Source organism: Leiobunum rupestre, chromosome 4 (assembly GCF_980474605.1).
Source record: "Leiobunum rupestre chromosome 4, qqLeiRupe1.1.hap1, whole genome shotgun sequence".
Lineage (NCBI taxonomy): Eukaryota > Metazoa > Arthropoda > Arachnida > Opiliones > Sclerosomatidae > Leiobunum > Leiobunum rupestre.
The window spans coordinates 11,492,234-11,564,322 of NC_143387.1; the positions used below are offsets into that span (position 1 = coordinate 11,492,234).

General features: G+C 36.4%; 4 protein-coding genes across 6 annotated transcripts; 2 read left to right on the top strand and 2 right to left on the bottom strand.

Moving 5' to 3' along the window:
- The first annotated feature begins 18,065 nt into the window (after positions 1 to 18,065).
- On the top strand, positions 18,066 to 25,115 carry LOC149946397 (ornithine decarboxylase 2-like). The gene is made up of 9 exons (XM_090170726.1): positions 18,066 to 18,177; positions 19,313 to 19,427; positions 19,880 to 19,956; positions 20,492 to 20,646; positions 21,016 to 21,153; positions 21,945 to 22,110; positions 22,968 to 23,115; positions 24,314 to 24,396; positions 24,849 to 25,115. The coding sequence occupies exons 1-9, from the start codon at positions 18,127 to 18,129 to the stop codon at positions 25,113 to 25,115; spliced, it is 1,200 nt and encodes a 399-aa protein (XP_090026852.1). The 5' UTR covers positions 18,066 to 18,126.
- A 3,286-nt stretch (positions 25,116 to 28,401) lies between these two features.
- Positions 28,402 to 39,771, bottom strand: LOC149946398 (ornithine decarboxylase 2-like). The gene is made up of 7 exons (XM_090170727.1): positions 39,703 to 39,771; positions 34,737 to 34,912; positions 33,775 to 33,912; positions 32,879 to 33,044; positions 31,025 to 31,172; positions 29,688 to 29,758; positions 28,402 to 28,659 (listed from the first exon to the last, which is right to left on the bottom strand). Exons 2-7 carry the CDS (start codon positions 34,799 to 34,801, stop codon positions 28,402 to 28,404), a joined length of 846 nt encoding a protein of 281 aa, XP_090026853.1. The 5' UTR covers positions 34,802 to 34,912; positions 39,703 to 39,771.
- Positions 39,772 to 41,072: 1,301 nt separating this feature from the next.
- LOC149946399 (death-associated inhibitor of apoptosis 2-like) lies at positions 41,073 to 42,292 on the bottom strand. 2 transcript variants are annotated; one of them, XM_090172073.1, is made up of 2 exons: positions 41,857 to 42,292; positions 41,073 to 41,651 (listed from the first exon to the last, which is right to left on the bottom strand). In XM_090172073.1, exon 2 carries the CDS (start codon positions 41,647 to 41,649, stop codon positions 41,266 to 41,268), a length of 384 nt encoding a protein of 127 aa, XP_090028199.1. In that variant the 5' UTR covers positions 41,650 to 41,651; positions 41,857 to 42,292; the 3' UTR covers positions 41,073 to 41,265. The 2 variants fall into 2 exon arrangements, with proteins under 2 accessions (XP_090028199.1, XP_090028198.1); XM_090172072.1 differs by having other exon boundaries at positions 41,073 to 41,656.
- A 9,133-nt stretch (positions 42,293 to 51,425) lies between these two features.
- LOC149946400 (death-associated inhibitor of apoptosis 2-like) lies at positions 51,426 to 52,645 on the top strand. 2 transcript variants are annotated; one of them, XM_090171908.1, is made up of 2 exons: positions 51,426 to 51,861; positions 52,062 to 52,645. In XM_090171908.1, exon 2 carries the CDS (start codon positions 52,069 to 52,071, stop codon positions 52,450 to 52,452), a length of 384 nt encoding a protein of 127 aa, XP_090028034.1. In that variant the 5' UTR covers positions 51,426 to 51,861; positions 52,062 to 52,068; the 3' UTR covers positions 52,453 to 52,645. The 2 variants fall into 2 exon arrangements, with proteins under 2 accessions (XP_090028034.1, XP_090028035.1); XM_090171909.1 differs by having other exon boundaries at positions 52,067 to 52,645.
- Positions 52,646 to 72,089: the final 19,444 nt, after the last annotated feature.

Consider the following 72,089-nt stretch of genomic DNA (forward strand, 5'->3'; position numbering starts at 1 on the left):
GTGTCGGATATCAGATATACCTCAAAAGATCATAATTTTAAGCACTATTTGTAACACTTACGGTTAATAATAAATAATAATAATAATGACCTTGAAGACATCCACTGTAGCAAATTAGAGTCTGGCCGACGTCGGCAAAAGGTACTAAACACTAAGGTCGGCCGACCATTGGATTGTGGGTCGAAATGTCCTAGGGGTAAAAGGGTCGGCCGACTACAAAACGTCGACTCTTTACCGCCTTTTAATAGACCTAAGAACCGACTCCGAAACGACGTTATCCCGACTTAGCATGTATTATATTATTACGTCGAAACGACTTAGTTTTTGATATTTTAAATGACTGAAAATGACCACATAAAACAGTAAATATAGCTATATACATGTATGCAGTTGGTCAAGACCCATGAACGGGAGTGAAACAATGAGTTTATTTCCGTCAATCGGAAAGCTATTGAATCTAGAATACAGAGTTCTAGAGTTTCTTAAGGCTTAGTACAAATACCGAAAAATTCTTCATTAATAATATCTTAACCTAACATATTTAGCTATACGAATGTAACCTACTTGAGCTGATAAATTTTTAATAAGGAAACATTCTCAGATTGGATATATAATCTTTTATGAAAAAATATAATACAGAAAGGAAGTTATTTTAAAAATATTTCAATTTGTTTTATTAAATCGTGAAAGTTTCATAGTTTTGAGCGATTAATTGGCAAAGCACGACCTTAAATCGACTCTTTGCGCTACAGAGGTAATAATTAAATGTAAGGTCTATTTTAAGTCGGATAATGGTCGGCATACCGACCAAAAATAGTCCCAAAAAAGGATTTACGGTTTTAGTGTCGAAAAACGTTCGGACGTTTTTAGGTCGGCATTTGGTCGTCGACTATAAAGCGACTTTTCGACCGTACCCCGACCCTAAAACGACTTCATGTGCTACAGGGGATGGTTCAAGGTCATCGACATTTTCGCAGTAGGTTTTCCCCTGCACACTCTATGCGACATACAAATTTCAAATTCGTACCTAAAACAGTTTTGAGATATTCGCCCTGGTTCATTTTTTAGTGGACACGCTGTATAGGAAGTCACCTTCGGCTTATCGCTCAATTGTGTCTTCAGGTATAATTGAACTCCCCTCCAAGACAACTTTGTACAACCATTCGTCTCATATAGGATTAAAATTTGGGTTTAATGTTGAAACATTTCAAAAAGCAAAACGTATGCTTGATAATGCGTGCCCTGAAAAACATCAGCATTATGTAAGCTTGCTTCTGGACGAAATTAGTATTAAAGAAGACATAATTTACAAAGCTAATACTGGTGAACTAATTGGCTTCAGTGATCTCGAGGATGTTGGTAACCAGCTATTAAAATTAAAATTTGAAGCGAGTGATTCAGAAATTCCCGAAGTAGCCACCCACATTCTTCAGTTAATGATTCTTAGTGTAATAGGAAAGTTCAAGTTTCCCATAGCTTACTATCCTTGCAAAAACATGGTCAGTGACAATTTAACCACAATAATCTCCGAAGCCATTGGTAATTTAGAGGTTCATAACATCAAAGTTATTGCTACTATCGCAGATGCCGCAAGTACAAATCGAAAAGCATTCAAGAATTTCGTAGGAGATGGGTACAGTGTATCAGAATTTATAGCCCGGTGTACCTAGTAACAGAGACCATACCACCGGAGGCCTATCATCATAGTGCCCTACACCAGCGTCCACCTAGACCGGACAGGTGAGAAATCCAGAATGGGTAGTAGTACCCTACTACTGATGGTCGCACCTTTGACGCAAGCCACTCAACCCAGCAGAAGGTGCAGCATTGGGTGGACCAATCCCCACTTCGCACACAGCAGTGGGATTAAGAATGGATGCTGTAGCAACTCCAGCCGACACCCTACCTACACAGGTAAGTAGTCAAACCCTTTGGAGAGAGCTCCTAAGGGGAACGACGAGCCCACAGAAGTCCAAGTAACCCGGCACAGCCGGCACCGGAGATCCCGCTGTTGTTCCAAAAGGCCGGGAAACAGGACCGCCGTGCCCGCATATGGAGGCCCGCCGCCCCACAGCAGGCTACCTAATCCGCCGAGGCAGCCGGTTTGCACGGACCCTCTCCGTTAGCCTGAGCCGAAGCTCAGTATCCAGCCCAAACCCGACCGAAGTCGGAGGTGGAGATAGGACCATTTGATCGAAGCTAACATCTCCCAGTGCGCCACCGCCCTTATGGGTTACAAGGCCCACCCTCAGAATACGCGGGTGGGCAAACCAATACAAAAGTTGTTGAGGCTATGTGATTTCCTATCGTTACATATATAATATACCATCCTAAGTGGAAGGATTAAAACTTGGGCGCCACCCACCCTCGGGATACGCGGGTGGGCAAAGCAATACAAAAGCTGTTGAGCCCATGTGATTTCCTATTGTTTGATATATAATTTACCAATCTATGTTAAAGAGTGCACACCGCCCACCCTCTGGATACGCGGGTGGGCAAACCAATACAAAAGCTGTTAGGGCTATGTGATTTCCTATCGTTAGATATATAAAATACCATCCCAAGTCGAAGGATTAAAACTTGGGCGCCACCCACCCTCAGGATACGCGGGTGGGCAAAGCAATACAAAGCTGTTGAGCCCATGTGATTTCCTATTGTTTGATATGTAATTTACCAATCTATGTTAAAGAGTGCACACCGCCGACCCTCTGGATACGTGGGTGGGCAAAGCAATACAAAGGCTGTTGAGGCCATGTGATTTCCTAGCGTTTGATATATAATTTACCATCCTATGTTAAAGAGTGGCCACCGCCCACCCTCAGGATACCCGTGTGGGAAAACCAAATTAACCAATACAAAAGCTGTTGAGGCCATGTGATTTCCTATCGTTAGATAGACGGAAAGTATCAAAGGTGAAATAGGTAAGCAAAACACGACGAACATAATTCTTTTAAATTATTGAAATTAGTGGAAATATGATTTATAGAAATTCTTAAACTGGGATTAAAATGGGTTTATTTTAGGAAATTTATATCAAACATTTGGGTATTTTAGGCACCAAAAGTCCTGAAAATTCGGAAATTCATAAAAAAAATACCGATGAATTTATTAACTTGTTTTTTTCTTTCACTCTCCCTTTAAGGGGGTTGGTCGGAGGGGGCGGAAATTAACGGCACTGCGTGCGCGTCAAAGAGTTCTATCGAATGAGACCAACTTGTTTTTTTCGGTCACTCTCCCTTTAAGGGTGTTGGTCGGAAGGGGCGGAAATTAACGGCACTGCGTGCGCGTCAAAGAGTTCTATCGAATGAGACCAACTTGTTTTTTTCGGTCACTCTCCCTTTAAGGGTGTTGGTCGGAAGGGGCGGAAATTAACGGCACTGCGTGCGCGTCAAAGAGTTCTATCGAATGAGACCAACTTGTTTTTTTCGGTCACTCTTTCTTTAAAAGGGGTTGGTCGGAGGGGGCGGAAATTAACGGCACTGCGCGTTCTATCGTTTGATATAAAAAGTATCATCCTAAGTTAAAGAGTTGACTTTAACGTATTGTTATTAAGGGGGGGGTCAAAATTGTGCCCCTGTTTACCTGACAGACCCGAAACTGGCCATCGGTAAAAGTGGTGTAGCCCCACACTGTAATTCAAACTTCCCGCCACGCCCGTGTCAGCCTTCGGGAATATCCACTGGGTTGGGGGGAGGCGAAGTTTGAGGTTCACTTGACCTTAAACGCAGTAAATATACGTAAATTAAGGCGGGAAAAGGAACGACAATTGCGACAACTTAACTAGCCAAATGCAAACTATAAAAGTGTTCAACTGTAAAATTTCAAGCATAAAATGCAAGAGGACGGCGTGGCTTGATTGGTATAGGCGTCGGGTTTAAGAGATCATGCGGCGAGCAGCTACCTGGGTTCGAAATCCGGGCGCCGCCAATAAAATAAATTATTAAATAAATTATTTTTCGCAGCTCCATCTACCGTGTCGTCGCTTTTCCACGCCAAACAAACTACAAAACTTAACGACATTCCATCCATAGCCATAGTTCCACTTCGATATATATATATATATATATATATATATATATATATATATATATATATCGATGTGGAACTAAAAACTGCCAGAAATTCATTTTCTAATAGCAACTTTCATTCGAAGACCAAATATTTATATCGCAATGGAGAAAATATATTATGGACTACAATTGTGAACCTTTATGAATCAGACTGCGCAAGGACAAGCCTAACGCTTCTTCCAAAGTTAACTAAAGACCACGTATTTTTAAACAGCTATGCCAAAATGAGAGTGCGGCTGGCTTCGCAAGTACTATCGAAAACCGGCGCTGACGCCCTAGAACATGAATATGGATCAAAATATTCTGAAACAGTGAAATTTATTAAATTAATGAATCGTTTTTTTGACTTAATGAACACTAAAAACCTAAACACTGCTTTGTACAAAAAGAATGAAGATTTGGACCCTTACAAGGATCCAGCTAATCCACGTTTAGAAGTTAGTAATCCTTTCATTCGTAATATTGAAAAGCCCATTGTATATACCTAAAAACTTTTATGCTTCTTTTTATTACAGTGGTTAGAAAAAGACTTTATCAATTACTTCAAAGATTGGGAAAAGGAAGTGGAAAACAGAGCTGGTGATTTCACTATGCAACAGATGATGATTATATGCCGCGAAACAATAGAAGGTCTAGTTATGACAGGTACTAAAATTTACAATTCTTTAAAAAACAAATACTAATACCTAGGCATTCTTTTTTAGCCCAATCCGTTTCAGAAATAATTCGTTTTCTGCTTTCAAAAAATGCCATGTTTGTGATGACATTTAAGTTGTCTCAAGATATATTAGAACCAGAGTTCGGAAAGCATAGAAGAGCTTGCGGTGGTAATACCAATCCAGATGTTATGCATTATGGGCAGAATGTGGACAGATTTATGGAACTGGAAGAAGAGATAATTGCACCTAAAGAGGGTAACACTTTAGTTTTGTAAAAAATATTGATTTGTAATAAAAATAATTTATTTTTGATAAGTTCTTTTCCAGTAGTTTTAAAAAATATTACAAGTGCTTTTTATCACAATTCTTAGGAAATGTTTGTAATTTAGGAATATTAAACCATCAGATATACTAATAACGGGAACTTGAAATTATGGTAATATTTGTAAAAACAAGTATTACGCTGAAGTTTCCATTCTCGTCAATTTTAAAATTAGGAAATAACACCAAATTAATTCATTTTTCATTCAACTCTACTGCGTTTCTTTCAGACTTTTCCGTAAAGCAGGCTCTGCCTTTGGGCTTTTGTTTACATTTCTAAAATGGTTAGCTCGTAAATAGAGCATTAACCTTTTACCCCTTACTTTCAATTATTTTACTAAGTAATTTTTTATAACATCAGTAGCTATCATTGAATTATAAAATATATCATTCCATTTTTGATTTACTTTCTCATTCTTATAAAGGGAATCGCTAGCTAGTTTACTTTTATCAGTATTAAAATCAACTAGCCGTATGCCTTGTCTACCATCATAATACTGAATTGCATATTTATCCATTAATTGAAAAAATGCATATGCATTTTTTTTAACATACAATAATCCCCCCACCCCCGGTTTGTTTGGGTCACCCATGCAGTGATTGATAAATCAGCAAATTCCTTAACTAGATTATCCTTAATATTTTCATAAGACCCCTTTACAGCGAGTTTTTCTTCGTATTTATAATATTTGACATTTTTAAAAACCGATTTGACAGTTGCACTTGCAACATAATATAATATTTGTTGAGCTTTCAAGTCTGTTTCTTTAGCTGGCTGAGATTCCTTTTGAAGACTGGATTGGACTTTACTTTTAACATTGTCATTTAACTGGGCCATTTCATTTTTAGCTATGTAAATTTGAACTGCACTTACGACGTTAGTGCATTCCGAAGAAATTCGGTAGCACATGATCGCTTCAGATACGGTGAGAAGCAAGAGAATATCTAAAATAAAAACAATTATTACATAACTGTCAAGTACCATTACTATTAGTTAAATATTTTACCGGAGGTGCTAATGAAGATATATATATCACAGTTTCTTGTAGCAAATAATCATTAGAATGTACCTGCAGTGCTCGAGAACAGAACCTTGATTCCAAAATGGCGCTCTTCTTTTCTCTCCAATGTCCATTAGTTCCGAAAAACCTTGTTTAGAGATTCATTTGGTGTTCCCAATAAACCACGATATTTGGTGAAGCCATCGTTTGATATTTTTTCAAAATCATCTTAGGTAAAAAAACTTCCAGTTGGTTTGGTTTTAGTTTTTTCTTTTCCTTGGATTCAGAGTGTATCACTTCCGCAATTACGGACTCGGAGTCTGATGCAACCTGCAGCGCACTAGCCGTACAATTTTGATTTCCCAGAATTCTAGACACATCTAAATCTATATATTCTTCCACTACCAAACAGAATGATCAATTTCTTCATCTTTTACTCCTTTATCATTTTCTTCTTTAGTGTTGTTGTTGCTGTAATCTGGCAGTGATATCCTAAAACAAAGCCAAATTTAGCCTAGTCTTAAGAGTAAAATCGTCAAAAAGTATTAAAACCGCAAATATAATTATAAATTTTAATTATAAAACAAACTGTTAGTTTATTAAACAAAATACTAACCTCCATTGATAAAAATGATCTTCGTGTAATTCATTCTTTTTCCTTTTTGCTCCATGAATATCTCCGACTTTAGAAACACCAGCCATTTTTATAAATATGAGGAAACGACCTTGAATAAACTATTTTAAAGTACTGCTAACCTTTTCCACCCCACTGTGGTCGCCAACGGAATGTGATCTGACTACAGAAATAGCTTGATAAACCGTCCCCTTTTAGTAAAGTCCGTGGTTTGAGCCTTCAGCCATGTTTCGATTTTTATTTAAATAAATAAAAGGTTAATAAAAAATTGGCTTCCTAGAAAATCCGGAACAATTATTGTAGTACAAGATCTAAAAACAATGCTGTAGTCGCCGACTACAGCATTGTATTTAGTAGTCGGTCCAGGCCGGGGCAGGCAGCCGCCTACCTTGAAATTAATTTTTAGCGAAACATTTGACGGTGAACTTTTAAATTACTTAATATTTCAATAAAAAGTTTAAAGGAAGTATATAAATTTAACTTTTCTAGGTGGATCACCATTATTTTATTATTTTAGAAAATTATAATAAGTGATCCAAAATCCTTCTAAGTGGCCGAAAAATTAAAATTATGGCCCATCAACTTACTTGGTCTACCTTGCCAAAAATTGCTGGCGCCGCCACTGGAGCGACGGCGAACACACAGCCAAGTTTCCCAGTTTTCTCTCTCCTCTGGCCCTTCCCTCATCCTCCGACTGCGAACAAACAGACCACATTCCAATTGAACTCACAACAATTAGAGCTTCGCTCAATAAAAAGCCATCAAATTTAAATGTAATATATATCCTTGTATATAAAAAAATTAAAAGTTATTTTTTATTTTACTTATATTAAAATATGTATTTATTATTACAATCAGTTTAATTTTGTTGTGAACTAATCCATTTAAAAAAACACTATCAATAACGACTATCTTCTTAGAAGATATTTACAATTATTACCTTTTCAGCATCCCAATATAATAATTTGGATATTTCCTGTTTGATTAAATCCCATCCGTATTCGGATATTTTAAGGTGGGGTATTTTTCCCCAACCCTCTGGAACTCTAAAATTAAAGTTTTTTAGTTATAATAGTAATTATTATGCTGTGAAAACGTGTATATAGATATATATAGATAAATACATATATACATATAGATAAATACATATATACATATAGATAAATACATATATACATATATACTTATATATACTTATATACTTATATATACTAGATACATATATATACTAGATACATATATTTAGATGTAGATATAGATATATACAGGTACAAATCGAAAGTATAGTGGTCTATGAACCATTCTCCTACCACCTAAAATATCCTAGCGCCACCATTGGCTTTGTGTACACTGTGTTTTATAAAAAAAATACTTACCTAACAAATGACCTGAATCTGAACCTTATTAGTGGTGTAAAATAAATTGGTTTGAGATTGACCACTTGAATTTGTCTACCTAGGATTAGAATTTTGAACAGAAACTTGTTACTAGGTAATATACAGTTTTATGCAACAAATTTTTCAATTAAAGGGCAAAAAAAGCGTTGCGGGAAAGGAAGAAATCTTCGCACGTTTAAGTTAAAATAATTAAGTTTCAGAGACTTAATCATTTTAAGTTCAATGTCGAGAAGCAAACAATGCTCAATCTATAATTACACTGACCTAACTAATATTTTGCGTATGACATTGCGATGCCCGATTAAGCCCTAGGGATCACAAACATGAGGGTCTTGGTTTATGATAACAGACATATAGAAGATACGTTAATAAAATGGAAATGAAAATTTCTTTTAATCTTAACACCGATTGGGGCCTTTGATTTCTAAGAAGCCGAATGAGGCCACAAAAGCACACATATCCACAAAACGTGGATATATGGGGCTTGCGAATAATTTTCAATCGTGATAGCACTAAATTAATAAGCAACCGCTTTATTGACCAAGATAAACGATACGTCGATATCAATTTCGGAAAATAGGGTCTCAGCATATAGGGCATTTGCGATATAGTGGTCATTAGAAACGTTATTGCAGGCGTGTTATAAATTTGGGTTACAAAATTATTTTAGGTGACTTAAGAAATAAACGGCGAGAACGGCGTTTGAAAATTGTTAGTTTTTTCTGCGAGTTCCAAAATAGTTCTGGAATTATAAGATAATATGAATGGCTGGATCTGTAATCTCGAGGTAGAGACGGGGTATATTTGAATATATGGCATACGGAATAATTTATCAGTGGTGTAGTCAGCTATTGGAGTCGAAATTTACAAAAAGTTGGCCATGAACGTTTTTCATACTATACGATATATTTTGGAGTGCACGCTCCTATTTGCTCCTCTTGGTTGCGCCAAATTATTTTTTCTGGCCCATTAGATGCTTATGACTTAAGAGTCTCAGGCCTTCCAGACTGCGCTTGGCCTTTTAAATATATTTAAAGACTACACCTTGTAGCTAGGGGGCGAGTAGTGCAATACCAGTGGTAGGCGGGTTGAGTTAGTGTTAAGTCAGGTCGGCTAAACCAATCCAAATACCCGTACCAGCATCCACCCCTTTGGGTTTTCCCTTTTCAGTTAATCAAAAAGAATCTGTAATTCCTTTGAAATTGAATAACTTAAGCTGCTTAACTGATCTGTATAAATATGAACTGACCTTCTGATAGATTTATATACATTCATGGTTGAAAACCTATCATTTTTTGTACAGTTTTTCACCGCATTTGAATCCTAACAGCGGCGGGGGTGTAAGCCACAGAACCTCTTTTCCTTTTTCCAAAAATGTTGTTTTAAGATTTAACATGTCTTTTTTTAAAGAATCAAATTCGTTGTCTCCGCTCTTTTCCTAAAAAAGAAATAGAAAATAGTAGTCTATTTTAAAACAACTAAAAACCTGACACACACACACACCCTCAACTCTACACGCATGTTAAATATTTGAAGGCTTAGCTTAAGTGAAAAAAATAAATAATAATTAAAAATAATTATTTAAGCGCAAACTAAATACAATGGTATTCGCATTATGAACGTAATTCTATGGGTCTAGAAAACTCAGCTGTTTAATTAACATTGGTAGACTTATAAAGAAACACCCCTAATTTTATATAAAAATGAAATCTACCCAACAGAATCGTTTCTTTGGAAATACTTGTTTAGAGATGAAGTTGTCGCTTCCGCCCTGCAATGGCCCATGAATATTTGGTTTCCATTGTCATCTGTTATGTACGGGGGTATACAAATCTCTGTTGTATGTCACCTGTTATGATAAAATATCTTAGTAGAAATAGACATAAGTACATAATAAAGTGTGATAATTAAAGAAATTAATCTAGAACAACATTTTTATATACTTTTTTAAAGCGATTGTGTACCACCTCCGAAACCAAACCCGACTCTGGATACCCAACTAGTAAACACTAATAGACCGGGAGTTACCGTAAAAAAATGGTACTCAATTTGGCGTTTTAAGACTAAATTTGTTCCGACTTTTCCGAAATTAGTAAAAATTTTACAATAAACAATTTTTTTTTAAATATTTTCGGCTTTTTATATAATTTTTATATTTCGTCTGAAAAATATATAAGTAAAAATAAATAATTTCGTTATAAATTTAGTGGATATATGTAGAGGCCTGCGCCGCCGCTAAATGCCGCCGCCGCCAATAATTTTGAAAGCGACGATCGCGCCGCCGAATATTGTTCAATAATCAGCGTACGCCTCCGCCGCCGATCTAACAAACGGCGCGCCGCCCGTTGTTTTAGCTTTACACACTTTTTAGTTTTCAATCGAGCTTTCTTCCTGGACTGTCTGTCGGACGTTTACCTTTCGTAGTTTTTCATATTAAATTGTTCTTTGCCTCTAAAACCGTTGTTTCTGATTTCTACCTCGGACGCGATACGGTTTTACGACTAGATCAAGTAATTTATATTTCTGTATTATCCGATTAATTTTTTGATAAATTTGTAAAATTAATCGGAAAAACGACGTTTTTTTCGATAAAAAGCTCAAATTTTACGAATAATACATGTTTTTTAATCATTTTCCGAAATATTAACCGGTAAATTTCTTTGTTTACATTTTTTCCCCAAAAAAAATCAATTTAATCATGGATAATGATTAACCGTTACCGACCTCTATTTACGACGTCTGCACACCCTCGTAACCAGGCTTGGAAATAAGTTTTTTTATTTAATCTGGTCCTTATGACCTTCGGACCATACGTTTACAATTATTTCTGTGGTCCTTGTGACCACACTGACCAGTGACCCCTTACACCTTTTTTACTAGCCCAATGTATTTGTCCCGATGTTAGAATTTTTTTTACACAGTAACAGAAGACCTTCCCAAGGCTTAATCTAACGTCGTAAATATTTGTAAATAATTGTTTCTTAATTGTTAAAAATAGTTAATTTTAATTTAACATCACAAAAATTCACAGTGTAATCTGGGGCGTGATTCTACTCTTATCGTAAGGACATAGAGAAAGAAAATTTTCGTTAGCTCCATTGAAATTATATTAGCTAATAATAAATTATTTTCGTTAAAGAGTATTTTTTCCCATATTTATTCTTACATAAAATACAGGGTGTTTCGAGTGGTCTGACTGGGCATTTTTTTCAGAAAATGCAAGAGATAGAGTTGCGAAATTTTCAGGGTATTATTTATAGTGCGGGATCGCTTTAAATCCTAAATTTCAGAAAAATCGGAAATAATTTCGAGTTTTTGAAGAAAAAAAATTATCACCGGTAGCTGCTAGAAAAACCGTTTCAATTAGAAAGTTGTAACTTGTAGAGTGCTGTCGAAAATGTTCAGATAAATTGGTTTCATTGGAAAAGAACACTTTTTCACGAAGATACGAGCTATACAGGACAACAGTTTTCGCATTTTCGTACGTAAATGAAAGAAATGCCCTCCCAAACTAGTTGATATTTACCCAGTTGGATTCTAGGTTTTTATTTTTTAACATTTTTTGCAATAAAAACCAATATGATGCCTATCAAAAAGTTGTGTGGAGAGCGTGCTATAAGATAGAAAGTAAAGGTAGAGCAGAATTTCTATGAAGTACATTATTCATTTAACCTTTAAATTAATATGAAATAATTATTGAAAGATATTTTAGTCACACTTTAGCCGTCATTTTCGAGAATTAAAATCGCCTAACAAATTCCATTCTTATTTGATGTCATCACGTCGTCTGTTCCGTCGTCTTCCCTCCGACTTTCCTAGGCTTAAGAAATGACAACGGAGCAGATATTGTTCTGGTGACGACGTAGAATGATTTATTTATTTCGATAAAATAATATATACAAGTACATGTATAAAAGCTATATTTCTTAGAGCGGCCGCTTTATAATTTGGGCGCGCTCTCTAACTTTAACAGAACGATAAATCTAACGCAATCACGTGACCTCTCGTATTTTATAGAAAGACCTATTGCCAGGCTGTCGGACAACGCGATTACGTAAGGGTAGTGAGTCTTCACTACATAAGGGGAATGCAATTTGGACCCAATGACTAAAGTTAACTTAACTATTAAAAAAATATTTGAAGTAAAATAATTAGCCATTTCGGCGTCATTCGGGATTTTTTTACGCGGTGAAGCAATATTTGAATTTCATTGAAAGCCCGCCCAAAATAACAATAACGTATGACTAAGAGAGCGATAAATAAGTCTGACACTAAAAAAAATTGAAAAAATTCTAACAAAATATGAACAGGAGTACTAAATGTGACACCAAAAAAATTTCTAAATTCTAACAAAATATGGTCATAACAATAACGTATTAAAAAATTAACCAATAAAATATGACCATACGTGACACTAAATGTTTTATAAATTATAATAAAATATGACCGGAAGTAATATATAAGTGTGAAATATTGACCGTGATTTATGTACAGGGTGATTTCGATAATCTTAGGTATTTATATACAGGGTTATTAAAATATTCTTGGTGATTTATGTACAGGGTGATTAAAATATTCTTGGTGATTTATGTACAGGGTGAATTAACTCTTATTGGTGATTAAAGGGGTTCTTGCTGATTTATGTACAGGGTGATACAAATATGCTGCGTGATTTATGTACAGTGTGATAAAAATATTCTTGGTGATTTATGTAGAGGAGGTTTTGGTTCAGGTTGTTATTAAAAATTTTACTCAAGATTTAATTTCAGGTGTGAGATATATTTACCACATCGAGGAGTTGAATGTACAGAGTAATGAATGTTTTGAAATTTAACTTTAATAAGCAAGATATGCTTAAAACATTGGGAGGATTGTGTGTACTTCAATGTCCGTGACATCTTGTTAAATGACGTCACAACAAAATTGAAATTGTAATAAAACTCACTTCAGCTCGGAAACGAGTGGGTATGCCCACGGTATGCCAAGTAGGCTTTTTGTTAAACCATCCGAAAACAGAAGGATAAAATAATTGAAAACTCACTTAGACTCGGAAACTAGTAAGTATGCACATGGTATGCTTTTATCCAAGTTCGCGCTTACCTTGGCTAGTTGGTAGGTCAAGTAGGCTGGTAGGCCTTTTAGTATCTCCCAGGTTTGAGTTCCATTTTTATTTAGAATAAATCAAAGTTTTGGAAAGGTAACAATACCGGGCAACTATGACGGCACCCACGTGCTCGAATTCCTCGAATTTTGATTGATTGAAAGGGAATTTTTGGGTCTTTTAAGCTTTGGCTTAGATCTACTACAAATATTTAAAATTTGACAAGCGAGTAAAATGTTTAAATGTATTGCCTTTCAAACGATGTATCATATGACTTTCTACTACAAGCGGTACCGTTGGAATATAGAAATGTCCAGGGCCGGACTTAGAGATCCAGGGCCCAGAGGCAGATAAGGAGTCTGGGCCCCCTTTTCACGCGCTGCATTTACTCTTATCCCGGGACCTAGGCTGTGCCTGAATTTCCCTGATTCAGCGTAGTAGCCTGAGCCCTAAATAAAATAAAAGCTCTAAACAATCGTCGACTAAATACGCGATAACTATGCAACATTGCAATTTAAGGCTGCGTCCGTAAACTGCCAGGCAGAAATTTTGGTAATTTTAAAACAATTTGTTTTTAATAATAATAATAATATTCAGCTAGGCTAATACCCATGGCACCACCGTAGGCCTAAATCATCAAGCGACTTTTTAAGCCATTAATTCAGGTGGCCGGGTTACAATGTGTAGGAGGATAGTGACAAGCCCTGCATGCCACGCGTTCGAGCCAACAGCTCCCTAACCTTACTATTACCGTTAACCTCAACAAATGTTTATGGCAGGGGAAACCGAAGATCTCGGTGGAAAACCCCTTAAACCAGGGGGAAGATAACTTGCAAACTCTACGTAGAAGGAGTTGTTCCGAGTTTTCACCCAGTGCCACAAGTTGGGATCGAACCCGGCTCCTCTTGCTGCGAGGCGAAAGTGCTAACCACTCCGCCATTTTCTACCCAGGAATTTCTCAAATATAAATTACGATTGATTTTATAAATATATGCCTTCGAATACAGTAATTTCGGTCACTGGAGGTCCCCTACCAAGGATGGGCCCCTAGGCCACGGCCTAGGTTGGCCTAGGCGGCAATACGGCACTGGAAATGTTCAAAACTTTGGTCCGGGCATCGACAAATAACGTTCGTGGGTTGTTAACAGTTCTTATCATGGGACCGAAAAGGTGCTATTACGGTTATTGTAAAAACAACAAATTTTATCGTTATCCAAACCCCTACGTGAAGCTTACTCTGGAAACAAATTACAGCTCGAATAAAAATTTAAGTACTGTATGTTATTCTTTTTATAACATTTTGCCATCTAAAATAATTGTTTCCTTTTAGATAGTTCATTCAGGTAATCGCGGAGACCTTACAAAAGAGCTGCATAATCCGGACTCAAATGTGAACAACGAAAATGATTTTAACTCAGAAACCTTTCGATACGAGATGTTTCCGTAGATGATATATCAGTATATAAAAGTTTCTAGGTAAACCTTTTAAGGTTTTTCGCAACCATGTAACCTTTGTTATGACATTTTTAATTTAAAATTCATATTCAAACCACGAGTACTCTTAACATTTCTATTGGAAATGTTTTGAAAGAGTTACATTTAGAACGTAAAATGACTGTGACATAACAAGCAACACTGGAAATTATAACCATTCGACACAAGATGTTTCCGTTGATGATCAGTTTATGAAAGTTGTCAGGTAATCATTTGAAAGTTTTTACACAACCACGTAACATTTGTTAATGAAATTTATTTAGTTACTGTTCAGTCAACGAGTAATTACTATTAGCAAGTTACAACCTTCTGAGAAAAGCAACCGCTAAAATATTGATCTTACCATTTTGGAATTAAAAACATTGAAAGATACTCTGAATTTCTTACTAATTAGTCCTATAACGTCGCGGGCTTTTTCTTTGGAGAGAGTGGTTTGGAAAAATGAAGCCTGTTTCCAGGGAAAATTTACTTTTTCCCGCAATTATCACGGTCAATATAACTTCTTTTACAGTATCTTTTAGTTTCCTCTTCATCTTTTTATAGAAGAAGCTGCTGCCATGGGAGCCTAAAGGCTCAACCAGAATGGTTGGTGGAAGGCGAATATTTGGGTTAATAGCCACACCAAGATCTATCGGGACATTTCATGTCAGTTACCTGTCTAACTAATGGGTTCTGATATGATGGCTACGAAGCTGCATTTTAGTAAGTCGTTCAATACTTATTATCCAAGCCGTACGGAGTGGGCCAGCCACAGTACCCTCGGGGCCAGAGGAGAAATCGTCTGGTTTACCGATGGGTCTAAGACCCACTCTGGATCTGGTTCGGGTATGTATTGTCTTACTAGCAATCTCGGTTTCTTTGAAACCCTTGGTGTTTATGCTAGCGTTTTTCAGGCGGAAATTGCCGCTATCTGCTTCTGTGTTGACTTTTGTCTCAAAAAGAAGCTTCATGGCAAGGTTATCCAAATTTACTCGGATAGTCAGGCAGCCCTCAAGGCTCTCAACCAGTTTCAGGTTTCTTCAAAACTGGTGTTCAGCTGTTTAAATCTACTCTCGGAGCTAGGTACCAACAATAAAGTTCAACTCTATTGGGTTCCTGGCCATCGGGGGTACTATGGTAATGAGAAGGCTGATGTCCTGGCCAAGAAGGGGGCAGAGGCTGGGTTCTTTGGTCCCGAACCTGCCGTTCCTATCCCCTCTGGCATAGTTCGCGGCCTTATCTCTAAGTCCATGACGGACCGTCAACTCAAGCTTTGGCTTGAGATGGATGGCCAAAGGCAGGCTAAAGAGTTTATCTCTGGCCCCTCTAGGCAGAGAGCTAAGGAGCTGCTCTCGCTCTCCAAATCTAGTATAAGGCTGGTCGTTGGCCTACTTACAGGTCACTGTCTCCATAACAGACACCTTTACCTGATTGGAATCAACGATGATCCAATCTGTAGGGCTTGTCAGGTTGAGGAGGAAACCGCCTCTCATGTGCTTTGTAGGTGCGATTGCTACACGGCCCAAAGATTCGAGCATCTTGGTATGCATCAGCTGGAAGTTTCTGATTTCTATAATATGCCGGCCAAAAGGATTCTCCGTTTTGTGTCGGATATCGGGCTTTTTAAGTCTTAAGGGTCGGGGTTGCACAATGGACCTCTGGTCGAAGTGCGCGAATGGGCCCTTAGCCCTTCACCCCTTTCACTAATAATAATAATAATAATAATCTTTTAGTTTCAAATACTCTAATGTATAGCCTGTTGAAGTTAAAAATTTAAGTGGACTCTTTGATTCACCATAACAATGATAACATGGAGTATTTAATGTATCTTCTAGTTTCTCAATAGATTCACAAATAATTTATTGAATTATATTTTAAATAATATCTGTTACAAAACAAAATAACATTATATTACTTTATTAATCAATAGTTACCAAATAATATGTAAGATTTCATGTAATATTTACGTTTTTAAAGCCTAATCTCGCCCTCCTTAGAGGCTGGCATCTGGGAGCAACAAACACACGCATCTAGCCTTAAAACACGCTAACACAGTGTTGTGTACAAATTTCATTGAACGAACCTTTACGCTGAACGTTTTACGGAAAGGGGGAAGAAAATTTCCGATTTTTTCCCTTCCGATGGCAGCAGGCGCTAAAGCGTCTAACCAATGAAAAATATACACAAGAAAATGTACGTGTTTGACGGGTAACGCCTGCGTTCTCCTTGTGTGGGGTGTTGTGTTTGTTGCTCCTAGCTGCCATCTCATACTGATTTTTAACTACGAGAACTGCACGGGGTGGCGCTGCACGTCGCGAGAATTTTTGCCGCGACCGTTTGCAAGCGAAGTTGTATAAGCTTGCATTGCTAGTCCTGTAGTTATGTGTCGCTGGTCCGGGACTGTACTACTTGCAGTGGAGCCGCCGTACTCTACATAATTCTTTAACCGTTATGGCTAAAATAACAATACTTCAATCTCTAGGACATTACTGATATTTGATATTTCAACATTAATTTTGGTGATTGGCTTTACAAAGTAGGGAATTTGCCCAATTTAGATATTTAGCGATTTTCACCTTGAAATCTAAACACTTTTGGAAATTTAGTCTGATTTGATTAAAAAATATTTTTGCTTGGGTCATGGTCCCTTCTGGCTACTTTAGTTGTTGCAATGAAAAAGTTTAATTCCACAACCCACGCTCGCACTATTGTGGTATTGAAATTTAAAACAAATTCAATAATTATAATGATAATTACTAATAATAAAATAAATAAATTGAATATTAAAACTGTACATCTCCAAATATTTGACCTTGAAATCGGGACTTCTGTTCTCATTGCGAGGCCAAGTTGAATGCTCCTGTTTTGTTCACCTGCCCTTCACAATTGAGGTGTTATCTTCTAAGTATAGCCTTGCGGGTAGCATAGCTTCTAGCAACATTAGTTTGTGTTCTCACGGTGGTTAAGCAGGGCTTCCAGGAGGTCATTACGCAACCCGTACATAATCTGTAAGCAATTTGAACAATGGAATTTACGAAGTTGAACTTAAAATGAATGCAATGATTCTTAAACGTTTTCTAGTGCCCCCAATCTATATCTATGACTATTTTGAGAATTGATTTTAATCAGTCACGAGACAGCAAAATGAAGAAACTGACGCTCCCCAGATTTTCCGCTCCGATTATCATTATCAATCCCAAAAAGAAAGCTATCTCAAATAGTACAAACACGCGCTCTATTTTCTAACTACTCTTAAATGTCTTATATATACACAACGTCTAGCGGTGTTGTGTTAGAAATCTTAAAATCCTTCCTGGAAGCCGTTAAAATTTAACTTAACTCTGAAGCATTCGGCTTTTGTACGCTATCTTCCTGTAAATCGACTGGTTTCCGTTTTATCCAAAGTAATATAAGAGCTAAGTTGGTTGAAGTGTTTCTCTTCCTTTCAAGGTGCAACTTCCGTTTGAAAAATGGCAACCAGGAATGATCGATTTGACGACCAACGTCTTGAAGCGATCCAAGTAATGTAATTTTAATAAATAAGACGGCTTATAAATTCAAATCCTTTAAACAAATAATAATTGGTGAAAAAATTATAAAAAATCTTCACCAAGCTGCCGCATTTAGTTTTTGACCGTGTGCTCAGGTTCTACTTAGCTGCAAAAGTATAACTTTTGAAACTAACTTAAAAAAAGACCTTGATAGGTTGCGCGTATGCACTGTGGCGGCGGAGCTTGTTGGTACCAGGGGACATTGAACTCCCCAATTTGATTGGGTGGGTGTGAGAAATGTATTTGTACCTACACAAAATCTTATGGTTCTTTTTGGTGAAAAGGAAATTTAATAAGGCAAAAACCACCATGTACACTGGAAAGAGCATGAAGAGTCCGGTTTGAGGGGTTGAACAGTTTTTGTAGGTAAAGACCGTCGTCGATTATATTTTCGCAGTAGCGGTATTATATAAAACGAGACGCTAAAATTCGAAATGTTACTGAGTAGCCTATCCTAAGCTAAATTTTCTAATTAGTTTGTACGAGCTATAGAAACAACTAGTTTTCATTATGATTTCAAGCCGAAATAGTATTCGAATAAATTAAACTATTTGCTGTGCTAAATATGAATTTGTCTCAGTTCATGTGAAATCGACTAATATGGTCGCTACTACCTCCTCGATTTTTACATAGTTTCCAGAAAGATAACTATATAAAAATAATAAGTGATAACAAATCAGAAATGTATCTAAAGGGGCAATCTTCATGCGTAGTCTGACATTTGACCTATCACCTTGAACAACAGGCGTGGCAGCTAGTGAGACAGAGTAATCAGGAGATCCTTGTTCTTTAATACATATTCTTAAAATAAGATCTAAGAGTTCGTAGTAGAAGTTTCCACTTTTCCCTACAAATTTTTATTTCTACCAAAACCGAAATTTACTCTTAAAGCTGGAAACACTGTTTTTTTCCATCGTTTACACAATCGTCACATTAAATTCGAATAATTATATGCATGATGTAAGTTAATGCATTTCAGTTACTTTACGTTACGTAATATTATTCCTTAGGAATTTCATTTTTACGAGAACGTTTGGTTATTAACTTTGTTATATCTCCGTTTCGCTTTACAATGTGGAGTCGTACAATAACTATATTTTCACAGTGCCTTTATGACGTGCAGAGTAATGACGAACCATTCTGCCTCGTTGATCTTCAGAAGCTGACCGATCGTTTCAAATTGTGGAAACAGTATTTGCCGGACGTAGAATGCTGTTATGGTAAAAAGTCAAAATTACTCCGATTTATTTCTAAATTGATATCTGTTTTGTAAAAAATAGAATTTCCAAGGTGTACTTTTGATAACAAACCATTAAGCAGCGCCGAAATAGGTGGGGACGCCAAATATTTGACCCCTTTTGCGAGCATCCTAGCTAGTAGCAACAGCAATGTAATCAGGTGTAGAAAACGTGGGTAGTAAGGAAAAATCAGCAGAAATGACGGAAAAATTGTGGGAAATAAATGGAAATGATGTAATCAAATATAACACATTTTAACGAGTGTCTCGAACATGTACTTCACTTGCTACAAAATCACTGTGATATCATTGTCGAAAAAGAAACAAACCCTTTTATCCTTATGAGGAAAATAAGTTTTTGATAATGGAAGTAACGTTGTACGGTCTTTAAGGTTTGATTCCTAGAATGAATGTATTTGTATTTGTGTCTTCCAGCTGTCAAGGCAAATGGACACGCGGAAGTCATTAAGCACTTACGCTGTCTCGGAGGGAACTTTGACTGCTCCAGTCAGGTACGACAATCTATTCTGAAGACGATTTTTCGCGTAGTAATAACTATTTGACGATATAGAGCAAGGGGTAAAAAAATTTAAAATGATACATAGAGACTCCCATTAAAATATCTTAAAAAAGAGTGTAAACGTCACTCTCCACACCATCTCAAAACGACATCTGAATTGGTCACGAATTACCCGGGCGACATTTGGAGGCTACAGAATAAGCCACTCGGACTCATTCTAGAATTTTTTGCGCTTCGAAACTTCCCATTTCAGTGATTAATTGAAAAAGTAATAATCGTAATCATTATCATCTAGGCACCAACTTAAGCCCAAGTCATCTAGCGACTTATAAAGCCTTTAAATAGGGGCCCGGTTACAATCGTAGGAGGGTGGGTGGTAGCAAGCCAAAAGCTCCCTACACTAACTTTTACCGTTAACCTCGATCAGTTTTTAGTGCAGACGGGCTCTGCAAATTTTCCAAATTAATCACACCATTTTGACCTATTTCTTTTACTCCATCCACTTTATTCATTCATTTCCTTCACAGAAAGAAATTGAGTTGGCAATTAATGTGGGAGCCTCACCAAAAGACATCTTGTTCTCGGCCCCCCAAAAATTCCCGAGTCACATAACAGGCGCCGACAAGCTGGGAGTGAAAATGATGGTTTTCGATTGCGAGGAAGAACTCGTGAAGATGTCAAAGTATTGTGTTGGAAAACCAAGGTTATTATTCTATTTAATATATATTAGATTTTCTAAAGAAATATACTTTCGGTTTACTAACGTTACTGTTCTTCCTGGTAGCACACGCCTAAATACTTCACTTCAGCAATAAGGTTCACGCGTGCGCAGAGACCAAAGCGCTAACTACTATCAGAAAAGAGAAAGGCTTAAAATGTACATTTTATTTTCGTTCTTACAAAACGTAAATAGAAAATCTACTTTTCGAAAACAACCGTAGTTTTCGCCCTATAAATACTGAAGCAGCATTATGAAATCTTTTCTACTTATTATAACTAGCAGGAAAAGTTTGTAAAGAATTTTACTCTCATAAATTTTGTATTTTTTTAGATGCATTGTCCGCCTGTTGGCACCAGTTGTATCCAGCAATTATCCCAATTTAGGTTCCAAATTTGGATGCTCCGAAAGAGAAGCTCTGCGTCTCGTCGCTGTTTGCTCCAGCCTGGGACTCGATTTGCACGGCATCAGGTACATGACCACGAGAAATGAGTTCAAATTGAACACGTTATTTGTACCCAAAATTTAAAAAAAAACGCTAAAAGGTAGAAAAGTCCATGAGGAAAAGAGTGCAAAAAATGCTGAACCCTAATAAATTTTAAGTTATGAAAAAAGTTACGAAATATTCGGATCAATAGATCTTTGATAATAAGACCGATAAAAATAAATTAAAATAGCCATCATTTCCAGCGGTAGCCCAGTTTCGCCCTTATTGGAACTCGTCAGTACCGCACAGGCCGCTGGCGTGCGACTTACTAAAACGAAAACAGGAGCTAACCCTAAAAATTAAAATTTTTAAAACGCATTGCTAGCAACGGAAAACCAAATATTGGGATATTGTTAGAGAATTAATTGTATTAATGAATGCATTAGTGTCCAAAGGTGGTTTTCGTACATCCCAAAATTTTAAGCTGTGTGTTTTGCTTTGGAACCTCACCCTAGATTTAAAAAACGCAAAAGGCACCACAAATATCAAAGAGGACAAATATGAATGTTTCAAATTTTTACATGTTTCGTTTTTAAGAGATTTTAAAAGCACATTCCAAAAGACAGCGTAATAAACTAATCCCCCAAATAAGTCTGAAGAAAGTGAACTGAGGAAGAAATTATTTCGCGTAGTAGAGTCGTTTTCCATTAGTGAAAGTTATCAAAACTTAGTCACGATTGGCCTAGAGAAGATCAAATGTTTCTTCCCATACGAAACTGAACAAATTTTGATGTTAAAAGTAAGGAAATTTCAAATAGCTCATTTAATTTAATAGTTTCCACGTGGGCCATTGCACCAAATCGCCAGAGCCTTTCAGAGCGGCCATTCAGAGTTCCAGGAAGGTATTCGACGAGGCCAGAAGACTAGGACATTCCATGGAGGTCTTGGACATTGGAGGAGGATTCCCGGGACCCGAGGGCTCCGAGGATTTGTTCATTCAGGTCAGAAACCCATAGACCATGACCATTTCCAATAGCTAACCATTAGAGATCCATTAGGAATCTGAATTTCGTATATAATCTTCTTATCATTTGCCAAGTTTTTCTATTGAGATCGTTCTTTTATAGTTATATCAAAATTGAACCCGAGAAAAGCATAAAATAGTTAAAAGAAGCTCAATTAGCTTCAACCTATTGTACAGACTTGGATTTCTATTGACAGCCGCGACGAGCTTTTCGAGGGTTAACTAGTACTCCCGCTTCCATCGCCCATCTTTATTTTTACAAGTTATTTACCAGAACGTATCAGAAAAATTGAGTTATCTCTTTTTTCCCAAATAAGGTCAAGTTTTTATTCGCCACTTAGCGGCTCTGTTTCTTAACAGATTGGTCGCATGAGAAATTGAGAATGCCATAATTTTGATAGCTAATGAATGTAGTTCGCTTTTTTCGGGGCTATTGTAAGGCAAAACAAAATTTCCAAATCCTTATTCAATGACGCTCTACAGTTACTCATAACTATTGCTACAATATTTATCTAATTATTAAGTACAATGATTGATTAATTTATAGTTATCAAAACCGACCCTAAATTCTTACCTGTAAACGAGCAAAATTATAATATTTTGTGTTTCCCAGAGCGTTTAAAGGTATAACATCTACAATGGATCATAAAACAAGTGCTCAGCCAATGAGCTTTCCCTATTTACTTTTGAATTTTGCCAAAAAAACATTGTTTGCGAGCCAACTTCAAATATCATTTGAGGTGCCATTCGAGTCAATAACGCCTTGTTTAGTTAAATTGTCTTAACTAAAAGGGGACACGTTAAGCGTTTCAAAACATTTTGTTTTTGTTCTAGATGGCCGAAACTATCCGTACCACACTGAGAGAGACGTATCCGTCAAACGTAAGAGTGATAGGAGAACCTGGACTGTTCTTAGTGTGCAACATGATTTCCATTTACGCCAAAGTGATTGGTGTGCGGAAAAGAACCCTCAAGAATCAAGGTTGGAATTTGACACTAACGCAAAAAAGTATTTGACGTCATGCCTCAGTGACCTATGATGTCGGATGCTTTCTTTTCTGTAAAAAAATTGAATACCTGTAGATGGCGATGCGATTATTGGTAGTTGCTTATTGGCACACGTTTTGAATCGCTCAGTATAGTAGAATTATAGTAACACCCATTACATATTTTAGTTAAAAACATAAATAAACTTTCTTTCTATGTTTTCAAAAAAATTATTTTTCGTTAAAATAAATTAGGCATTAAGATGTCGAGATCAAAAAATTGTTCAATTATTTTAAAAAATGCCAATTTAAAATGAGTTGCTTGCTAAGGTCTAAAGCTAAACGCGTTAATAAGTAGGAAATGCAAAGCAATCTCGGTTGCAATATCAATTTGGGAAATTTATGAAAACTGAGTATTAATCTATGCTAAAGCCGCATTCACACCTGCGAACGTTGACCGTTCTGTGTGCAAGCGTTCCAGATCGCTTCGGCTGCACCACCTCACTGGGCAGTTCGGCAGCGATTCGTTACGTCATAACGTTGGCTTTCGCGTACCACGTAACCACCCACCAAATAGATGGATGTATCTATTTTGAATTAGCCTTTTAAATAAAATAGATCCATCTAGGGCCCAACGCGTGAGGTTCACTTTGCTGCTTGATTTTTGTCTGCTAAGGAAACGCTTTGTTTTTAAAACGGAAAATCATCTGCTTAGGGCTTTGTAAACTCGTGTTTGACATCATTTTGCAAAGTGTACTGGAAATAGAATGTGTGACAAAACGTTTTCCAAACGCTACTGAATCGCTGCAGAACATTTTCGAGATTACATGTGAACGAGCTTTGATCATTTGTGCAATTAATTTTCATCGACTATCCATCATGTAGAAAATTAGTTTTTCCCAACTTCTCGATTAAAGTAGGCTGAAATAATATTCGTATATTAGTTTAAAATTTAAAAGAACGCCTTTTTGGTCACCCTTGTTCTAGTGTTTACAATCCTTCAAAAAAGCAAGCGAGTGGCAGAAATATGAATGATTGATTTTGAAGACCAAGTACCTGCGTTGATATTCTCTTCAAGTGTATCAAACGAATAAACTTTTTATTTTATAAAAATATTCCAATTCATTTTGATTTTCGATGCCTTCAAATTGCTTTGCTTGATTTGGTTTAAAACTGTTTCGTTAATCGTTTCAGATGTGTTTCTGAACTGTGGCATTTTTAGTGGCGCTCCTAAACCATTGTTCGATCACTACGGACCCGAAATAAACGTTATCAAGGTTAGTGTGGCATATTTAATAAAACTTACGTTTTCCATTTACCCTCTCGAGATCACGCCATTTGAGAAAGAAACATAATATGTACCTAAAATTCGAGTGCTTTATTCCAAAACTGAAATGGAACACGCCAAGAATTTCGTCTGAGCAGACCGAACACGTTGGAACACGCGAAACAATTATTTTCGGGGATAAAATCTCTAAGCGTTTGAAATAGGTACATGTAAATGAAAAACATGGAAATTGATCGGAGTAAATCAAACACGCAAATTAAACAGGAAATGTTGATCTCGAGGGCTCCTGAACAGTAAATGGAAAACCCTAATACTCGACAGCAATTGTCTGTCTCATAATTTTAGGAAATTTTCCAATGTCCTCGTGTCTCCATGTCCTCTAAAATTCACACTGAGTACGGATTTATGCCTTTTAGATGATCTTATCATTTAACTTTTAAGGATAAAGATGAAATAATGGAAGATTGGCAACCAATGCTGAAGAAGACAGTCGTTTGGGGTCCGACGTGCGACCCACATGACAGGTTGACCGATCTGATGCTACCGGAACTGAAAGAGGGAGACAAAATGGAAATCACCAACGCTGGAGCTTACACGATCAATCGATTAACCCCGGAGTTTTCCGGATTTCCCATTCCAAAATTGTACTTTGTCAACGGATTTTCTGACGTAACGGACTACCCTAGTTCAGTTAAACGTTTCTACTAATAAAAAATAGTAACTGCTTTAGAATAAATATTGTCGCATTTAAACTTCACACGACTTCTCTTTTGTTTTTGTTCAAGCTAAGTGTATGAGCTTTTGTTTTTAGTTCTGACCCTTCCGCAGGTAACACATTCTGAAGGCTTGGCAACAATGCCACAGCCCAGCAGAACTCGATTAAATAAATTAAAGATATTACAATAATTTCGTGAGTCTAATTCGTTTGTGCTTAAAGCAAATCCTGTGTGTAAAAGTAACACAATCGTGCTTATCAATTAAATTATTTTCGTATGTATTAATTTTTATTGCTTAAATACTTTATTCCTATGTAAGAGCATTGAATTTCATACATTGAACAAATATCTTTTTTTAGGACATATTTTTCTTTAGGCACGTACATGGCGTCTATCGAATATTTAAAATCTCGAATAGTTTGACCAAATTAGGGCCCCAATGTGTATAGCAATCGATATATTGGTTTATATTTGTGAACTCAGCGGTTGCCGAGAAATCAAGGGCTCCAAATTACAGACCCCCGAGGGCCCAAACGGGTATCACGCCTGAAAGAGTTTTTCATATCCCATTCATGGACGTATAGTTCATATTTGTCGCCTCAGTGGTCAATGAGAAATCAAAGGCCACAAGTTAGGGGACCATGAGGGCCCCAATGAGTATTGTGATAGAAAATCGCCCAAAATCACTAAAATGGGCAAATTGCCAACTTCCGGGGCCCCAATCTCACAAATGTTAACAATGAGGGCTTGAAATTTCCAATCGATTGACGTATAATGTGTCTTTGTACCTCTAACGTACCACGAGAAATCGTGCGAACACCGGCGGCGGACACAATACGGGAAACTAATACACAAATCCCTAGGGATTGTGTAAAAACCGTGAAAAGGTCTACCATTTCCTTGAAGACCAATTGGTCCGATTTACTCGTTAAGTATTGTCATTAGGGAATCACTCCTGGTATCGAAATATATTAAAATAATTTTAGGGTATTTAAATGTAATTTCCCCACCCTCTCTGCCGATGTATTTTGGTGATTGGAACCTTTAATCGTAACAAAAGCGACATATGACCTAAAAGTGTGTCAGTACGATATAATGTTTAATGAGAGCTTGTCGCGAGGTAAAAAGAGGGAGTGGGAGAGGGGGTTAAAAATACGACAAAGGTAGAGTGGACCCACTTTTGTTAATCCATTTTTTCGCACCATGGCCCCAACTCTCCCAACCAATGTTTAGAAGGGTGAATGACACATCGATCGATTGGAAATAACATGTTTTTAATACCCCAAGATTAATTTTGATGAGCATTGACCCAGAACATTAAACATAGTTCGATAGAGTCCAGATATCACGTTCAAACTTGCTGTAAAGGTGTTACCATGTTCAATAATTTCCACTCAAATCTTTTTCCATATCATCATTTTTCTGACAACGCTATTTGGCATTCTGTAGCTTGACTCCTTGAGGAATAATACCTGTAATAGCTAACGCAAATGGTTATTTCCCCTTCTCTGACTAAACTTTATTTTTAGGTTAATTTCAGGTTTGCAGATCTACTTTCTACAAGAGTTCTAAATCATCTGATCAATTCTCATGATTCATGAAACAATGTTTCTCATACGGCAAAGATATATGGTCAATTTTCTTATTAATTATATTTAGGGCAAACAAAACAGGAAAAGTTTTAAAACATGAACGAGTGATACCTTTTTCTGAAGAACAGGTACGAAGTAACACCTTTTACGAAAAACTAAATACTTCTTTACGGATCGCAAATTGAAATGCCAAAAGTTCCAATAATGCATAACAAACCCTTTGGGTCAAAACCAAATGAAGTGAGTGGTTCAGTGCGCCGGGAAATAACATTATAGAAAAATGTAACCATTAAAATTCAAATAGGTCAATTATCTATTTTACTATTCTGAGTAATCACAGCCTGAAATATACAATGCTTGAACAATTAAAGAATATATCTTATTTAAATTCCCACATTTATTTTTTTATTCATAAATATATATATATATATATATATATATATATATATATATATATATATATATATATATATATATATAGGAATAGCATTTGTATTGATGTCCTAAGCGGGGCTTATTTTGCTTTATGGTTAATCCAACCCTGAGAATAATAAACTTCAAAATCTTTAATTTAAGGTTTTTTTAACTGCTTTTCGATTTGAGCCAACCGCCGATTCGAGTTTACACAGACAGCATTTGATGAAATCATTTGGTTATTTGTAATGCAACATAGATTAATTCCTTTTACAATATTTACTTTGTCTCTTTAGATTAAAAGCAGAAATAATATAATAAATGTTTTTGTAGATTGATTAATTTCAGGAAGAAAATCAATAGAACGTCTTGAAACGATATGTATGTTTGTTATAAATTTTTCACGAAAAGGAAAAATTGCTTGTTGGCTTGCATTAACTAGCTTCGCTGTGATGAGTCAATAAGATAGTTGCAAAACGTACGACGCTTCCTATACTGAACATACAGAAAGATTTACTTGAAGTCAGTCACAGCACAGATTCTACAGAGGGCGTTCTCTTTCCTCTCTACAGATAAATTTTAGTTTTCTAATGACTTTAATTTCGTCAAAACCTTTGAGTAAAATATGTTCCCAAGAAATGTTCTTGTAATATAATATCATATACGTATGTTCCGGGCTGGACTTGCGCATGGGGCTTAAGGGTGCCATAATCGCTGAGCATTCTTGACCCATCCCGGCTTGAACAGTTATTCATGGTTCAACCGTTGATCTGCATTTGCTATTATACGTGCAAAAGTAAAAGAGTTTTTCTATATGGTGTAACTATTCCGTTGTTTTTGCATATTTTATTATGATAATTATTTATAATTTATAATTGCTATAAAAAGGTTATATTTGTATGGTTTTATTTTTATCTGCATATTAACTTATGATTGTAATCAGTGTTTTAATTTTGATTTTCTTTCTTGTCACTTCTGATGTTAGTACTTATAATTATAAATATAATAATGAACAATTATGACTGACCATTTTAATTAAATGAAATAATATTAAATTTAAGAAAAAAATTCAAACAATAAATGCATACATTATATTCTTATTCGAAGTCACCAGGTGCATTAATTGGAAATAATTGCAATAACTTCAATATTTTAAAAATATTTTATATTAATACGGCCTTGAAATGAAAATGGGGCATTCTAAAGTGTCCAATTGTGTTAGTTATGAATAAAAAGCCAAGATTATACGCCCTAGGTTGATGCAAAACAAGACTAAAAATTAAATTTGTCATTGTCCACGACGTCGGTGAATCCGTTTACGAAGTACAATCTTGGATTCGGCAATCCGGCAAATTCCGGAGTTAATCTGTTGATGGTGTAAGCTCCGGCGTTGGTGATTTCCATTTTGTCTCCTTCTTTCAGTTCCGGTAGCATCAGATCGGGCAACCAATCGCGTGGGTCGCACGTCGGACCCCAAACGACCGTCTTCTTCAGCATTGGTTGCCAATCTTCCACTATTTCATCTTTATCCTGTAAAAAATATGATATATTGGTTAATATGTATATCCCAGAATTTATTTATTTATTCTTAGGGATAATGACTATTTTGTGTCGAATTTTATGCTTTTTTCCATTGGTCACCAAACTCGAGCATCAGCTCCTACCCTTAAGAGTAAATCAAATCGGCGTGGTATCTCATTGTTTCTTAAAGACCCACGTCTTCTGACTGGCGTAGAAATGTATATAACGTAAATAAAACTGTCTCTTGCCCTCTCTCGTGTGGTGAGAAATTTGCCTGGACATAAATCCGCAGTGGAGACGTAAGAGCATTGGGAAATGTTCCTAAAATTATCGGGAAGATAGGGTGTTGAGTAAAATTAGACTCTTCATTTCACTCTCCGTTGAGGATAGTCTTGAGGAAGTCATTGTCGAGCATGACCCAATAGTCTGAGGGGCCTCACAGCTATAGCTAAAAAACGCGAGCGTTAGTAACGGGTAAATTGGTGTCGATGCAATTGATTTCTGATCACCACGACTAGAGATAGTTGAACTGAAAGCGCTCCTTGACTTTAAAGGAGTAAATAATCTTTTAAACCGACTTCAAAGAGGCAAAACATGGCTTTACCGTGTCAAATTAGTAAGATTTTCGAGGTTCATGAGTTAAGAATGGAAACTGCGAGCTAGCCAAAGTAGAGAGGTACTACATATTACCTCCAGGAGTAGCTTCAACCAGTTGGCCAAAGCAAAACGTAATCGGGTTCAAACGTCATTTTAGACTAAAATTGGATAATCCTTGAACGGGACCAGTAGTATTTGGGGATACGGAGAAGACAGCAGAGGTCGACCAAGGGCAATCTCTTTTTAGTATTTCGATTGTGGTTCTTTAGTTTAAAAAGCTACCCATCGCGTTCTTTCCAATCCCGGAAGACTTTAACAACCTCATTCCGGGTTGTAAAATTTTCCAAAAAGGGCAACCTTAAATCCGAAATGCTCAACCCAGAATTGTAGACTACTGATTGATTACCAATATATTATGAAAATATGTCTGGCACACTAACCTTGATGACGTTTATCTCTGGTTCGTGAAATTCGAACAAGAATGAAGTCATGCTACAGTTCAGAAACACATCTGAAACGATTAACGAAATGGTTTTAAACAAAATAAAAAACAATTTGAAGGAATCGAAACTCAATTTTTTTATATTAAATAGCATAAACTTAAAGGGATAGTAATTTTCCATATTTACGGTTTTGCCAACAGATTTATCAGATTCTAATCTAAATGTCGAAAGTCACAATAAAAATATTATAGTATCGCATGGTAGCAGATGATTTTTCGGTTCATCTCAGTCTGGGCTCTTTCTTTTCGCAAAAAATTAAACCGACAGCCATTGCATTATAGTATTTAAATTTGAAATCTTAAAATTTCAAAGTGCCTCATCGTCGGTTGCCCTTTTGATGATTACCAGTTTCACATTTTTAATTACATTTTTGGTGTCCAATTATGAAAACCATGAAAATATACGATAAGCATATTTAAACTTGCGAATTTGGATAATAATACTGTTAACTAAACTAACTAGGACCTCAAAGTTGATTTGTCAAACTCTCTCTTGTCTGGTCGTAATGGTTTTCCGGCGAGGTTTTCGGTTTCCCCATTCCATAAAAACGTGTTCAGGTTCATGGTAATAGTAAGTATACGGAAGTGTTGGCTCGCCTAGCATGAAGAGCTCGCCACCACCTTCCTACGCATTTTAACCCAGTCACCTGATTTAAGGGCATTAAAAGTCTCTAGCTTGACTTATGCCTAACATGGCGCCTTGAGTATTAACCTTTCTGAATATTATTATTATTACTTTAAAAGTATGAATGTTTGACCAATATCTCATTGGTTCTGTAAACATGCTATTTATAATATGGCTACATTTTGAAATATACATTTTTAACGCATGGATTAAACACTAAAGGATGTTCCACGGGATAGCTTCCTAAGGCAAATTCCTCGTTGGCTAGGTGTTATTTTTTGTTTTTCTTCTATCCAAGGGCACCAGATATGAGTTTGTAGCGCCATCTGTTATTTTTTGGAAATTTTATACCGTGATTTTTAGAATTTATCTGCCATTTTTTCGATTCTACTGAAAACAAAGCACGTTGGTTGGTTTGCCCCTGGATAGAAAAATAAATTTCTGGTTTTTCGGACTCGCGCCGCTAGGTGGCGACGTAACCGAGAATTTGTGTGTTTTTTCACCCGTGGAACATCCTTTAGTGTTTAATCCATGTTTAACGTAAGTTTATAAAATAAAGCTACATGTAGCCTATCTCATGTGTCATTAGGACTTTTGAAAACCTCGAAAGTTTAATATCCATGCTCCAAGTACATTACTCAAAATCCTACCTTGACACTTCACGGATTTTTGCCGCACTCCAATGATTTTGGTATAAAAGGAAATCATGTTCCCCACTAGGAACAGGCCAGGTTCTCCGATCACTTTCACGTTCGAAGGATAGGTCTCGCTCAGCGCGGTGCGGATACCTTCAGTCAGCTAAAACGAAACAAGTTCGCCAAGAAGGCGATAATATTATTTCGTACCCGTATTCCATTTAAGCGGTTAGCAGAAAATCATGAATTGGTAATAAACCTTAAATTTGACTGAAATATTACTTCTGGCCAGACACGACTTCGATAAGAAAGTGTCACACTTATTATTACTTCTGACCATACACGACTTCGATAAGATAGTGCTACACCAGGCCTTTAAACACGCTTTTGCAGTGTTGTGTACACATCTCATTGTATAAGCCATAAGGCTGAACATTTTACGAAAAGAGGGAAGACCATTTCCCAATTTTCCCCTTCCGACGGCAGCAGGCACTAAAGCTCTCTCATCTCTCTCGTTCAGTGGAAGAGTAGGAAGTGCGACTTTGTCACCATTACTAGGTAACTGTTTCCCATTTTTCTCCTCACCTTTTCATTCAGAGAGGTTACTTAGTCGGACTCTCTACGATTTCAAACAGAAAATTCACCTTCCTCGAGCCTTTACGACCACTACCAGCTAACATTATTATTAGCATTTTATCTTACTCCGTTTTTTCCGCAGAATTTTTTTATAGCTTAACCTTTACTGCTCATCAGGATTTGGAGCAGTAAGCGCACCTTTTCGACCACTACGAGGTGACTGATTTCCAGTTTTCTCCGCCATTTCGCTTTCAGATAGGTTACCTGTAGATCTCTACTATGTCGAAGGGTTCTCTCCCGCCTTTACGCGCACTACTAGCTAACCATCTACTTGTACCACTATTAAGTAAGCGCAATATTTCTTGCCCGACCCATATAGGAGGGCACGAAATAAAAAGAAAATTATTAATAACGTCGCGTTCTTTTTGTCTTAGTAGTGAAAACATAATTCGTTCTAAGAAGATTCTACTCAACAACTCGCTGCTTGAACTTGGGGAAAACTCCTAGATTATTTCGGAGAGTAGATTTGTCTGAGTGTGAGATGATAATTTGACATGATGTTCCTTGCCCCACGATACGATGCCCCAATTTACAAAACTCTCCATTTAAGGGCATTCACCCCCACACGATAATAAATTTCGCTCGTCTATAGGCTTTTCGGCGAGAATTCGAAATATGCCTTGATCACTTTATGATTAGATACATTTTGCCTCGGTAAAATATCCCCGTAAATAAGATCATGGCTAATTTTCATATTCCTCTAAAAATGGCTCTAGGGAATAGTGGACGTTTTAACGATGCCTTCTGTTAGGTAATAAAGGTGTATGGACGCTCTACAAAAGCTATGAGACTCACGTGAATAAACTGCCAACCATGCGGGGGAAAATACGTTTTCTTGATTTAGGTTGAACCAAAAGTAAATAGGGGAGAACCTAATTGCGCTGTTTTTTGCTCTGAGGGTGTGCTACTGTTTCAATTTGGTTATAAAAGCAATTGAAGAGTGCTCTTGATAAGATAACTCTGACACCATAAGTTGGTGCCAAATGACAAGAGCAATATATCAGAAATTTCAATTCGCAATAGATCTTTAACGGAATGTAACCAGCAAAGCGATCTTAATGGAACACCCCTTCAATTTTTCCAATTTACCTGTACAGTGGCGCAAAACATTTTGAAAGCCAAAGGCAAGAGCGGCCGGAGCTGCAAACGTTGGTGTTCCACACCAAATACCTGAGGTTCTATTCCCTTTAACGGCTAGCTATTGGAAGCGGTGAGATTCGAAGATTTACTGACCTGGATAAACAAATCCTCGGAGCCGTCGGGTCCCGGGAATCCTCCTCCAATGTCCAAGACCTCCATGGAATGTCCTAGTCTTCTGGCCTCGTCGAATACCTTCCTGGAACTCTGAATGGCCGCTCTGAAAGGCTCTGGCGATTTGGTGCAATGGCCCACGTGGAAACTATTAAATTAAATGAGCTATTTGAAATTTCCTTACTTATAACAACAATAATTGTTCAGTGGCGTAAGGGAAGAAACATTTGATCCTCTCTAGGCCAATCGTGGCTTAGTTTTGATAACTTCCATTTACGGAAAACGACTCTTCTACGCGAAATTATTTCGCGTCTTCCTCACTTCACTTTCTTCGGACCTATCTGGGGGATTCGTTAAGTACGCTGTCTTTTTGAATGCGCTTTTAAAATCTCTCAAAAACAAATTATGGAAAAAATTGAAACATTCATATTTGTCCTCTTTGATATTTATGGTCCCTTTTGCGTTTTTTAAATCTAGGGTGAGGTTCCAAATCAAACCACACAGCTTAAAATTTTGGGATGTAAGAAAACCACTTAAGGACACTAATGCATTCATTAATACAATTCATTCTCTATTTGGTTTTCCGTTGCTAGCAATGCGTTTAAAAAAAATTATGTTCAGGGCTCGCTTCGCTTTAATAAGTCGCACGCCAGATTACATGAGCTCCAAATAGGGCGAAACCGGTCTACCGCTGGAAATTCTGGCTATTTTAATACCATTTTTAGCTGTTTTATTCTCGAACACCTATTTGAAATTGTTAGGGTTCAGCTTTTTTTTTGTTCCCTTTTTATTATGGACTTTTCTACCTTTTCGCGTATTTTAAAATTTTGGGATCAAATAACGTCATCACATTGGACGCATTTCTCGTGGTCGTGTACCTGATGCCGTGCAAATCGAGTCCCAGGCTGGAGCAAACAGCGACAAGACGCAGAGCTTCTCTTTCGGAGCAGCCAAATTTAGAGCCGAAATTGGTGTAATTGCTGGACACAAGTGAAGCCGAGAGGCGGACAATGCATCTGAAAAATACTTCTTTCTTAAACATTTTTTACAAAATGTCCTGGCTACCTTAAATCTAGAATTAAAAAATAGATGTTAGCTCTTATAATGTTTTTATTTGTACAAGACTAGCTTGGTAAGTAGTTCTTGGATCGTGCTCCATTTAGTTGAGTTAATCGTATAATTGTTTCGGTGTATGAAGTGATCCACCAATACAATTCAAATTAGCCAGTCAATAAAATTGAAGTTTTATATACTAAGAAACGAACTGCACTAAGAGTAATGCTCCAAGAAAATATATTGACACGCGTAACAAAAATAGTTAACTTACTCCAAGTCACACGATCTTTAAAATAAAATAGTCTTACATAGGCACGTGCTTTTCCAAACCATACCACTACAGATTATGATAGTTTCTAATTGGCCAAGTTTAGTTTATTTATTCGTGGAACAAATCTGCCGGGCTCCGAGGACCTGAGGTTCTAAGAGTGGACATTATTTGCTTTTTCGCACATTATTGTTCAAAGTGTGAGCGCTCTAAGGTAAGATGTGCACACCTATAGCGAGACAGACAGTCCAACAAGTTAATTGGAAATGTATAGTACTTGCTAAGACTTCGTGTATTTAAAAAATCCAAGCTTACTTAATCTTTAAGGCTAGTTAAAAAAAACCTTTAAAACGTTTTTGTCATTTATACTTTCAACCACAATCTTTCGCAATATAGTTATTATATTTAACTTGTCTTTCCTCTGTAAAGTAAATCTGCATAAATTTGTTGGTTTAGTGGTCAAACTCTCCATGCAGCCGCACGAAAAAGGGCTCGTTTTGACATTACAATACTCACTTTGGTTTTCCAACACAATACTTTGACATCTTCACGAGTTCTTCCTCGCAATCGAAAACCATCATTTTCACTCCCAGCTTGTCGGCGCTCTTTATGTGACTCGGGAATTTATGCGGCGCCGAGAACACGATGTCTTCTGGTGCGGCTCCCGCATCTATCGCCAACTAAATTTCTTTCTGGGAACGTAAATCAAATCTTCAATGAACAGCAAGAATGAATTTATTTGTACTTGGGGAGATTGAGAGGTCCACAGAAATTCACAGAATAGGTATTTCTATCAAATACGGGAGATCAGGCGTAGATGTTTTTTCAACGTCACTAGCTATAGACTCTTAAACGCGCCTCCCCAATCAACCGCCATTACCTTACACTCTACGGGGAGGGTGATGAAAAAACCGGTTTTGGGGGGATGAAATTTCTGCGGTAGAGCGCTTGCTCGTCGGTAACCTGTACGATAATGGCGGCGCCCAGCAAACGTTTCTATAAAGAGTGTATAGTTATTGAAGTTAGAGAGCGCATGCTCGACTCGATGAAGATTTTGGAATTTGAAGTCCACGTGCGAAATGCGCGTGGCAATAAAGTACTAAAAGGCTTAAGATCGTGACGCGCTGTAAAACATTTTATTATTTTTATTATGATTTTGGTTTTATTTTATGGAAACACTATCAGCCTTTAATCAAAATAAGAACGTGATTACGGCATCGTTATATTTAGGAATATGAATGAGATGTATGCCCCTCCCCTTTAAATATCAATCAGTTCGGTTCATTGGCCCTCTAAAATGGCAATAGATGGAACTGAGATCGAAGTGCTGTGACTAACAGGGAAAATTCGCCATGCGGGTCTGCAGTTTGAAAGCACGAAATGGAACAACGGCTCCGGGTGGCTACGCTAAGTCTGTAGGTAACATATCAGATGTTCTTCTTCTTCTTAATGACTGCACCAAAGCCGCCAGTGGCTGCTTATAAGCGCTCAGAGGGTAGACGTAAATGATTCAGAAATATATTTTTTTGATTTTAAAGACACAGTTTTTTGAGGCAGGTGATTCCAGTTGGATAGTGTTCTATTAGAGAAATGATGTTTTCGATAAGATGTATTTACACGAGGCACAAAGAGTTTACGATCGTGCCCTCTATTTATTGTTGAGGTTTGTCGCGTGATAAAATCCGATTATCGGTGTACACTTCGTCCAGATAATATGGAGTACACCTCTCCTAAGTCAGTTTCCCCATGGCGATCCTCAAGAGTGGGTATGCGTAAAAAGTGTCGTCTGAAGGCGGCGGATTGGTCACGTAAGGCGGGTACTAGTTTGGTCAGTTTGTTTATTGACTTGTTGATTAGGCTCAAATACCTTTTTAAATAGGGACACCAAATCGGGGAAGCAAAGTCTATCAACGGGTGGATGAAGGCGTTGAAAATGGTCCTGATGACCTGAGGAGTTTTAAAATGAAAAATTCTTCTTACAAGGCCGGTGAACATGCTAATTTTCTTCGCTACAACCCGACAATGTTCGGAGAAGGACTGTTTGTCATCCACCTGGACGCCTAGATCACGCACACATTTGGCAGCCGGAATTGTCTGTCCTTGGAGGTAGTACGTTCTTGACGGTTTGTTCTAACAAGATGCAGCACGTTTGACTTTAGGGTATTGAATGAGAGACCAGAGCTGGCAGCCCAGGTTTCACCTTCGTTAAGGTCGTGTTGGAGTTCAGCAGAAGAGGTGTTGGAGAGGAAAGTCTTGATTAGTTTCGTGTCATCAGCGAAAAGACTGGGAAAAGAGTTCGTAACTGAAGACGGCAGATCATTAATATAGATCACAAACAGCAGAGGAGCCAACACAGATCCCTGAGGCACGCCGCTTGTGACGGAACAGGGAGAAGAGCTAGATCCACGCATCACAACTCGCTGGGTGCGGTTGGAAAGGAAGGCAGTTATCCACCGTAATACGGCTCCAGATATAGCAGTCGTTCATAAAGAGTGTGGTGTGGCACTTGGTAAAATGCTTTTTTATTGTCCAGGTAAACCACATCTACAAGGTGACCAAGGTCAAGAGCGGAAGTCCAGATATTTGTGGCCTGTAGTAGGTTGGTGGTGCACGATCGTGACGGAAGGAAGCCATGTTGGTTAGGTGAGAAAAATGAAGAGGCGAGTAGCTGTTTGAGGATGGCATCCCTTATTAGGGATTCTAAGACCTTAACCACTTGGCTGGTTAAACTAATAGGACTATAATTTTCGGGAAGAGTTGGATCGCCCTTTTTCGGTATAGGGGTGACATTAGCAGTTTTCCAACACTCTGGTACCACCCCGGTGGCCAGGCTTAAGTTGAAAATGTAAGTGAGTGGCTAAGATATCTGACAAGCAGTTTTCTTCAAAAGATTAGGGTGCAAATTGTCCGGGGAAGGAGCTTTCGTCGAGGAAAGACCCCTTAGTTTTTTTTACATCTTGCTGGTTAACTTGTAAATTATCTACCAAGACAGGCTTCGCACTTGGACTCTGAGGGGGGATGGTGGTATGATGAAACGGAGTGAAGACTGAAGAAAAGTAACCATTTAGACAATTTGCAATGTCAGTGTCGTCAGTGACAGTTTTCCCATGAACACGAAGACTCCTAACCCCACATTTTTATTTGCGATTTGAATTTACGAACTGAAAAAAGACTTTAGGATTTGCTTTGACGTTAGTAACAACGTTGGTTTCCTGTTGTTGGCGCGATTTTCGAGAGAGGTGCGTTTAATGGTTCCGAGCTCTTTTGTATTGTTCGTGAAGTACCTCAAGATTAGGTGAGTTTAGGCTCCGATGTTTTCGGAAAGCTCTCCATGTTTGTTCTTTCGAACGTTTGGCAAGTCGCAACTCATTATTAGGAAATTTTTTACGTCCAGATGTTTTAGTAGAAAGGTAGTTGGAGGATTCAGAGTAACTCGTTCTTGAAAATAGTCCAGCATTCAAAAGTAGACTCCAATTTATATGCGATAGATAATTTTGCAGACTTGAATAATCAGAATTCATGTAATCAATTCTATCCGCTGGACCCAACATGAGTGAAATAGGAAGTCGTATGTTGAAAGAGACTATGCAATGATCGCTCGTACCCAGGGGTGGCAAACAACGCGCATCAAAGACCAGCAGCTTGTCAGTAGAAAACAGTAGATCCAGGGTACTGTACCGCTGGATAGAAAGTCTCGTATTTCCCGAGACAAATTGGTGGAGACCATACAGAGAAACTGTCGCGAGAAAATCATTATCGTGTTTTGATTTAGCCACAAAGTTGGCTGGAGAAATCCAATCGATTTCCGGATAATTTAGGTCACCCGCAAGTAAATTACATTGTTTATTTTTTGCCGCATAAGCATCAATATGATTCAGCAGATGGAGTAGTTCTTGTCTATTAGAAAAAGAGGAAGAGCGATAAATACAGACAATAAGATAAAAAGTGGTCTCAATGTGAAGTTCAATAATCGAGAAATCAATCCCGTTGTAAGGTTGCGTAGCATAGGTTGTACAATTTTGAGTTAGAAGGGCTGGCGAAATGGGAGCTGAATGGTAGGCAGTTGAGACATAAATAGCAGTGCCTCCACCAAAAGTATTCTTGCGACGATCACAGCGAGTGAAAGTATAGTTCGGAATGATTAGCTCAGCATCGTCAATGGTGGGATCCCGCCAAGTTTCAGTAATTAAAAGTAATGAGGAATTTTGTAAAGTTGCCAAAAGTGATAGTTTATCCCGCTTTTCACGTGTACGAAGGCTTCGAGCGTTTAAAAGTAGACAGTTTGGGAAAGGTAAAAGGCGAGGAGGAAGGTTACCCGCCAGGTCTAAAGTTGGTGCTGGAATGGTTATTTGAGGCAAAGGTCGTCAATGATGTTGAGGGGTGCTTTGCTGCCCCGCATTGAACGTAGCAGATTGGAGTGCGTATTGTTGGTGTCCCAATGGTACAAGATTCGGGGAAATGGTTGAGCAGTAACTTTGTGGTTGCGGAATGCTTGGTATGAATTTATAGGGAGGTTCGACGCATGCTGAGGGGACCAATGGGGACTTGGTTGAAAGTGATTGGGTGACGGATGAACCTGTGAGTGTTGATTTTTAAAGTTGATATGTGCATAGTGCCGTTGGGAAGGTACTTTGAATATGTCCTGAACAGTTATGTTGGGCGGTTGCACGCTTGGTTTTCGCAATTTAAAGTAATTTGGGGAATGAGATGTTTCCCCCCATTTCAGTCAGCCAAGGTGGAAACGCAGTTTTAGGGGAAATATACCATACAGCATATATTTTCCATTAGGATATGGAAGTAACAAAATCGTCAGTGGCAGCATAAACATAATAATAATTACGACCTTTTTTCGCCACTGACAAATTTTTAGAAGGATAAACAAAACCAAAATCAGGAAATTGATTGGATAATAAACGAAAAAATGGACGATATTGAAAGTGCAACACAACGTGTTTAGATCTAAAATTCAATTCCATACAGATTACCTCTAGAGACTAAACTAATACTTATATCAGTTAATTTCATTTTCCTATTCAAAATTTCCTCATTTTTTAGCAACAATTTGCGTTTGTTTCCATTTTAAAAGCGATTATTTCCGCTAAGCTTTATAGTCAAATTTTAAAAACTTTGAGCGATTAAATGCACGATAGTAAATCGGTCCCAAGTGGCGCTATTTCAATATATTTGGGCATCAACTGTGAAAAAGGAGTTACTAAAAAAAGGACCAAGTGTCATACTTAAGAGTAATTTGTTGCTTATGGCATTTTCTCCGAGCTATTAAAAAGTACGCATTGCAAATTGTATTATCAGCAGAGACAATTTCCGAAATAAATCTCATCAAGCAAAACTCTCTGGCTTCTGATCTGGAACGCCAGAAATGAGGGTTTTGCATTCGCATATCCTCCATACATAGAAAGTTCGATACTCTTACTATCTACTAGGCCTCTCAGGGTAAAATTGTTTTAAGACTAGATTTTCGTACCTGACTTGAGCAGTCAAAGTTTCCTCCTAGACGACCCAGATGTTTAATAACTTCCGGAAGACCATTCGCCTTGACAGCTGAAAAACACAAATATAAATGCATTCAATCTAGGAAACAACCATAAACTAACAATGTGTGTGAAGATTTATCTCATTTTGGATTCATTCGGGTTAATCTTTGTCTCGCGCCAATACCTGTGCGCCGCCATTTCCACTATGTCCGTTACTCTCCATCTTTCAACAGCATATGTAACAGATCCATCACAACTATGCCTTAAATTATTTTTAAAGAAACTTGGGGTACGACTTCAATAACGTAACTTCCAAATCCTGGCGCCAACTCCACATCAATTTTATAGAAGGGAAATGGAAGTTAGTGAAATGTATTATTATAATGTGCGGAATTCGTCCAGCGCGCGTTTCCAGCTTTTGTGGTTTAGCTCCAGCCTCGCGATCATGCTAATACTTCGAATAACACAAGGATTATAAGTTTTTTCCATCTTAGTGTTCACTTATTGAATGTTCCTTGTGAAACCAGGTCTCTTTGAATATTTTTTTCTATGGAAATGTTACACAGAGGCACATTTATAAGTGATTACGTTAGATATGCTAGCGTTGATGGCAGGTCATGTTTTTTAATATTCTTCCCAAATTGTATAGTGAGAGAGGGGGGTGTCCCGCTGGTGATTGAGAATTTCATTCTCAATCACCAGCGGGACACAAAGAGCTTGGCTCCCGCCGTTCACCCGCGCCTCTCCCGTTCCTCCCCCACCCGCGCCCCCATCTCAATCACCAGAATTTCTAATCACCAGAATTTCTAATCACCAGAATTTCTAATCACCAGATTGCCGCAGCAGTTTTATCTCTCCGAAATAATTAATGTACCCAAAATTGGACAGCCAGTTTATTATTTTTAGGGGAATCTCTATGGGAGTTTAACATTACAATAAAGCTAAAAGGTCCAGTTTGGGGTACATTTGGTCCGAAATGGGGTACATAGGGCCGAAAATGGTGACTTTGGTCGTTTTTGGGGTACATTTGGTCCATTTTGGTCCATTTTTGGGTACATCCCTGCTTTCCCCCATCCCCATTCACTGGATACTTTATCTCTCGTTCACCAGCTCCTTTTCCCCATTGCTATCCCCATTCACTGGATACTTTATCTCTCTCTCTCGTTCACCCGCTCCTTTCCCCCATTGCGTTCCTCCCTTAATCACCAGAATTTATAATCACTAGATTATCTCTCCCGTTCACCAGCTGCTTTCCCCCCATCCCCATTCTCCAAAATTAGTTTTTGCTCGTGCAGATATCTGGAGATTAGATTTTTACCCGTTTGCTTATCGCTTCCGAACTCCATAATTTCTAATCTCTAGGTAATAAAAACAAGTTATTTACATTTAATTTTTTATTTTAGAACTTTGTTTACATGTTAGTAGGTACTATCAGATATTCCATTAGATGGTTATCTTGTACATTACTCAATTAAAACAAATTAAAGTAGTTAAGTTTACAGGCATTTAAATGGGGTGAAACGATCTCCTGCAACTTAATTTAATTAAAAGTTCTAACTCACGTATTTGTAGTGTTTAGCAGCAGTATCGTCTGACATACAGTCACAAACGTCTTCTTCTTCTTCAGGTACAGGTGAGATGTATTTGTCAGTGACCGTAGTTGCTTTTGGCGTCGGGGGAATGTCCCATTCTAGCGAAAGGTACTTTTTTTCCGATGGTGAATTATCCCTCGACGGACAGTTTGGAAAGCATCTGGCGTGTTCAAGTTCTGATACGTCTCCTGATTCCCATCCTTCTAATACGCCATGGCACTTGTAACATCGTACTTCATCGCCCCGCTGAATATAGTAGAATCCAGCCTTCGCTAGTTGCTCCTTAGTGACGTGCGGATTTTTCCAGTGACGAAACGTTTCAAGTCGATACACTTCAATATCCATAGCTGATCTAGACCAAATACGTTCTATAGTTTCAAATGATACATTCTCTAAGCCTACATTTACCCATAAGTCTACTAAACCTAATTTTATCAATATGGTTAAATTTCTACGCTAAAATTCTCAATATAAACGCTTTTTTCAATATGCAAATTGTTTTAAATATGTCTAAAAATATAGTCTATTACAAAGAAAAAAATAGTTACTTACTTTATGGGTAGAAATCCTTTGTCGAGCTGTAGAAAAGACAGCGATCCGTCAGCAGGTCTTTACTCGTCAATGCGCCGTAGAGAAATGACGCATGGAAGATTAATTTATTCCTATCTTGTTGAGAATAATTCATCACGTGATCTAAACTTCAAATAACCCTCAAATTCTATTGGCTGTCTCTCTCTGACAGTTTAAACTGCCTCTAATGATTGACGGCACATATTAACCCACTTGAGTATTTGGAAAAAACCCTTTGCTACTCAAAGGAGAGTTTTGGAAATACCACGTTGACGATATCAAAATCGAGCTCTCACTAGAAAATGTTTTGACGTCACCCAGATGAGATCCTATTGAACGAGATATTTCCGAACTAATAATTATCACGTGATCAAATCTGCAACTAATGATACTCATTGACGTCACATAATTTTACCCACTTGAAAAAAAACCCATTGTAGATTCCTCTCGGGAGCTTTTGATGGAATCATATCCTAGAAAACAATACAATTAATAGAAATTTACATTAAATTAGTATACTATTAATACCATTTTGCGAACTACAGTGAAAAAAGTTACAATTTTACGGTAGAAACGTTTTCAATAACTTAATTGTCTAAAATGTATACTCTACAACAAAAACAAAATAGTAAATTACTTTCTACGCTAATCTTGGCCTAAAAAAAAAAGCAAAATACTAAAATTCATTTTTAACTCTAATTCAGATTCCTACCTGGTAAGCCTAAATTTGATATACTAAGTATAATATGCCTTAAAGTTCAAATACTGTCTAATACAATAAATATTCATGAAAAATTCTTACTTTGTATGTACAATGAACGCTCCAAAAGGCTGAAAATGTAACATGGGACAAGACAGAATTTCTACCCAAACCTTTCCGATTGTATCGTCAAATAAAACAAAGTTCAGCTATCTTATCAATGGTACGCGCGCGCTCGCTCGGAAAAATGAACGAGTCACGTGAGAATCGGTACGTCACGAGCCCCTATGCATAAATGTTAGGGCGTCTTACTACCATTAGATCTAATCGCACTAGCACATTCTCGAAAAATAAACCAGTTCTTGGGAATAAGAGACGGTTTTTTTTATCAAAGATAAGCCAATTTATAGTTTATTGTATGAAAATATTAATTAATTCGGAAATATATTCGATGCTTACTGTTTTTTTTTTTATAAGAATACGCTGAAATACATTTTCCAATACGTAAAAAATTAAAGCTAGACCTAAAAACCTGTAAAGTGTGAATAGTTAAGGCTAAATTTCTAACCCTAACCCATGAAAGTACATTTTCCATAAATCATATCCTAACATGAATGCATTTGTTAAGAATACATGGTTTTTTTTTAAAAAAATACGCTAATTAATTTCGTAAAACAAGCATAGATTTTAGTTAGCCCTTCCTCCAAAATGTCCAATAGAGCTAGTACATTCTCGATAAATATACATGTTCTTGGGGAATAAGAGACGTTTTTTATCAAAGTAAGCCAAGTTTAAAGCTTATTGTCATTGGTTCCATAACAAAAACCACATTGTAACGTGATAATGGCTGCTCACTAATCCCAATTCCATGTGAAACTCTTCCAGTTTCTTTAAGTTCCTTTTGAGTTACAGAATAGGGTTTTAGAAATAGATTTTTCCTATTTCATTAAATATAAGTATTAAAATTAGAATTGCTTCATTAAATTATGCATTTGTACTGTACTGTACACAATACCTGCATTTGAAATTGTATAACATAAAAACACAGTTTTTAAAAAAAATATATCAAGGTTTTCAATTCAGTTAAAAATAATTAAATTAGTTGTATTGTGTTTATATTTTTAACTTAATTGCATTGATGTTTTAAAAGCAAACCTCGGGCCTAAGAAACAGGCAAAGTGTAAATTGCTAAGACTAAATTTCTAACTCTAATAATGTGTAAATCAATTATACAATTATCTATTCATAAGTGTTAGAGACTTTATTACAATGAAATAAAACCATGTAGAAATGTATATGTTATAAATTTAAGAAAACTCAAACATTCTGTTTTAAATCAACAATTTTATTATTCTTTCTTATCATTTTTTTATACAACCATTTGTTTTTATATAGATAACCTGAGGACGGCTATAATATGAACATATACCTAAAAAAAATCGGGAATTAAACAAAAACAACCTTAAGTTTACTATTTTTATATATTCACACGTCCTCAATTATGCAAATTTTATATAAACATTTCTACTATACATATTTCATAATTAATATTTACATAAATAATTATTTTTTATATAAAATCGTACAATTCTATCAGAACTTAAACCGGAAGATTCAGGCATATAATTTCCAAAAACACAAACTACATTTGGAGTACTAATATTTATACTCACACAATTATATTTCGTACTAACAATTTCACCATCTTTTAAACTATCAAATACTGCCAAGTGTTCGTCGCATATTTTTGTACTTCTCAAGGTGTTAAAGAAAAAGTGGTTCACACCAGAGCAAACTTTTTTCAATTGAAAAAGCATTTCACTCCCCGAAACTGTCACTTGCTGACAATGTACAAAATTGGGCTTACGGGATTTCAAGTAATTTAACATCCACGATTTTCCTTCATTTCCATCTTTTCCTATTACAAATATTATTTTTCTGTCTGAGAGAATTAAATGTTCCAATAAACTTTTTTGCCATGGTCTAAGTTCTATATCTTTGTTTATTCGTTTAGGGGTTTTCATTTGTTCCACCCAAGCACTTGTCAAATTTCCAAAGAGATGCGATGGTAGTCCAGATCGAGCAACGGCTTCTGCGCGGACTCGTTGTTTATCAATTTCCGCTTCTACTTTGCCTAAGTTTACTTTGTGTGGGCTTATACTGCAACGTCTAATATGTCGACTCAGTTGTGATTTAAACGATTTATTGCACGTTGTACACGATGTACGTTTACATTTATGGGTTCTTAATCTATAGCTACGTATTCGTTTCTCGCAACTTGGACACTGAATATATTTGTTTCGACCCATTTTGAATATATTCAAAGGAGACAAACACGTACGTTTTACTCGAACCGAGTTTATTCATAAACTGTTATCGATTTTTGTGGGATCTCCGTATATAAAGTATAAAGTATAAAATGTGGGTTCTGAGGGTAGAAATAATATCAGCCCTATTTTGATTTTCTTCCAAATTAAGTGTTTCAGATAACGTTTACTTATTCAACACCTTCATTCCATTTTTTTTACATTAATTTGATATAACCTTGTATCTTCCAACAATTCAGTTTTATGCTATGTACAATTCCCTTATTCATTACATCATTCCAAATTTAGCCTAATTCATACACTGGCGTTGATCTTCTGAAATGGATATTCCAATAAAAACCTTTTCTTATATCATCGCTTCTAATTAATCTGAATGTTGTCAATATAAAAAACATCATATGCTTTATTTAAATATAAAGAATAAACACTGGTTAGGTTAAGGTTAGAGTGAAATGGAATAATTAAGTAAATAAGCATAAATTTTAGATCGCCTTTCCTCCAAAATATCTAATAGCTCTAGTACATTCTCGATAAATATACAAGTTCTTGTGAATAAGAGACGTTTTTTATCAAATAATCATAGACTAAAAACTTTGCTCAACGAAAAACTAAATAACGATAAATAATGTACAATTAATTTATTAAATAACGAGAAAATGTCTTATGGTAATAAAAAAAATAAAACAAGCGATTAATTAAAAGTAAATTATTATCAATTTGATGATTGTTTAAGGATATCGATTATGATCAATGTTTGTACTACAGTGTTCATATCCGAAATGAAGTTAAATGAAATAATTTCGTAAACAAGCATAAATGTTAGATCGCCCTTCCTCCAAAATGTCCAATAGAGCTAGTACATTCTCGATAAATATACATGTTCTTGGAGGAATAAGAGACGTTTTTTTTCAAAGTAAGCCAAGTTTAAAGCTTATTGTCATTGGTTCCATAACAAAAACCACATTATAACGTAATAATGGTTACCTCTATCTGTAAACTTAACCAGATAAGAAATGGCATATAACTAGATAATTATGTATTAATTTTTTAATTAGTTAAGAATCATTAATTTTAGTTGGTCTATATTTATTATGCAATAATAAAATATATTTATTTATTTTTCAAATTATTAAGGATATATTTAATCATAGACTAATGTTGACTTATAACCCTAACTTAATAATTTAAGCAATTCTTTCTCTCTCTCTCTCTCTTAAAGAAATCTTATTGTAATAAGCTTAAAAATTTAGGAATAAACTTATATTATAGGATGAAGAAAAGTCAATAGACATTTATTTGTAAATTATTCGCAATTTTATTTATTTATTTATTTATTTATTTATAAAACGAACTACAGTTTGGTCTCTGGGAGGCTTAGGGTAATGACAGCATCCCATGAAATCGAACTCCACGCACTCCTCCTGTCGTCGGCTGCTCTTTAACCCTCTTCTTCCACAGTACGTACAACGAAGATGGGGCGGGAAATCCGTTATCAGATGCCCGGGGATGTGTTTGGAATAGACATTACCATGACGAAAAATTACACTCCTTTGATAATGCTAGCACTCTCTGCCCCAGCAAAGGAAGAGTCCTCCGCCTCTTACAGTCAATTCTTCTGTACATTCGTCACAATGAAAGCAAATCATAGATTCAGTTGTCGTACCGACGTACTCTTCTCCGGATGCCAATTTTATGGAAATATGGTCCATTTACTATACAAATAGAAAAAATAAAATATAGAAAAAAGGCAAATTTTACATATATGGAAATATTGTCCATTTACTATACAAATAGAAAAAAGGCAAATTTTACATAAATTAATTCAAATTTAAATTCATGGTATTAATTTTTAATTCTACCATAAATTATACTGCCAAGAAAAAAGAGAGAGAGAAAAGTATATTTACCAAGTTTTGTTTCTACGTTTCTAGAGAGACTAGAAGAATGAATAAATTTGGAGAGCAGTATCGGTTTTTATACTAATTCATAAACACATTTCATAACTTGAGAAATATACTTTTCTCTCTCTCTTTTTTCTTGGCAGTATAATTTATGGTAGAATTAAAAATTAATACCATGAATTTAAATTTGAATTAATTTATGTAAAATTTGCCTTTTTTCTATTTGTATAGTAAATGGACAATATTTCCATATATGTAAAATATGCCTTTTTTCTATATTTTATTTTTTCTATTTGTATAGTAAATGGACCATATTTCCATAAAATTGGCATCCGGAGAAGAGTACGTCGGTACGACAACTGAATCTATGATTTGCTTTCATTGTGACGAATGTACAGAAGAATTGACTGTAAGAGGCGGAGGACTCTTCCTTTGCTGGGGCAGAGAGTGCTAGCATTATCAAAGGAGTGTAATTTTTCGTCATGGTAATGTCTATTCCAAACACATCCCCGGGCATCTGATAACGGATTTCCCGCCCCATCTTCGTTGTACGTACTGTGGAAGAAGAGGGTTAAAGAGCAGCCGACGACAGGAGGAGTGCGTGGAGTTCGATTTCATGGGATGCTGTCATTACCCTAAGCCTCCCAGAGACCAAACTGTAGTTCGTTTTATAAATAAATAAATAAATAAATAAATAAAATTGCGAATAATTTACAAATAAATGTCTATTGACTTTTCTTCATCCTATAATATAAGTTTATTCCTAAATTTTTAAGCTTATTACAATAAGATTTCTTTAAGAGAGAGAGAGAGAGAAAGAATTGCTTAAATTATTAAGTTAGGGTTATAAGTCAACATTAGTCTATGATTAAATATATCCTTAATAATTTGAAAAATAAATAAATATATTTTATTATTGCATAATAAATATAGACCAACTAAAATTAATGATTCTTAACTAATTAAAAAATTAATACATAATTATCTAGTTATATGCCATTTCTTATCTTGATAAGTTTACAGATAGAGGTAACCATTATTACGTTATAATGTGGTTTTTGTTATGGAACCAATGACAATAAGCTTTAAACTTGGCTTACTTTGAAAAAAAAACGTCTCTTATTCCTCCAAGAACATGTATATTTATCGAGAATGTACTAGCTCTATTGGACATTTTGGAGGAAGGGCGATCTAACATTTATGCTTGTTTACGAAATTATTTCATTTAACTTCATTTCGGATATGAACACTGTAGTACAAACATTGATCATAATCGATATCCTTAAACAATCATCAAATTGATAATAATTTACTTTTAATTAATCGCTTGTTTTATTTTTTTTATTACCATAAGACATTTTCTCGTTATTTAATAAATTAATTGTACATTATTTATCGTTATTTAGTTTTTCGTTGAGCAAAGTTTTTAGTCTATGATTATTTGATAAAAAACGTCTCTTATTCACAAGAACTTGTATATTTATCGAGAATGTACTAGAGCTATTAGATATTTTGGAGGAAAGGCGATCTAAAATTTATGCTTATTTACTTAATTATTCCATTTCACTCTAACCTTAACCTAACCAGTGTTTATTCTTTATATTTAAATAAAGCATATGATGTTTTTTATATTGACAACATTCAGATTAATTAGAAGCGATGATATAAGAAAAGGTTTTTATTGGAATATCCATTTCAGAAGATCAACGCCAGTGTATGAATTAGGCTAAATTTGGAATGATGTAATGAATAAGGGAATTGTACATAGCATAAAACTGAATTGTTGGAAGATACAAGGTTATATCAAATTAATGTAAAAAAAATGGAATGAAGGTGTTGAATAAGTAAACGTTATCTGAAACACTTAATTTGGAAGAAAATCAAAATAGGGCTGATATTATTTCTACCCTCAGAACCCACATTTTATACTTTATACTTTATATACGGAGATCCCACAAAAATCGATAACAGTTTATGAATAAACTCGGTTCGAGTAAAACGTACGTGTTTGTCTCCTTTGAATATATTCAAAATGGGTCGAAACAAATATATTCAGTGTCCAAGTTGCGAGAAACGAATACGTAGCTATAGATTAAGAACCCATAAATGTAAACGTACATCGTGTACAACGTGCAATAAATCGTTTAAATCACAACTGAGTCGACATATTAGACGTTGCAGTATAAGCCCACACAAAGTAAACTTAGGCAAAGTAGAAGCGGAAATTGATAAACAACGAGTCCGCGCAGAAGCCGTTGCTCGATCTGGACTACCATCGCATCTCTTTGGAAATTTGACAAGTGCTTGGGTGGAACAAATGAAAACCCCTAAACGAATAAACAAAGATATAGAACTTAGACCATGGCAAAAAAGTTTATTGGAACATTTAATTCTCTCAGACAGAAAAATAATATTTGTAATAGGAAAAGATGGAAATGAAGGAAAATCGTGGATGTTAAATTACTTGAAATCCCGTAAGCCCAATTTTGTACATTGTCAGCAAGTGACAGTTTCGGGGAGTGAAATGCTTTTTCAATTGAAAAAAGTTTGCTCTGGTGTGAACCACTTTTTCTTTAACACCTTGAGAAGTACAAAAATATGCGACGAACACTTGGCAGTATTTGATAGTTTAAAAGATGGTGAAATTGTTAGTACGAAATATAATTGTGTGAGTATAAATATTAGTACTCCAAATGTAGTTTGTGTTTTTGGAAATTATATGCCTGAATCTTCCGGTTTAAGTTCTGATAGAATTGTACGATTTTATATAAAAAATAATTATTTATGTAAATATTAATTATGAAATATGTATAGTAGAAATGTTTATATAAAATTTGCATAATTGAGGACGTGTGAATATATAAAAATAGTAAACTTAAGGTTGTTTTTGTTTAATTCCCGATTTTTTTTAGGTATATGTTCATATTATAGCCGTCCTCAGGTTATCTATATAAAAACAAATGGTTGTATAAAAAAATGATAAGAAAGAATAATAAAATTGTTGATTTAAAACAGAATGTTTGAGTTTTCTTAAATTTATAACATATACATTTCTACATGGTTTTATTTCATTGTAATAAAGTCTCTAACACTTATGAATAGATAATTGTATAATTGATTTACACATTATTAGAGTTAGAAATTTAGTCTTAGCAATTTACACTTTGCCTGTTTCTTAGGCCCGAGGTTTGCTTTTAAAACATCAATGCAATTAAGTTAAAAATATAAACACAATACAACTAATTTAATTATTTTTAACTGAATTGAAAACCTTGATATATTTTTTTTTAAAACTGTGTTTTTATGTTATACAATTTCAAATGCAGGTATTGTGTACAGTACAGTACAAATGCATAATTTAATGAAGCAATTCTAATTTTAATACTTATATTTAATGAAATAGGAAAAATCTATTTCTAAAACCCTATTTTGTAACTCAAAAGGAACTTAAAGAAACTGGAAGAGTTTCACATGGAATTGGGATTAGTGAGCAGCCATTATCACGTTACAATGTGGTTTTTGTTATGGAACCAATGACAATAAGCTTTAAACTTGGCTTACTTTGATAAAAAACGTCTCTTATTCCCCAAGAACATGTATATTTATCGAGAATGTACTAGCTCTATTGGACATTTTGGAGGAAGGGCTAACTAAAATCTATGCTTGTTTTACGAAATTAATTAGCGTATTTTTTTTAAAAAAAAACCATGTATTCTTAACAAATGCATTCATGTTAGGATATGATTTATGGAAAATGTACTTTCATGGGTTAGGGTTAGAAATTTAGCCTTAACTATTCACACTTTACAGGTTTTTAGGTCTAGCTTTAATTTTTTACGTATTGGAAAATGTATTTCAGCGTATTCTTATAAAAAAAAAACAGTAAGCATCGAATATATTTCCGAATTAATTAATATTTTCATACAATAAACTATAAATTGGCTTATCTTTGATAAAAAAAACCGTCTCTTATTCCCAAGAACTGGTTTATTTTTCGAGAATGTGCTAGTGCGATTAGATCTAATGGTAGTAAGACGCCCTAACATTTATGCATAGGGGCTCGTGACGTACCGATTCTCACGTGACTCGTTCATTTTTCCGAGCGAGCGCGCGCGTACCATTGATAAGATAGCTGAACTTTGTTTTATTTGACGATACAATCGGAAAGGTTTGGGTAGAAATTCTGTCTTGTCCCATGTTACATTTTCAGCCTTTTGGAGCGTTCATTGTACATACAAAGTAAGAATTTTTCATGAATATTTATTGTATTAGACAGTATTTGAACTTTAAGGCATATTATACTTAGTATATCAAATTTAGGCTTACCAGGTAGGAATCTGAATTAGAGTTAAAAATGAATTTTAGTATTTTGCTTTTTTTTTTAGGCCAAGATTAGCGTAGAAAGTAATTTACTATTTTGTTTTTGTTGTAGAGTATACATTTTAGACAATTAAGTTATTGAAAACGTTTCTACCGTAAAATTGTAACTTTTTTCACTGTAGTTCGCAAAATGGTATTAATAGTATACTAATTTAATGTAAATTTCTATTAATTGTATTGTTTTCTAGGATATGATTCCATCAAAAGCTCCCGAGAGGAATCTACAATGGGTTTTTTTTCAAGTGGGTAAAATTATGTGACGTCAATGAGTATCATTAGTTGCAGATTTGATCACGTGATAATTATTAGTTCGGAAATATCTCGTTCAATAGGATCTCATCTGGGTGACGTCAAAACATTTTCTAGTGAGAGCTCGATTTTGATATCGTCAACGTGGTATTTCCAAAACTCTCCTTTGAGTAGCAAAGGGTTTTTTCCAAATACTCAAGTGGGTTAATATGTGCCGTCAATCATTAGAGGCAGTTTAAACTGTCAGAGAGAGACAGCCAATAGAATTTGAGGGTTATTTGAAGTTTAGATCACGTGATGAATTATTCTCAACAAGATAGGAATAAATTAATCTTCCATGCGTCATTTCTCTACGGCGCATTGACGAGTAAAGACCTGCTGACGGATCGCTGTCTTTTCTACAGCTCGACAAAGGATTTCTACCCATAAAGTAAGTAACTATTTTTTTCTTTGTAATAGACTATATTTTTAGACATATTTAAAACAATTTGCATATTGAAAAAAGCGTTTATATTGAGAATTTTAGCGTAGAAATTTAACCATATTGATAAAATTAGGTTTAGTAGACTTATGGGTAAATGTAGGCTTAGAGAATGTATCATTTGAAACTATAGAACGTATTTGGTCTAGATCAGCTATGGATATTGAAGTGTATCGACTTGAAACGTTTCGTCACTGGAAAAATCCGCACGTCACTAAGGAGCAACTAGCGAAGGCTGGATTCTACTATATTCAGCGGGGCGATGAAGTACGATGTTACAAGTGCCATGGCGTATTAGAAGGATGGGAATCAGGAGACGTACCAGAACTTGAACACGCCAGATGCTTTCCAAACTGTCCGTCGAGGGATAATTCACCATCGGAAAAAAAGTACCTTTCGCTAGAATGGGACATTCCCCCGACGCCAAAAGCAACTACGGTCACTGACAAATACATCTCACCTGTACCTGAAGAAGAAGAAGACGTTTGTGACTGTATGTCAGACGATACTGCTGCTAAACACTACAAATACGTGAGTTAGAACTTTTAATTAAATTAAGTTGCAGGAGATCGTTTCACCCCATTTAAATGCCTGTAAACTTAACTACTTTAATTTGTTTTAATTGAGTAATGTACAAGATAACCATCTAATGGAATATCTGATAGTACCTACTAACATGTAAACAAAGTTCTAAAATAAAAAATTAAATGTAAATAACTTGTTTTTATTACCTAGAGATTAGAAATTATGGAGTTCGGAAGCGATAAGCAAACGGGTAAAAATCTAATCTCCAGATATCTGCACGAGCAAAAACTAATTTTGGAGAATGGGGATGGGGGGAAAGCAGCTGGTGAACGGGAGAGATAATCTAGTGATTATAAATTCTGGTGATTAAGGGAGGAACGCAATGGGGGAAAGGAGCGGGTGAACGAGAGAGAGAGATAAAGTATCCAGTGAATGGGGATAGCAATGGGGAAAAGGAGCTGGTGAACGAGAGATAAAGTATCCAGTGAATGGGGATGGGGGAAAGCAGGGATGTACCCAAAAATGGACCAAAATGGACCAAATGTACCCCAAAAACGACCAAAGTCACCATTTTCGGCCCTATGTACCCCATTTCGGACCAAATGTACCCCAAACTGGACCTTTTAGCTTTATTGTAATGTTAAACTCCCATAGAGATTCCCCTAAAAAGAATAATAAACTGGCTGTCCAATTTTGGGTACATTAATTATTTCGGAGAGATAAAACTGCTGCGGCAATCTGGTGATTAGAAATTCTGGTGATTAGAAATTCTGGTGATTAGAAATTCTGGTGATTAGAAATTCTGGTGATTAGAAATTCTGGTGATTGAGATGGGGGCGCGGGTGGGGGAGGAACGGGAGAGGCGCGGGTGAACGGCGGGAGCCAAGCTCTTTGTGTCCCGCTGGTGATTGAGAATGAAATTCTCAATCACCAGCTGGACACCCCCCTCTCTATAGTGATTCTATATTCTTGTGCTTATGTGTTTTCTATCATTTCACTAAAAAGGGGTTGAGTGTAATTTTAAATATCTAGCTAAGATCCTTAAAATTTTTACTCATTTATTAGTTAAATATTTAAACACACTGTTAAATATCTTTTCATAATCTCATTAATGGTGTAAATATTCGATTTATATAATTGCTTTATTTTGTAAAATTCTCTATTCACCCAAGTAATTTCACCAATCAACCTTCTATATCTAACTTTGTTCAGGTTTGGTTGTTCAATAACACAAACTTTCGATGAATTCTACAGCAAAATTGGATTTTCGACCTTAAATAGTGGTCGGCGGAAGAAATAAATTAACCGCAAAAATTTCAATTAATCATTAAAATTAGTATTATTTGTTTTATACGAATAAACTATACGAATAAACAACGATTTAACATGCAAAATTAATCATTTTTTTCGAATATTTCTGAATAATTCTCGGTTATGGATAAATATAAACAATCGTTTAATTTCTTATTCAAACGCCGACCTCTAACCTTTAATATCTCTGCTGAATATTTTATCACAACATATTTGGGCATTGTTTTATTGGCAAACAACCTAAATCAATTTTTTGCGAATATTTTAATCTATATCGAGTCGGAACCACGCCGGGAAAATGCAATTTGTGATAATTTAACCTTAAAATGCAAAACTAATATACGCAAAACAATTTAAGGATGTGTAAATATATACGAAAACATATTATCTCTTTCAAATGGGAAAAATGTCTGTTCGTTGAACGGATTTCATTTGTTTCACCATAGAAGTTAAAATTTTCTAAGTGTTATTTTCTGGTGATTTTTTAAATTAAACCCTTAATTATTGTCTAAAATTAATTAGGTTCAAACATTTTCTTATTTCCCTTGATTTCTAACGATTTGTACAACTGATTGCATAAATAACTAGCTTTCGGATTTTACATAAAATATATTATAATTATTTTTGTTTACCGTAGAAGCATACTACGTCCGGCAAACACTGTTTCCACAAGTTGAAGCGATTGGTCAGCTTTTGAAGGTCCACGATACAGAATGGCTCGTCATCGCTCTGCACGTCATAAAGACTCTGCGGACAACAACCAAAATTCCAATTAATCAAGTTAGACGTAGCAATAGAGATACACGTATAACAAAAGTTAGAAACCAAAAGTTTCACAAAAGAAATACAGAGTATGCTTTTATTACGTAAAACACCTAAATTATATTAATTTAAATAACATAAATTATCTATTTGAAAGTTGATAATTTGCCTTTAAAATTGCAGACGAGTAAGCGATGTGAAAAACAGTGTTTACAGCTTTAAGAGTGCATTTTAAGTTTTTTTAATGGGAAGGAGAAGATTTTAATCTCAACGAATGTTTCCCTAAATTTACAGTTTCATTATCTTCTTTAATTATCACTGATAATATCAGAGGTACTGTAAATAATGTTTTATATATTGACCCATAAAGTAATACTACTAGACTCGAAATATTTTTCGTGTGTTTAGTCCCGACGCGAAAACCTAGTCCAGATTATCTCAAAAAGTTTGAAATTTTGCTTTGGTCCCATTCGACCGAAATCCCATTCGTTCGAAAACGATTTAACATTGAGTCCCAATCGTTCCAAAATACCCCAATTGTGCGGTTTACAGCCCAATTTTGCACGTTTATATTATTTTTTATAGTACATAAAATTTCGTTTTTATGAGACGTTTTTTAAATAGGTTTACTTCTTATATAAATAAGTGTTTCGAATTGTTCGAATTATTGTATTCTTGATATAAATAAAAAGTGCAAAGCATAAATATATTTATAAAAGCGCGCCACCCTAGGGAAGTGAGAGACTAACCTAACCTAACCTAACCTAACCTTACCGTTAGTACACCTGTAGCAATTTTGTTTAGGTATAACGTTTTTTGGCGTACCCTGCTATATATCGGGGCAGAAGTAAAAAACAAAACAAAAGGTCCCAATGAACCGAATCCGCCTTTTGGGCTATATTTTGGAAACATATTGAATTCGGTCGAATGGGATTTCGATCGAATGGGAATATACCGAAATTTTTGAAATACATAAAAATTCGAATAATAATAATCAGCTAGGCTAATACCCAAGGCACCACCTTAGGCCTAAGTCATCAAGCGACTTTTAAAGCCATTAATTCAGGTGGTCGGGCTACAATGGGTATAGAGGGTGGTGGCAAGACCTTCAAGCCACGCGAGCCAACAGCTCCCTACACTAACTATTACAGATAACCACAACCAGTTTTTATGGAAGGTGAAACCGAAGAGCTCGGGGAAAACCCCTTAAACCAATGGGGAGATAACTTGTAAACTCAACTCAATAATTATCCTACACTTTGCAGAATATTTATGCGTAAAAAACAATGTTTTTGAAACTTAGTAATACGTTTAATCATCGCAGCGTCTTAAAAATAAAGTTTTAATAATAAAATATGAGCTTCATCGTTTGGCTAAGATAAAAGTTTAGTATCTTTTGGTACCCTACTTCGTCGATCCATTTTTTTTCCTACTTGCTATAAATAGTTAAAACTGCTCACCTTGATGGCTTCGAGGCGCTTACCCTCGAGTCGCGAATTTCTTGTTGCCATTCTTCAAACGAAAGTTACGCCTTGAAAGGAAGAGAAACTCGATAAACATGTTAATTTTATTCTAGTTTCGAAAATGGTTTATAGGTACGACCTTAACTTTATAATTTTTTTAGTTTAAGTTTCTCAGTTCCCTATCTTAAACTTGTTCAATTTTTACCGAGTTATAATTCAAGAATGACCACGCAGTTTTGTTCAACAAACTAAGTCATAAGGTCTAATATGCGCTATTTGCCTGCTCGTCATAGTGAATGCATTACGGAGACCGCAGTACCGCATTATCCATAAGGCGGACTAGGCCTAGCCTACGGGCCCAATGCATCACAAGGGGGAAGGGGGTGTCGAGGGCCCCAAGGAGCTGGAAGCTATAGGAGGCCTGCTAGAGGCCTTATATTACATCCAATAAGAGCTCGGATTTAAACATAGCTAACATAATATAATGATGTTAAAGCAATCTATACCCATAATGTTAATGTTATATACCCACAAACTGCACTAAATTGATTGGTTAAGCTCAATTTATCTGTTCGGAAATTATTATAATAACAAATATAATTATAATATTAAATAATTTTAAAATTGGATAGGACTGTTCACGAGCTCGAGCCAATAGGTATCGAGCTAATTGGCCATAAGTGTATATTACCTTTCTTACACCCCCGCACGAATAAAAAGGTCAGTCTGTAAAACAGCGCCTCTGACGAGTGTGGGAGAAAGCTGATCCCAGCCCCCATACCGCGAGAGGTGGTACCCCCCATTTTAAATCACTGTTTATTTTTGCCTTCCTCGTTGTGGTTTTTACTTTTAAGCGACAAAAATCGTGATAAAAATGTTTTCCCCACTCTCCTAGCTGTGGGAATATTACATGCACAGTACGTTTAGTTCGGTTTTTACTATACCAATACATTCCTAATAGGGGGGTTGTAATATTTATCGAGTCAAGTCCTACGTATTTAGTATTTTAGAAACAAGCATTAGAAGCGAGCCAGCTCGGCTCGGCTCGTTTATTTTCGAGTCGAGCCGCTGCTTTTGCCTGTGCGTGTTCAGTTTTCAAGGGATTGTTATTTGTGCAGTACACCGAGATGGATTCATTTACAGCGGGGAGTCACAGTGTTTCAAAGAGCCCAAATTTTGGGCCAAAATTTCTGTAATAAGGAAATAATGAAGAGTGACGCAGCACTATAACAATTTATCTGCGCTACCTAGCGGCGAAGTTACTTTCCTGAAAGAATGTTTTTAAGTTTCCCTTCGCAAACTTTGGAGAAAATTGGGTTTTAAAATTTGGAGAATGTTATCGAAAAAACCACCATATTTATCTCTAAACAGTATAAGCCGGCAAAAAACGGAATGTTTAATAAATTAGGTGAAAGTAATTTACAGATGTAATTTAAAAGTAAAGCTCTCTGAAAGAATAAAGTAACTTTTTTCGGAAAAATATTTCAATACTTTTAAACGTATTTTACTTGAAATTTTATTTTTTGATTGAAGAAACGTGGTGCGAGGCTCCTGGTTAAGCCGAGACCAAGATTTTTTTAATCAAACAATCAGCGATGGTGTGGTGTCCGGTGTACATTCAAATTTAATACTCGACCTTCAATACCTCTGCGGAATATTTTATCACAACATCTTTGTTTATTATTCAATTGGCAAACAACCACAATCAATTTTTGGGAGTATTTTAATTTATATAATCAGATAAAGTTTAATCTTAAAATGCAATTAAATATACGCAAAACAATAAGTATGTGTATATATTAAATATTTATCATCTCTTTCAAATGGGAAAAACTGTCTATACTTTCCACGAATTGGTTTCACCAAGAACAATCATAGCAGTAAAAATTTTCTAAGTGTAAATTTTATAGCTGAATCTTTGAATATGATATTGAACAAGATGGGCAAGCCCATAATACACTTTCACTCCTACCTCCTAAATTATGATGGAAAAGAAATTCCAATGGCCAAAGCGCAACGTGAACTTGCGGAAGATGACGTGATTGGAAGTAATGAGCAAAGATCGTGGGAAAATACTAAACAACGTTACCCAAGGGAATGTCAGTCGCCGTAGCTGGGTTGGCGTTTTTTACGCCACCTAGGAGCAACAAACACAGCAGCCTTCACAATGAGAACGCAACCCGTCAAAAGTCGTGCATTTTCTTGTGTACATTTTTCATTGGTTAGACGCTTTAGCGCCTGTTTCCTTCTGAAAGGGAAAATTCGTAAATTGTCTTCCCCCCTGCCCGTAAAACGTTCAGCGTAAAGGTTCGTCCAATGAAATTTGTACACAACCCTGCGTTAGCGTGTTTAAAGGCTAGCTGCGTTCTCCTCGTGTTTGTCGCTCCTAGACGTCCCCAAGTCCCTTCTTTCGTTTCACTCTCTCTCTCTCTCTCTCTCTCTCTCTCTCTCTCTCTCTCTCTCTCTCTCTCTCTCTCTCTCTCTCTCTCCTCGTAAAGCCTGACGAAGCTAAGCGGCCATCTTGTTCTCCAACCACCAAATCAACTACGTGAAATATTCTGAAACAAAACCACCAAGTAAACCCCGCTAAATTCACAACCAAAACAATCATATAATTACATGCATGAAACTTTTGTACCATGGTAAATTAAAATTTAATGATAATTCTGATACGTTATGATTCAAATCTTTAATAAAATACGGATAGTTAAGCGTTTTGAACAGTGGTCCCTCTTCAGCGGTAAAGCAACTAGAAACCATCAATTAAGGTCCATTCCAGACGCTGGCCATCGATATACAGGATGTTATGGACGTCATAAATTTTAGGGCGTGTTCTTTGGGTCCTAATGAGTCCCGAACATGGTTACTAAAATGCTTTGTTTCAGAGTTCTAGGCCCACGAAAACCGGGCCCTAAAACAACGAAATAGCCAAAAATATGTAGTCTGGTATTCGGCCTCGATCCCAATTGCTAGGTTTTTTTAACGGTGAAGTGATAAACACATTAGCAATGCCTAAAGTAAATTATTGAACTAGCAGAACTGTGCTAAATCCTACAATGATATTATCAATGCAAGTTCCATTATTTCGAGGAATCGAGTTTAATCGACACTGTTAAACATGGACAGACATTTTCGAAATAAGCTACTTATTCGAGGTGAATGCTTACAATTACTTCCATTTCGAAATCATTGGTTTTTAATGGTATAACGATAATGACCATAACTGATGTTGTAAATCGACTTGAGTGTTAAGTGTCATTAGTCCTACAAACGATTTAATAACACTTAAATAAAAGTTTTTTTAAAGAACCGACATTAATGTCAATGACTTAAAATTGAAGTTAAAATGCCAATTTCTGTTATATTTTAAACATTACAAAAATTTATCAAATTGACCATCTAAGACTCTAATACAGGTACAAGCTCGTCGTACAAACGATTCTCTTTCAAAGATACCAACCGTGTTACGGATAGTTTCACAGCCATCAATTATGCGTTGTCCCGAACTTCAGTCTCGTAAACTTAGTCTTTCATAGCCCCGGAATATCGCGTGGGTTTAAATCTGAAGATAGTGCTGGCCACACAACTCGTCCACCACGACCTAACAACCTTAAGTAACTCGGGAAAATTATTTAGCAGAAATTGTAAGTATGCCTGACCATTTAACCTAAACGGAAGGAAAAAGGAATAACTAAATGGTCACCAACAACACCCCACCAAACGTTGAGGATAAACTGCCCTGGTTGAGATCTAACACTAGACCCGTGGGGTGGCGGAGTGGTTAGCACTTTCGCCTCGCAGCAAGAGGAGCCGAGTTCGATCCCAGCTTGTGGCACTGGGTGAAAACTCGGAACAACTCCTTCCGCGTTGAGTTTGCAAGTTCTCTCCCCACTGGTTTAAGGGGTTTCCCCCCGAGCTCTTCGGTTTCCCCTTCCATAAAAGCTTGTTGAGGTTAACGATTATAGTTAGTGTAGGGAGCTGTTGGCTCGATCGCGTGGCATGCAGGGCTTGGCACCACCCTCCTACGCAGTGTAACCCGGCCATCTGAATTAAAGGCTTCAAAAGTCACTTGATGACTTAGGCCTAAGGTGGTGCCTTGGGTATTAGCCTAGCTGATTATTGATTATTACTATCTTGACTCCACTGGTGATGGTTGTTCAAATTGAGTATTGGCTTCATCGGTGGTTTAATAGAATACTCGAAAACTGATGGTCACAACCTACTCTGCCAACAAACCATTGAGAAAAGTCAACTCGCTGCGGATTGTCAGCATCGTTCAGAACTTGAGCCTTTTGAAGGTAATTCGGGTGAAATTGATGACCATGCAGAATTCTCGAAACCAAAATGTAGTTTACACACAATTGTTTCCCATTTCGCCGGGTACTTGTTCCAGAATCGTTTTCGACATTGGTAAGAACTTAAAGTAATTATTGTTTAAATCTACTTTGGTAAAGAAATTTACTTAACTAGTAAAATGTACCATATTTATCTTAAATTTTGGAGAACAAATAATGACCTGTCGATACAGCGCTTGATTTTGCTTTTTAAAAGCACCCAACCTCTAATAGTAAAGAACAAAGTCTAAAAGGCCTCACTGACTTTCAAAAAGGTCAAATAACTAAATTGACCTAATACCAGAAATACATGAACCGAAATTATCAGCGACTGATTTTTTTCGGACATCATTTTCGATGGGGAGGGTGAAATAGGGGAGCCATGGTGGGGGTATCAAAATTTCAACCACCCGCGATCCCGAGGAAAACATTTTAGAGCATCACGGGTAGAGTTAGTCGCCATCTAGGGTCTTTGTATGTTTCTTTTTCTTTATGAAAAATTGTGAAACGTCGTCTGTAAACCTAGGCTTAGGGTTCAGTAGTTATAGAAGAGTGTTAGTACAGTAAGTTGGCACAGATGGAAAAAGTTGAGAACTTAATAGATTTTTTTAAAAACTTAACCAGGCCGTTTATATCTGAAAGAAAAGAGGAGTACTTATTATTACTAGCATCAGAAAATGTACAGAATTATGTAGCAGATCTATTAAATTTATATGACACTGTAAGAGAAACATTTAGACCAGCTGTTCCTAAAAAAAGGGGACGTCCAAAGAAGAATATATTTAAAACACAACATGAAGAAAAATCTGAAGTAAACCAGGCTAAAATTAGAACCAATAAATCAATGGCAGAACTAACAGTGAGTTATTTCAAAGAAGCAAGAAATTTAAGACATTGTACGATTTCAACTATAGGCCATGGCCATGATGAAGCAATGTTTCTTAACATCTGAAACATTAACATATTGTAAAATCTTAGAAAAGTACCCTCACAAACTAAAACCAGATTTAAACTTTGAAGCTGAAGAAGAGCCTGTGAATGAAGCTGAAGTTAATTCTATTGAAGAAACTAATTCTGCGTTATATTTACTTGGTGGTGGGTGCCTTGGAGAAATTTCAAATAGGACAAGATTAACCACAGTTCAAGTCAAACATTCATTTGCTAAGAGAATGTTCGACCAAAATCTGCTAAAGTGTACAGCCATTATTAAAATGACAGATAATGAAAAAGAAAGCTTGCCAATTTGTATTAAAATTCGGGACAATGGCAAAATGATTTTTCCTAAATCTTCATTTCTTCCATTTATTCGTTTGGTTAATGGAAAAGTTTGTGAGTTTGCAAACCGAAACGCTTTAAAAAAAAAGGGATCAAGTATGATAAAGGTAAGGCTATTAAGAGGTTGTGTACTGGGTTTCAGTATTTCATAAAACACCTTACAATTTTCAGATTGGTAACGGGTAAACGGATGATGGATTTCAACGATGCTGTTTGGTAACGTGGAAATAGCATTTTTAACCTTTTCAGAAATAATTCCAGGGCAAAACACGTGACCCCGTTGACCAGTGATAATGTTAAATGTATCATTTAGAGTATCCAAATTTAAATTTCTATCCTTGATAATATGGAACTTGAGTGGGTGTTTAAAGACAATGTTTAGTACGCAATGACCATCAGCCCAAATTAGTAGCGTAATAGGTTGTTCGCCAAGTTCTCCAGATAAAAGACTGACACTGTGTTTGGTTGTTATTTGCATAATTGACATACTGTTGTAGTCTTCCTTTATTTAAGAAAATTATAAATCATTAAAATCAATATTCTTTAAACACTGCCCGAAACTTATAAATTAAAAATGTAAATATTTACCTGATAAGACAATTCAGATGAGAAATTATCATCAATTGTTTTAGCTACTTGTTCAAACAAGGGTGGCCAGTTTAGAATCAAGGTTTGAGTACAAGCAACTTTTGTGGAAATTTTCATATTATCAATTATAATACATGGATTTCTGATATTATCAGGTTGCTGATCAGTATTTGTAAATTTATTGACAGTTGTCTTTTTGTTTAAGTTCAAAGGCAATAAATAACACTGAGTTGTCGCATTTGCAGTTTTGGTCAAAGGCTTAGGCGCTAAAATTGACACTTTTTTTGGTTTTTCTGCGGTTTTAACTAAGTTACAAACTACCGACTTATGTTTAACTTTCGGCTTATTCATTAAAAAGATATTACATTGCGTAGAAACATCATTACGCGCCATTTCGGAAATTGAAATAGAAAATTTTAAATGTGAAATACGTTAGAAGATTTACAGGAAACAGTTTTTACACTGACCAATAACGATACTTTTGGCAGTAAATTATTTAGTCCGTGTTTCGACACAGTTTCTCAATGTAACCGCGAGGTAGAGCACTCAAACACTTATGGGGGAGAAGGGGGAGTTAACTTCTAAGAGGAGAGGGATGATTTTAGCGCGGCGTAGAAGGGGGTAACAGAGAACTTGCCGCCAGCGTTACAGGAATAGGCCGCTGATAATTTCGGTTCATGTATTTCTGCTAATACGTTCAGAGGATATAAAGTTAGATAACGCCTACGCAACTAGTGTTAGGTCTCATTAAGAACAGACCAGGCAAAAACTTTGAGTGTGTCCTTTATTTCTTCCACCTAGGCTAAATGGTCAGGCTTTTCGCAATTCAAACTGAATCAGTATCATTCCGTGTCTTCAACAGTTTCCTGAACACTCGCGCTTTCCAAAATCAAAAGCACTATCTCCGCATCCATCGGGGAATATACTTTGAATTGGCATTCTCCTCGTACAAATCGCTTATTTCCTAAATTTCTGACCATGTTGAACAGTGTTGATAAAAACTCAATTCTTTGAAATAATAGAACTTGGCATAAATAAAATCATTGTAGTATTTAGCATACTTCTGCTAGTTCAATAAAATTTTTGGCATTTGCAATTGCGATTATCGCTTCACCGCACACAAATGCATAATAAATGGAACCAATTGAGCTCAAGGCAGAATACCGAACTTCACATTACTGGCTATTTCGTTGTTTTAGGGCCGGTTTTGTGGGCCTAGAACTCTGAAACAATACATTTTACGATCCATGCTCATTGGACATTTTTGACCCAAAGAACACGCCCTCAAATTTAGGACATCCTTATCCGTAACACCCTGTATATAACCAATATTTTAGTAAAACTGCTTATTTTTTTATACGTAAAATAACAATTCTGTCCTCAACAGTTCTTTTATCTTCAATTTAAAAAGTGTTGTATTTTTAAAAATTATCAAGTAAATTAGTTTAACATTTAAAAAACGTTGTGAATTTAAATATAATTTCACACAATTTTGAAATAAAATATATGCACTAAAACTCAAGTCTATATGGCTTTAAGCAGTGCCAAACAAGAATTATATCGCACTTTTTTCCAAATTATTTAATTTTCCAAAGATTTACTTAGTTGGAAAATGATTTGTGTCGAATCTGAATGTCATCAAAAATAGATTAGTATCGAAACTGAAGCCCTGAGAGGTTTGATTTGAAGGCTATTACATTAGATGGTGCCAATTGAAATGTTTGACGGGAAGGCAATAAAGACTTACTGTTTTATAACTACAGAAAACTACTTTCTATCCGACTAGTGTTGGATAAATGCATAAAACCGTAGAGAGCTTAAGCCTACGATCTCATGAATGAGAGGAGCTCTTGCGTTCAACCACGTTTTCCAGATATTTTGATAAACCCCACGCAACAGAGCTGTGAATGTCTTTGATTTTAAGCTTAACTGTTTTATATAGCCAGAAATTAACGAACCTTTTCATTTAATAAAATATAAGGCAAACGTATCCTTACGTTGTAAACGTTCTACATTAAATTTCGTCCGGCGGAGTATTCCAAGCAGTATACTTGAGTGTGTGCTTCCGTGGTTTCGGGGGAAATTCGCGTCCTTTGGAATCGGCATCGAAACTACACTTTTTTGCATATCTCTTCAAAAGATATATTTTATACTGCTGGTGTTATTTCTTTGGGGGAAAAATCGGGATAAAATAAAGCTGGTACGCATGAACAATGAAATTTTGTATTCATGAAAGCTAATATTTAAAAAAACACACGATAATTCGAACCATTCAAAAATTTGCGTTGAACCGTAATGAAGTGCCATCTATTTGGAGAAAAAACCCAAATACTGCCATCTACAGCGTGACCTCCAAACGTAATTTGACCTTGAATTGACTGCCATCTACGGCGTGACCTCCAACGTATTTTACCTTGATTTGACTGCCATCTACAGCGTGACCTCCAAACGTCATTTTACCTTGATTTGACTGCCATCTACGGCGTGACCTCCAACGTATTTTACCTTGATTTGACTGCCATCTACAGCGTGACCTCCAAACGTAATTTGACCTTGATTTGACTGCCATCTACAGCGTGACCTCCAAACGTAATTTGACTGCCATCTATGCAAATCATCTCGAACTTTAATAATTTCCACCACCTGTTGTTTTGTTTTTTTTTGTTCATTTTCAAATTGCGCGCCTGGTGTGAAGGCCCCGCTATATTCACCAAAAACTTGTAAACCTTTATTTCAACCCCCACCTCTTACGTAAGTCTCGAAACACTAGAAAGTTCACGTGTTGCAGCAGGATTTAGAATTTTCTTTCAATAATGGTGCTAATATTAATCCAATTTCCATTAATATAATCCAATGACATCATAGGAAAAAACATGAAATACACAATTTTTAAAATAAAACAATGGTTCTTCTGTCTATGTATGGTATAATATTTTGTATATAAAGCAGGTATGACATACAAATTTCTTCTTTTGTTAGTTTCGTTGAGCTGTGATAATAAAGGAATTTTTTTTTATTTCTATTTGCTATGGGGCCTAAGACAAGAAATAAAACGTACAGTCATGAAGAAATTGAAGTACTTGTATCAAAGATGGAAGATGATAGATTTGCTGCATTGAGAAACCATAAAGGATGGGCTCTGTCATCCGCTCAATCTGAATTATGGGACATCATCACCAACTGTGTTAATCAAGTTGGACATAACAACAGACTGCCTGAAGCAATTAGGAGGAAATGGAGCACCCTTAAAAATAATTCAGGACAAAAGCTGCTAATGGTACTGTGAAGTTGCGAAAGACAAGTGGAGGATCTTCATCGGATGTGCCTGAATTGATTCCGACGGAGGAGCGCATAAGCCCTTTCGTCGCTAAGGTCACATATAAAGGGATACCAAGGAGTATCGATTCCGCTCTTCCCCAAGAGACACCAGTTCCTTCAGGAAGTAACGAGTACGACAATAAAAAAAAACAAATATACTAATTAACAATAGGTTAACAACATGCAAAATTGATTAGAAATGTAGGAATGAGTACCGAAATTAAAAGATATGTTAAAAACAATAGGTTAAGTCATTGAAAAAGTAAACCCAAAACATAACAGTGTACATGCACAATATTCCAGAAAAAAAATATAAGCAAAAATGAAATCGAATAAATTAAAGAAAATAACAAACATGCGAGAAATCAATATAGAAACATTATTTAGTACATTCCCCCACAAAACCGATGCTTTTAATGAATAACGCACAGCAATGACTAGTAATATTTTTATCCAAAAGATCTGAACACCTTATAATATTTAAACGTCTTCCAAAGGAGTACCATCACCTCTGCGCAGTTTGGGGGTTTCGCAACTCAGTACGTATTCAAGTTGAAGTTTTTCCCTGCACTTCGAATGTAGAGTAATTAATTGACAAAACATCTTTATCCAGGGACAGCGATGTTTATGCAGTCACCAATTTCCTGGATTTGTTTAATGCTGTGGCCCATGACATAAGTGGCCAATCCGGGTTCAGTGAGGTATTTCTTTCCGCTGATATGGCTTTGTGGACTACCTGCTGAGATGAAACGATATTGATATCCACTACAAGACTGATTTGAGAAAACTTTCCTCAAATCAGTTTCTGGCTGCTTGGCCTTCATCAGTTGTAGGTAGGGAAACTTCCGCTAGAAGCTAAACCCTTTCCTACTTCCAGAGCCACCATCAAAGAAACGTACCCTAAAACAAATGCTGGGTAGTGCGATGGATGACTTCGTGGAAGCCAAGAAGCAGATTTGTCGAGATGTTAGAGAAATCAAGGATTCACTTGCTACGATGGCATCCAACTCGAGCCAGGATTCACATCAACTTGCTCACATTTCACAGCAGGTGGAAACTAATGCGCCCCTCAAAACACTGGCTGACTGCTCCACGCGAACAGCTGATGATTTTAAGAAATTTCTTGATAACGACACTAGGAAGACAGATGCCTTCTGTCAACTAGTTGCAGCAATTACTGGTGTTCCGGTGCAGCCTCCTCAGCAACCTGCTCCATGAAAATGTTTTCTGGTTATAATGCCCGGGGACTTAGGCCTAAACCCAATTGTGTCATTTTATCAAAAACGCGCCATTATTTCTACATCCGTGGTGGTGTGGAAATGAAATAACTCAAATGGATTGGACTTTGAAAGGCATCAAGTTTTCTAATTCACAATTCCTCCAGTTACTGTCTAAGTAGTATCCCCTGGGCCAGGTAGTGATTGCCTTCTTCTGCTCTCTCAACCAATTCTCGTGGCATTACATGTGCAGTCGCAATCCTTCGTACATCAGCATTGACATCAGCTACAGGCCAATAAATTTATTTTCCTTAATTGTCTTTGATATTGATTGTGTTTATTTACCAGGTGTGACTAGATGTTGGACGTTGTTGCTTATGCATAATTATTTAAATAGCAGCAAGCTGCAATGATACGGCAGGCTATTCTAGGCTCATAGCACAGATACCCTCCGCTCTCATCTAGGTACCTAAATCTAGATTTCAGAAGACCATTAAAACGTTCAATGACTTTCCTCTCTATGAAAATTGACATAAATGTTTGGGAACTATTAGACCGAAAGTTATGTAAAATTATACCTCGCTTGTGGCGTATGTTAAATTCAACCTTTTTGGAGTGTTAGGGTTTAGAAATGGAGTCATAACACAGGGTTGCAAGCCGTACCCGTTATCACCAAGCAGATATCCCACTGGCATTCTATTATGCACGAAATCTCGGAACATACCCGAGTGACGCCAAATAAATGAGTCATGGATGCAGCCTGGCTATTTTCCGATGATTATCGCAGACTATTTGTACATTGATGGAATAATTGTTCTTGCGGTCAAGGTACTCAACTGAATTTTCCTTCGGTGCTTTTATATTGACATGTGTACAAACCAACGCTCCAAGAACGTGTGGTAACACGCACCCGAGGGGCAAGACACTCTGCAAACTCGGTGTACACTGCCGTACCTTTGACAGTGCTAAATGGAACTCGCGAACTCTTGAAAATATGTACCTTTAACAGTGCTAAATGTACGAAATTGGTGTACAGATTATCTGAGATTGTCTTACCCCTCGCACGCACCTACTCAAGAATGGCCTCTGAAAAGAAAAACTCAGAATTCATGTATTATATGTTGAGTAAAGTCATTTGCACGTACGTTGGTTTCTTCAGCGTATTCTGGTTGTGTGGGAAATGCACACATGTTCGGCATTCTAGCTACAATGGCTTCAGTAACTCTTCCTATTGCCCTACTGACAGATGGTTTGCTCATCCCATTTTCCTAGTTACTTGCTACTACTCGTTGAAACGAACCAGAGCCATTAAACATCAGAGCAGCAGCTAGAACTTCCTGTTCAACAGTTACCACGAACGCGCCTACATACTGCTTGTCCAATTCTAAATGAAGCCTTAATATTTCACACAAGTTACTTACATCGTCTTGCGACATACGATATTGTGCTAAAAACTCTCCATTCGGCAGTTCGAACGGATCTCGTCAGTCCCACCTATAAATTTCGTTATTCGCTAACAGCAGCTCCAGCCAGAGCCATTTTGGGAAATAATGGTGAAAATGGCGGAAAACCCCATAGACTAAAGAAATTTCAAACTTTTGAGTTACTCTTGATAGTCTATGGAAACATGACCGAAGTTGTGATTCACGTCACGCGACTCACTCTGATCCCGCTAATCAGGTCGCTTAGCCAAGAGGGGTGAAATGCGGGAGCTCAATGAAAGCTCTTAGGTAAGATGACGTTCAACTTAACTTAAAACTAGGTACCCCCTCGACCGTTGCTTAAGAGCCATGGTCGCCATCTTGTCTAAAATTCTATTGATTCTGGTGACGTCATCTGTAAAAGAAAGACTACCGTAATCCTACTTTCATCGACTGTATCTTGCCTTAGAACAATGGACGCCATCTTTTTTAACTCTACGAGGGGACTATAACCTCGGAGGGGTATTACAATCACCGTGTCTGTCTGTCGGTCTGGGCTGCGAACGCGTTCGCAGTTTCGGGGCAAAACGCAATCACCGCGTTCGCAATTTTTTCTATTTGATAAAACGTTTTCTAAAACACATATAGTTATGTGGTTACGTGTTTTTGGAAATACAGAAGCGTTTTTTTCTTATTGCGTATGATATTGTGTCGTGTGTTTCCTCGTGCGTCGTGTGTTTGTATCGTGTTCTAGAATGATATGTGTGTTTTGTATGTACTGTGGAACTACTCTCCAACTTCTACTGGTTATTGACTTTTGGGACGGAAGAGTACAAAAAGTTAGGCTTAATATTATTTACGTATGAAATTATCTGCAGATATAAGGGGGTTAAAGGGTAGAACCCCTGGGTGGTCTACACAGTAAGTATTTTGTCTATCGGTATTTACATTTCAAGCGTAATTGGTCATTTATGAATACCATTTTTTTTTCTAGGCTAATTCCCAAGGCACCACCTTAGGCCTAAGTCATCAAGCGACTTTTAATGCCATTAACTCAAGTTGCCGGGTTACAATGCGTAGAAGGGTGGTGGAAATCCCTTCATGCCACGCGAGCCAACAGGTCCCTACACTAACTATTACCGTTAACCTCGACAAATTTTTATGGAAGGGGAAACCCCCTTAAACTCAACTCGGAAGGAGTGATTCCGAGTTTTCACCCAGTGCCACAAGTTGGGATCAACCCGGCTCTTCTGGCTGCGAGGCGAAAGCGCTAACTCCGCCACCCCAAGTTGTATATAACGCGCGCTTATCCCTTTTCGTTTTGCTTACCGTACTCGTAACTTCGTAATTAATTTTCCGTGTTTTCTCATCGGCTTTAAATGTGTGATACATTTTCATTAATGTGGTTACGTTCTTTTTATTTATATTGTGATACGCGCTGTTGTTTTGCCTTCACTATTCAGTTGAGGGTTTTTGTGTGCGTAATAAGCCGGGAATTGTTAACGGTAAGATCATATGTAACATAATCAATCATAAGTATGCCATAAAAGCATTTTCTTTAATGAAACCTTGTTCAAGGGATATGACGTAAATTACGTCACTTACAATTCCGTGACGAAATACGCGTCATCAACTTTACTGATGGGAAACGGAAGTTAGTGAGAATTCCTCGCGCGTTTCTGGCTTTGCCAATGTCAAGTTTAGCTCGTACCTCGCGATCACGTGATTTCATTTCCATGGTAACCTTTTCAAAAGCGCAAGGATTATAAGCATTTTAGCATTTTTGGGTCCGCTCAATGTATGTTCCGCGTGAAACAAGGTCTCATTGATTTTTTTCAATAGAAATGTTGTACAGAGGCATACTTATGAGCAATTATGTTACATATGGTAAGATATTTTAGGTTTTTTTCTATTACAATTTTCATTACCGTGGGTATATGGATAGACTTTTTCTGGATGTTTAAGTTTTGAATTACTTTGTTGTTTGATTGGGTTATTATTATACATTTTTATTGCTTATTTCTGCTATAACAATTTTCATTACCGTGGGTATTTGGATTGACTTTTTCTTGATTCCTAAGTATTTGAAATAACTTTTTGCTTGGTTCGTTTATTATTATATATTTTTCTATTGGTTATTTTTCTTGTTTTATTTCGTTTATCGAAAGTGTTGATAATGTGAGGTAGAACTCATGTCTACGATTTTTTGTTTTCGCTTTACCTTTTGTTTTCCGTATATATTTGGTTGTTTAAGACCTATAATTTTTCTGTCTGAAAAATAGTATATCGCACGTTTATATTTTACGTTTCATGAGCGTTCTAATAATTGTTAATTACCTCTCCGAGGGGACAAAGTCCCCTAGGAGGGGTTATACAACGACCGTGTCTGTCTGTGGGTGGGTCTGTGGGTGGGTCTGTGGGTGGGTCTGTGGGTGGGTCTGTGGGTCTGTCAGGCCTGCGAACGCGTTCGCATTTTCGGTGCAAAGTGTAATCACTGCGTACGCAGTTTCTCAAAGTGTTGGCAAAACCACCGTGTGACGGTGAGCGTTAACGGATGCATTTGCGGTTTGGTTTGGATGGTGTTTTTTCGCTCACCGTCGTGACGGTTTGGTGTATTACGGTTTTTGTAATTTTTATGCGTAGGTTGTGAGTGTTGAATTTGTTGTGTTTGTGTTCTGATGGATGTGCATGTTGAGTCTGTTGTGTTTATATGGGCGTTTTCTCTCCAACTTCTTCTTAATGACTTTGGGACGGACCGAGTGCTGAGTGTAATGCTACCTCTCAACGTCCAATGGCAGGGTTTCCACCAGTTGTACACGGTATTCGTCTTAGTATCAATTTGCGATCGCATCGGGCGGGATTTGAACCCGAGACCTCCTGATTGACAGGCGGACGTTCTACCACAGAACCACCGACACTTGTTACGCCTTATTGAAAATTAGACCTTTATCGGAAGCGTATTTAATAGAGTACGAAATTTTGGTTTAATTGAAATAGAATTGAAATTGAAATTATTGCATCGAAGAAATTCTAATTTAGCGTTTCTCTATTGATTAAAAACAAATGCGCCACCCAGGTTTCGAACCCAGACCATTCGGCTTGGCAGTCGAGCGCTCTACCACAGAACCACCGATAGCTCCTTAGATCCACTGAAATTAAGACAGGCATCGTAAGCATAATAGGTAATAAAGTCTTTTTTTTATTAATGAATTTATGAAGGCCTAATCTGGTTTTTTTTAAAGGTTAAATCTTGTTTTAGCGCAGTCAGCCGAGATTAGAGGGTTAAAGGGTAGACCCTGTGGGTGGTCCACTTTGTTAGTTTTTTTTTGTTATTTATTTACGGGTATTATTAACGACCTATATATAGTTGTGTTAATTCAAAGGAAATAATTTAACGTTAATTGCTTTAAGAGCTGGTGGTTAGTCAAGTGGCTCTCTGTGCTTTGTTGATGGTAAGGTTTTTGCTTCTTGTAAATATATTTGGTGTGGATATTTGGATATCTACGATTTCTAACGCAGTCAATGATTTCTTGGGGGTGCGAGTCATTATATGATATTGGAAATTGGACGGCATTGGTCTTTTTCATGCGGTATGTGTCACAACGTCAATTGGAAGTTGAAATAAAATGAGCGTTAAAGATGCAGCAAGTATTTCGTAAGCGAGAAAAATACAAATACCATCTGTAGATGTTTCTTTCATTAAAATTTGCTTAGTATTATATTCAACTGATAAACATGTACTGTAAAAAGGGTTAAATTCAATTGTGCATTGTTTTAGTGAATCTAACTCGCTGTTGTAACTACTTAATTTATAATATTCTGAATAAATTAAACTCGATTGTTTCGTCTCAATTATTTAAATTAAAATTAAAATTTTATACCGGGCAGGATTTGAACCGAGAATACGTTTTTCGTAAATAACTCTGAATTGCGGAGATATCTTTGGGGGTCGTATCGAGAAAT

Excerpts from the sequence above, each read along its gene's own strand:
- LOC149946398 (XM_090170727.1), bottom strand. The coding sequence starts at position 34,801 with ATGATGGTTTTCGATTGCGAGGAAGAACTCGTGAAGATGTCAAAGTAT. Across the intron at positions 33,913-34,736 it reads TATTGTGTTGGAAAACCAAA|ATGCATTGTCCGCCTCTCGG; the intron begins GTGAGTATTGTA and ends AGTATTTTTCAG. Across the intron at positions 28,660-29,687 it reads CAGAGATAAACGTCATCAAG|GATAAAGATGAAATAGTGGA; the intron begins GTTAGTGTGCCA and ends TATTTTTTACAG.
- LOC149946400 (XM_090171908.1), top strand. The coding sequence starts at position 52,069 with ATGGATATTGAAGTGTATCGACTTGAAACGTTTCGTCACTGGAAAAAT.
- LOC149946397 (XM_090170726.1), top strand. The coding sequence starts at position 18,127 with ATGGCAACCAGGAATGATCGATTTGACGACCAACGTCTTGAAGCGATC. Across the intron at positions 18,178-19,312 it reads AACGTCTTGAAGCGATCCAA|TGCCTTTATGACGTGCAGAG; the intron begins GTAATGTAATTT and ends ATATTTTCACAG. Across the intron at positions 19,428-19,879 it reads GGACGTAGAATGCTGTTATG|CTGTCAAGGCAAATGGACAC; the intron begins GTAAAAAGTCAA and ends TGTGTCTTCCAG.
- LOC149946399 (XM_090172073.1), bottom strand. The coding sequence starts at position 41,649 with ATGGATATTGAAGTGTATCGACTTGAAACGTTTCGTCACTGGAAAAAT.